At 55.3% G+C, this 65018-nt stretch overlaps 3 protein-coding genes across 3 annotated transcripts; all 3 read left to right on the forward strand.

The window, feature by feature from the left end:
- The first annotated feature begins 19957 nt into the window (after window positions 1–19957).
- On the forward strand, window positions 19958–22174 carry LOC121737460. The gene has a single exon (XM_042129137.1). It carries the CDS (start codon window positions 19958–19960, stop codon window positions 22172–22174), a length of 2217 nt encoding a protein of 738 aa, XP_041985071.1.
- Window positions 22175–28216: 6042 nt separating this feature from the next.
- Window positions 28217–36208, forward strand: LOC121737462. Its single transcript, XM_042129138.1, has 4 exons — window positions 28217–29140; window positions 29297–29590; window positions 30732–33017; window positions 33101–36208. The coding sequence occupies exons 1-4, from the start codon at window positions 28217–28219 to the stop codon at window positions 36206–36208; spliced, it is 6612 nt and encodes a 2203-aa protein (XP_041985072.1).
- Window positions 36209–36814: 606 nt separating this feature from the next.
- LOC121737463 (translation initiation factor IF-2-like) lies at window positions 36815–39076 on the forward strand. Its single transcript, XM_042129139.1, has 3 exons — window positions 36815–38260; window positions 38315–38736; window positions 38914–39076. Exons 1-3 carry the CDS (start codon window positions 36815–36817, stop codon window positions 39074–39076), a joined length of 2031 nt encoding a protein of 676 aa, XP_041985073.1.
- Window positions 39077–65018: the final 25942 nt, after the last annotated feature.

The following is a 65018-nucleotide window of genomic DNA, read 5'->3' on the forward strand; positions in this document are numbered from 1 at the left end:
ACGCCTTGTCGTGGCGGTGGGGCTCTAGTAACCGCGGCTTGGACAACCGCGGTGAAGCGAAGAGGCAACCAGGGCCGGCCGGTGTCGCCGCCTGGCCCGAGGAGGGCGCTCCCAGCGGACTGGAGGAGTCCGCTGCGGATGCGCACCGAGGTGGGGCCGCAGAGGAAGAGGCAAGTAGGTATTACGGTGCGCCGCTTGCCCTATCCTCTGCGGCCGAGGACGGATCGCGGGGGGGAGAGGCATTGTGGTAGGTTGCCGCTTTCCCTACCCCCCCTGCGAGCTGGCGGGGCCGTTCTGTTTGAACGGCATTGGTGGGGCCGCAGAGGAAGAGGCAAGTAGGTATTACGGTGCGCCGCTTGCCCTATCCTCTGCGGCCGAGGTGTGGTCGGTGGCAGAGCCACAGACCTGATCTGCCACATGGCCTCCAAGTAGCAGACTCGGGGGGCGTCTGCTACAGCCTTGGTGGGGGCCGAGGAGGAGGGCGCATGTGTTGTGCGCCCATCGTGGAGTCTTCGGGCCGCTGGCGGGGTCGCAGATGTGTGTATCGTTCCTGTGGCCCCGTCAATATGCGGCGTGGCGGAAGATGGGGGGGGGGTTTTAGTGGGTATACCGTGGTCTCATTAGCCGCGGGAGTCCCACATAACCACTCGGGTCGCCCCCTGCGCCTGGGTGGTATGCGTAATGCATTTCCCCCTCCGGAAAAAAAAAAAAAAAAAAAAAAAAAAAAAAAAAAAAGGTTAGGTTAGGTTAGGTTAGGTTAGGTTAGGTTAGGTTAGGTTAGGTTAGGTTAGGTTAGGTTAGGTTAGGTTAGGTTAGGTTAGGTTAGGTTAGGTTGGGGGCGATACCGGTCCGTCCACGTTCGTGTCCCTGGGCGCCTGGGTACGCCACCCCGCCCTTTACACCGAGTGACGTATCCAGGATGGCTGAACACCGGTCTTTCCTGTCTTTCTCTCTTTGTATAGTTTACTCTTCGTTTGTTGTTTATTTTATTTTGTCTGTCTTTTCACCACCTTTTCTACTCTATCTTTCTCGTTTTGTTCACCTCTTCTTTACATCAGCGTGTGTTTATGAGTATATGTGTGTGTGATTGTGTGATGGATGGGCCCGTGGGCCCCGAAGCCTAAGCTTCGTGCCCGGCGATGGGCTGCATGGCCACTCGGAGAGTACCAGGTCATTAGGGCACAAGGTCGACCCAGCCTTAAATGGGAAACAATGATGGATAAGCGCAATTTGGAAAATACTCCCCGGGCGGGTACCAGCAATGGAGAATCCCGTGCACCCTCGAAAGAGGGTGTCTGCCGCGCGTATACGGGGGCGGCACAAAGTGCGTCGAGTGAGGCGGAGGCTGCCAAGGCGGCGAGACAGAAGGCCATTTTGGCGGCGCTAGGAGGAGGAGGTGACAGCGCGAAGAAACGCGACAGCCCGAAGCCGGCGCCCATTACCGCGCCGGCAGCGGAGCTCTTAACGGATGAGGACGTTGACTTCAGCCAGCCGCAGCCCAACGGCGTTGAGCGGATGCTGAAGTTAATGCAGAAGAGGAAACTGAGAGGCGACAAAGATCTGCCGCGTGTTCTTTTGACACGCGACGTGAAAATGCCGCCTCCAAGTACTGGAAAGGACTCTCTGACTGGTAGAGACTCCCCTCGTGGTCGAGTCTCCCAACATGGATTTGACTCCCTCGGTCGTGACAGCGAGGACTGGCTCTCGGACTCCAGCGAAATGTCCAGCATGTCGCTGGACTCCGAGGGACTGCCCGCACTTACCCCGGATAGGACTCACCGTAAGAGACGGAACACGGAGGAAGACATGGCGCCGACCCTCAGTAAAGGGGTGGTGCCCAAATCTAAGAAAGGACGCGGCCGCCCGCCAACAACCGGACAATATGTCGGTTTGGCGAAGGCGCAGGCCGACTTGAACCGAGAGAAGGAGGAGGCCCTTCGACTTCAGGCTGAAGAAGAGGTGGCCGAGGCGGCCAGGGCCGCTCGAGAGACGCGGTCTTCGCTCCTCGCGAGCCCTGCGCCCATAGACAGTGACAGGCCGGAGCAGACCATCAACGCTCTGGCTAAATGCGTGGAGACTTCGTTGACGACGATCACCATGGTCGCAACGAAGTCCAACAATTTGAAGGGGACGTTTCAGCGCCTTCTTAAGGAGGCGGTCAGCGATATACGCGCGACCGTCGCCGAAATGAAGAACCGTGGAACGACAGACGAAGTAAGAGCCCTCGAAGCTCAGAATGCGCGGCTCCAACAGGAGGTGGAGTCTATGCGCAGAGAAGTAGAGGGCCTACGTCAGCAGATGACAAAGCCGGCCGAGCAGGACATGCGCCAGCTGTTGTCTGAGGTCTCTCGCTCTAACGTAGAGACCTTCAGCAATATGCTGAACGCTCGGCTGGCCGGTCTGGAAAGCCGGCTCTTACCGGAGCCACGGCTCCGACCTCCGCTCGCGGCGGACAGAGTAGGGAGTGTTACTCCAGCCGCTGTCGTGAGTGTAGAGGCAATACCGGAGGAGGTAATACCGGAGCAGACGCCGGGGACCCCGAAGCCAAAAGCCAAGGGAAAACCGGCCCAAAAGAAGACGCGGCAGCCTGTCGCCACCGAGGCCCCACAAGAGGCCCCGGCCGCGCCCGAGGCGCCCAAGGCCAAAAAGGGCCGAAAGAAGAAAAAGCGGCCGTCAATGGCTGCTCAGGAGGCGACACAAGGGGGAGCGAACACCAGCGCCCCTCGTACTGAGGCCCCATGGACCACGGTAGGTCCAAAGGGCAAGAAGAAGAAAGGGGTGGCTACACCATCTACAGCCGCCCCGAAGAAGAAGAGAAAGCCGAGGCTTCGCGTCCCCGCCACTGCGGCCGTCGCTCTCACAATAGAAGAGTCAGCCGTGAAGGCGGGTATGACGTACGCCAAGGCACTTGAGACGGCCCGGCGGGCAGTGAACATCGCGGAACTTGACATTCCGCAAGTCCGCTTCCGCCGGGCCCGAACCGGAGGGCGCCTCCTCGCGATTTCCGGCGAGGGCGCAAGAGAAAAGGCGGACGCCTTTGCCGCGAGGCTGAGGACTGTCCTGCCACCCGAGGTGAAGGTCGGACGGCCGGTGGCAAGCGCGGAGATGCGCATCGCCGGCCTCGATGACTCCACGACGACCGCAGAAGTGGTAGAGGCGGTCGCACTGGAAGGAGGGTGCCAGGCCGGAGATATCCGGGCGGGGCCGATTAGAGAGGGGCCACGGGGGGACGGGTCGTGTTGGATCCGCCTCCCAGTCGCGGCCGCCAAGAAGCTCTCGAGCTCTGGGCGGTTGCGTATTGGTTGGGTGTCAGCGAGGGTGGCGTTGCTGGCCGCGAGGCCGACGCGCTGCTTCCGCTGCCAAGACACCGGCCACGTGGCTGCCAAGTGCCAGTGCCCGGTGGACCGTAGCCGGACTTGTTTTCGGTGCGGGAAACCGGGGCACAAGGCGGCGGAGTGCGGGGCTGCAGCACCAAACTGCGCCCTGTGTGAGACCGCTGGCAGAGCCGAAAGGGGGCACGAGCTGGGTAGATGCCCATCCACGTCAAAGCCGGCCCCCGGAGAAGACAAGGCGCCGACCAAAAAGGCTCGACACAAAAAGTCGAGACCTAGCGGCGTGCGGGCCCCGCCCGCTTCCGCCCGAATGGAGACGGATGCCTAGACCCGTGGGCGGTGATCGGGGGATCCCGCCCACAGTATGGGTCCCGAGAAGACAGCCCCCCTATAGCCCGGGGGGCTCTCGGTGAGGTACGCGGCTCAAGCCGCGTGAAGAAGGTGCCGGTTGCGGCTGCGCGCTGGGAGGGGCGGAGTTGTAGTCGCTCCGCGGTTCCCGTCCCTCCCGCACAAGGCGCATGACGAAGGGCTGGGGGGGTTTTAGTGGGTAAACCTCGAGTAGGGAGTCCCACATACCCCCGCCCCTTCCCCCGAGGGGGCGGGGGATGCGTAATGCATTTCCCCTCCTAAAAAAAAAAAAAAAAAAAAAAAAAAAAAAAAAAAAAAAAAAAAAAAAAAAAAAAAAAAGGTTAGGTTAGGTTAGGTTAGGTTAGGTTAGGTTAGGTTAGGTTAGGTTAGGTTAGGTTAGGTTAGGTTAGGTTGGGGGCGATACCGGTCCGTCCACGTCGTGTCCCTGGGCACCTCCCCCGTGCCATCGTGAGCGTTTTCACGGTGACACGGGAGGGGTGGCTGAACGCCGGTATGGCGTGTGTTTGTGTGTGTGCTTGTTGTTGTATGTTTGGCTGCGCCCACAGTGTGACGAAGGGGCCCGCGACCCGGGGTGTCGGTGTTAGTAATGATGGAAGGTCGTAATAAGCCAAGTATTCTCCGGGTGGGTCCCGGCTCCTCAGGAGCCGGAGAATCCCATGCGCCGTCTTCGGACGGTGGCCGGCCCTCGTATACGGAGGGGCCACTTATTGCGAGGAAGGATGAGGGGGCCGCTAAGGCGGTGAGGAAGGACGAGGAGGCCGCCAAGGCGGCGAAGCAGCGGGCCATCTTGGCTGCGTTAGGAGGAGGAGGGGACAGCGCGAAGAAGCGCGACAGCCCGAAGCCGGCGCCCATTACCGCGCCGGCGGCGGAGCTTCTAACGGACGAAGACATCGACTTCAGTCAGCCGCAGCCTAACGGCGTTGAGCGGATGCTGAAGTTGATGCAGAAGAAGAAGCTGAGAGGCGACAAGGATCTTCCGCGTGTCCTTTTGACACGCGACGTGAAAATGCCGCCTCCAAGCACCGGAAAGGACCCGATTGGTAGAGACTCCCCTCGCGGTAGAGTCTCCCAACATGGACGTGACTTACCCGGACATGACAGCGAGGACTGGCTCTCGGACTCCAGTGAGATGTCTGGCATATCGCTGGACTCCGAGGGCTTGCCCGCATTCTCGGATTTGACGCGCCGGAAGAGGCGCTCTGACGACGACATGGCGCCGCCCCTCAGTAAAGGAGCGGTGCCCAAACCCAAAAGAGGACGCGGCCGCCCGCCAACGACCGGACAATATGTCGGCTTGGCAAAGGCGCAGGCCGATCTCAACAGAGAGAAAGAGGAGGCCCTTCGACTCCAGGCGGAGGAGGAGGTGGCCGAGGCGGCCAGGGCGGCGCGAGAGACGCGCTCTTCGCTCCTCGCGAGCCCCGCCCCTATGGACGAAGACAGGCCAGAGCAGACCAACCACGCTCTGGCCCAATGTGTTGAGACTTCGCTGGGAACGATCTCCATGGTCGCAGCGAAGTCGAATAACCTCAAGGGGACGTTCCAGCGGCTCCTCAAGGAGGCGGTCAGCGACATACGCGCCACCGTCGCCGAAATGAGAAACCGCGGAGCGACCGAAGAGATGAAGGCCCTCGAGGCTCAGAATGCGCGGCTCCAGAATGAAGTGGAGTCTTTGCGCAAAGAGCTAGAGGAGCTACGCCGACAGGTGATGAAGCCGGCCGAGCAGGACATGCGCCAGCTGTTGTCTGAGGTCTCTCGCTCCAATGTAGAGACCTTCAGTAACATGCTGAACACCCGGCTGGCTGGTCTGGAGAGTCGGCTCTTACCGGAGCCACGGCTTCGACCTCCGCTCGCGGCGGACAGAGCCCGGAGTGTTACCCCGGCCGACGCCGAGAGTGTAGAGGCAATACCGGAGGAGACGCCGGGGACCCCGAAGCCAAAAGCCAAGGGGAAACCGGCCCAAAAGAAGACGCGGCAGCCTGTAGCCACAAAGGCCCCACAAGAGGCCCCTGAAGCGTCCGAGGCGCCCAAGGCCAAAAAGGGCCGAAAGAAGAAAAAGCGGCCGTCAATGGCTGCTCAGGAGGCGACACAAGGGGGAGCGAATACCAGCTCCCCCCGTACTGAGGCCCCGTGGACCACGGTGGGTCCCAGGGCCAAGAAGAAGAATGGGGCGGCTACACCAACTACAGCCGCCCCGAAGAAGAAGAGAAAGCCAAGGCTTCGCGTCCCCGCCACTGCGGCCGTCGCTCTCACAATAGAAGAGTCGGCCGTGAAGGCGGGTATGACGTACGCCAAGGCACTTGAGACGGCCCGGCGGGCAGTGAACATCGCGGAACTTGATATTCCGCAAGTCCGCTTCCGCCGGGCCCGAACTGGAGGGCGCCTCCTCGCGATTTCCGGCGAGGGCGCAAGAGAAAAGGCGGACGCCTTTGCCGCGAGGCTGAGGACCGTCCTGCCACCCGAGGTGAAGGTCGGACGGCCGGTGGCAAGCGCGGAGATGCGCATCGCCGGCCTCGATGACTCCGCGACGACCGCAGAAGTGGTAGAGGCGGTCGCACTGGAAGGAGGGTGCCAGGCCGGAGATGTCCGGGCGGGGCCGATTAGAGAGGGGCCACGGGGGGACGGGTCGTGTTGGATCCGGCTCCCAGTCGCGGCCGCCAAGAAGCTCTCGAGCTCTGGGCGGTTGCGTATTGGTTGGGTGTCAGCGAGGGTGGCGTTGCTGGCCGCGAGGCCGACGCGCTGCTTCCGCTGCCAGGACACCGGCCACGTGGCTGCCAAGTGCCAGTGCCCGGTGGACCGTAGCCGGACTTGTTTTCGATGCGGGAAACCGGGGCACAAGGCGACGGAGTGCGGGGCTGCAGCACCAAACTGCGCCCTGTGCGAGGCCGCTGGCAGGGCCGAAAGGGGGCACGAGCTGGGTAGATGCCCATCTACGTCAAAGCCGGCCCCCGGAGAAGACAAGGCGCCGACCAAAAAGGCTCGACACAAAAAGTCGAGACCTAAAGGCGCGCGGGCCCCGCCCGCTCCCGCCCGAATGGAGACGGACGCCTAGACCCGTGGGCGGTGATCGGGGGATCCCGCCCACAGTATGGGTCTCGAGAAGACAGCCCCCCTATAGCCCGGGGGGCTCTCGGTGAGGTACGCGGCTCAAGCCGCTTGAAGAAGGTGCCGGTTGCGGCTGCGCGCGGGGAGGGGCGGAGTTGTAGTCGCTCCGCGGTTCCCGCCCCTCTCGCACTAGGCGCGTGACGGAGGGCTGGGGGGGTTTTAGTGGGTAGACCTCTTGTAGGGAGTCCCACATACCCCCGCCCCTTCCCCCGAGGGGGTGGGGGATACGCAAAGTATTTCCCCTCCTAAAAAAAAAAAAAAAAAAAAAAAAAGGTTAGGTTAGGTTAGGTTAGGTTAGGTTAGGTTAGGTTAGGTTGGGGGTAGACGGGCCCGCTATTAATACGCGGGCACACGCATGCAGGACCGCGGACGAAGGCTCGCGCGTGCTCGCAACCCTGCATGTCATGAAGAGGAGTACCGCAGTGTTTTAGTGGGTAGGGCCGCGGCACCTACCATCTCCGCCGCGGCGAGCCCCACATATCCGCAGTGGGAGTCCCCATCCCCTGCGTCGAATGCGTCACTGCATTTCACTGCGTGAAAAAAAAAAAAAAAAAAAAAAAAAAAAAAAAAAAAAAAAAAAAAAAAAAAAAAAAGGTTAGGTTGGGGGCGATACCGGTCCGTCCACGTCGTGTCCCTGGGCACCTCCCCCGTGCCATCGTGAGCGTTTTCACGGTGACACGGGGGGGGTGGCTGAACGCCGGTATGGGCGAGTGTTTGTGTGCGTGAATGGCTGCGCCCACAGTGTGACGAAAGGGCCCGCGACCCGGGGTGTCGGAGTTTGGGAAAGATGGATAGTCGCACTAAGAAAAGTATTCTCCGGGTGGGTCTCGGCTCCTCAGGGGCCGGGGAATCCCACACACCGTCTTCGGACGGTGGTCGGCCCGTGTATACGGAGGGGCCACTTATTGCGAGGAGGGAGGAGAGGAAGGAAGAGGAGAAAGGCGAAAGGAGGAAGGAGAGGAAAGGAAGCGCTAAGAAGCGCGCGGATCGCAAGCCGGTGGTGCTCCTTACCCCGCTGGAAAGATATCCGCACACCGATGAAGACAGCGAGGACTTCTACACGGAGTCCAGCAGCAATTTGTCGCTGGACTCCGTGGGGCTGCCCGCACAATCTGGACGTACGACTCCCCTAAAAAGGAGACTCCTGGACGAGACTGATGAGGCGCCGTCGACTAGTAAGGCGACGGTGCTCGAACCTAAAAGAGGACGTGGCCGGCCTCCAACGACCGGCCAATACGTCGGCCTGGCTAAGGCGCAGGCCGACTATAACCGCGAAAAGGAGGAGGCCCTCCGGCTCCAAGCCGAGGAGGAGATTGCCGAAGCAGCGAATGAGGCGAGGTGGTCGCATGCGTTTCTCCGCGCCGCCTTCAAGGATTCAGACCTCTCCGCCACTTCTCCGTCGGGAGAAGAGGCTAAGAAGGAATGGACGGGCGCGGACATAACGAAGACAGTGGAGGACACATTGAAGACCGTCGATATGATCGCCAGGAAGTCCACGAACCTTAAGGGAACATACCAAAAGTACCTTAAGGAATCGGTGGCGACCATACGGATGGTCTTCAATAAGTTGACGACCCTCTGCACAACAGAGGAAGTGAAGGTGCTGGAGGCCAGAAACACGCGCCTTGAAGAGCAAGTGGCGGCGCTACGCCAAGAGCTGGACGAGGTGCGGAAGAAGGCCTCGCAACCTACCGGAGATGACATGCGTCAGCTGTTGGCCGAGGTCTCCCGTACGAACGCGGAGACCTTCGGCAATATGCTGAACGCCAGGCTCGCCGGGCTGGAGGACCGCCTCCTGCCGGAACCGAGACGCAGGCCACCGCTGGCGTCGGACGGAATTCGGGATGAGGACCTCCCAACCGCCCCCGCGAGTGTCGTTGCGCCTATGGAAGAAGAGGTGCCGGGACCCCCTCGGCCGAAAAAGGCGAAAGGGAAACCGGCCAAACCGGAGAAGACACAACCGCGTGTCGCTGCAGCGGCCCCTACAGAGGCTTCTGCTGCACCCACGGCGCCTGGGCCTTCAAAGGCCAAGAAGAAAAAGAAGAAGAAGCGGCCTTCTATGGCAGCCCAAGAGGCGGCACAAGGGGGAGCGACCATCAGCTCCCCTGGTACAGAGACCCCTTGGACCACGGTGGGTCCGAAGGGTGGGAAGAAGAAGGGGGCGGCTACACCATCTACAGCCGCCCCGAAGAAGAAGAAGAAGCCGAGGCTCCGCGTCCCCGCCACTGCGGCCGTCGCTCTCACTATTGAAGAGTCGGCCGTGAAGGCGGGTCTGACGTATGCCAAGGCTCTTGAGACGGCCCGGCGGGCGATAAGCATTGCGGAGTTTGATATTCCGCAAGTCCGCTACCGTCGGGCCCGAACTGGAGGGTGTCTTCTCACCATAGCTGGAGAGGGCGCAGGGAAGAAGGCGGACGCCTTTGCCGCAAGGCTCAAAACCGTCCTGCCTCAAGAAGTGAGGGTCGGACGGCCGGCTGCTTGCGCAGAGATGCGTGTCGCCGGCCTGGACGACTCTGTGACGGCCGCCGAAATCAAGGAAGCGGTCGCGGTTGATGGAGAGTGCCTGGCCGGAGATGTCCGGGTGGGGCCTATGAGGGAGGGGCCACGGGGGGACGGGTCTTGTTGGATCCGCCTCCCAGCCGCAGCCGCCAAGAAGCTCTCGAGCTCTGGGCGGTTGCGGGTTGGCTGGGTGTTAGCGAGAGTGACGTTGTTGGCCGCGAGGCCGACGCGTTGCTTCCGCTGTCAGGACACCGGCCACGTGGCTGCCAAGTGCCAGTGCCCGGTGGACCGTAGCCGGACTTGTTTCCGGTGCGGGAAACCGGGGCACAAGGCGGCGGAGTGCGGGGCTGCGGAACCTAACTGCGCCCTGTGCGAGGCCGCTGGCAGGGCGGAAAGAGGGCACGTGCTGGGCGGCAGAGGATGTCCGTCTGCCGCGAAAAAGCCGGCCCCCCGAGAAGAGAAGGCCCCGTCCAGGAAGGCTCGGCAAAAGCCGAAGCCCAAGGGCGCGCGGGCTCCGCCCGTCTCTGCCGCTATGGAGACGGAGGCCTAGACCCGCGGGCGGTGATCGGGGGATTCCCGCCCGCATAAAGGGTCCCGAGAAGACAGCCCCCCTATAGCCCGGGGGGCTCTCGGTGAGGTCAGCGGCTCAAGCCGCTCGAAGAAGGTGCCGGTTGCGGCAGCGCGCTGGGAGGGGCGGAGTTGTAGTCGCTCCGCGGTTCCCGTCCCTCCCGCACTAGGCGCATGACGAAGGGCTGGGGGGGTTTTAGTGGGTAGACCTCTTGTAGGGAGTCCCACATACCCCCGCCCCTTCCCCCGAGGGGGCGGGGGATACGCAAAGTATTTCCCCTCCGTAAAAAAAAAAAAAAAAAAAAAAAAAAAAAAAAAAAAAAAAGGTTAGGTTAGGTTAGGTTAGGTTAGGTTAGGTTAGGTTAGGTTAGGTTAGGTTAGGTTAGGTTAGGTTAGGTTAGGTTAGGTTAGGTTAGGTTGGGGGCGATACCGGTCCGTCCACGTCGTGTCCCTGGGCACCTCCCCCGTGCCATCGTGAGCGTTTTCACGTTGACACGGGAGGGGTGGCTGAACGCCGGTATGGCGTGTGTTTGTGTGCGTGTTTGGTATTGTATGTTTGGCTGCGCCCACAGTGTGACGAAAGGGCCCGCGACCCGGGGTGTCGGAGTTTTGAAGTATGGGTGACCGTAATAAGCCAAGTATTCTCCGGGTGGGTCCCGGCTCCTCAGGAGCCGGAGAATCCCATGCGCCGTCTTCGGACGGTGGCCGGCCCTCGTATACGGAGGGGCCACTTATTACGAGGAAGGATGAGGGGGCCGCTAAGGCGGTGAGGAAGGACGAGGAGGCCGCCAAGGCGGCGAGGCAGCGAGCCATCTTAGCTGCATTAGGAGGAGGAGGGGACAGCGCGAAGAAGCGCGACAGCCCGAAGCCGGCGCCCATTACCACGCCGGCGGCGGAGCTTTTAACGGATGAGGACATTGACTTCAGCCAGCCGCAGCCCAACGGCGTTGAGCGGATGCTGAAGTTAATGCAGAAGAAGAAACTGAGAGGCGACAAGGATCTGCCGCGTGTTCTTTTGACACGCGACGTGAAAATGCCGCCTCCAAGTACCGGAAAAGACGACATTGGTAGAGACTCCCCTCGCGGTCGAGTCTCCCAACATGGACGTGACTTACACGGACATGACAGCGAGGACTGGCTCTCGGACTCCAGTGAGATGTCTGGCATATCGCTGGACTCTGAGGGCTTGCCCGCATTCACGGATATGACGCGCCGGAAGAGGCGCTCTGACGACGACATGGCGCCGCCCCTCAGTAAAGGAGCGGTGCCCAAACCCAAGAGAGGACGCGGCCGCCCGCCAACGACCGGACAATATGTCGGCTTGGCAAAGGCGCAGGCCGATCTCAATAGAGAGAAAGAAGAGGCCCTTCGACTCCAGGCCGAGGAGGAGGTAGCCGAGGCGGCCAGGGCGGCGCGAGAGACGCGTTCTTCGCTCCTTGCAAGCCCCGCCGCCATGGAAGGAGACAGGCCAGAGCAGACCAACTACGCTCTGGCCCAATGTGTTGAGACTTCGCTGGGAACGATCTCCATGGTCGCAGCGAAGTCGAACAACCTCAAGGGGACGTTCCAACGTCTCCTCAAGGAGGCGGTCAGCGACATACGCGCCACCGTCGCCGAAATGAGAAGTCGCGGAGCGACCGAAGAAATGAAGGCCCTCGAGGCTCAGAATGCGCGGCTCCAGAAGAAAGTGGAGTCTTTGCGCAAAGAGCTAGAGGAGCTACGTCGTCAGGTGATGAAGCCGGCCGAGCAGGACATGCGCCAGCTGTTGTCTGAGGTCTCTCGTTCCAACGTAGAGACCTTCAGCAACATGCTGAACGCTCGGCTGGCCGGACTAGAGAGTCGGCTCCTCCCAGAGCCTCGACTGCGACCTCCGCTCGCGGCGGACAGAGCCCGGAGTATTACGCCGGCTCCCGTCGAGAGTGTAGAGGCTCCACCGGATGTGACGCTGGAGCCCCCGAAGCAGAAGGCCAAGGGGAAGCCGGCCCCAAGGAAGACACGGCAGCCAGCCGCCGCAGCGGCCCCGCAAGAGGCCCCTGCTGCGCCTGAGGCGCCCAAGGCCAAGAAGGGCCGGAAGAAGAAGTGGCCGTCGATGGCCGCTCTGGAAGCGACACAAGGGGGAGCGAACACCAGCTCCCCTCGTACTGAGGCCCCATGGACCACGGTAGGTCCAAAGGGCAAGAAGAAGAAAGGGGTGGCTACACCATCTACAGCCGCCCCGAAGAAGAAGAGAAAGCCAAGGCTCCGCGTCCCTGCCACCGCGGCCGTCGCTCTCACCATTGAAGAGTCGGCCGTGAAGGCGGGCTTGACGTACGCCAAGGCACTTGAGACGGCCCGGCGGGCGGTGAACATCGCGGAACTTGACATTCCGCAAGTCCGCTTCCGCCGGGCCCGAACCGGAGGGCGCCTCCTCGCGATTTCCGGCGAGGGCGCAAATGAAAAGGCGGACGCCTTTGCCGCGAGGCTGAGGACCGTCCTGCCACCAGGGGTGAAGGTCGGACGGCCGGTTGCAAGCGCGGAGATGCGCATCGCCGGCCTAGATGACTCCGTGACGACCGCAGAAGTGGTAGAGGCGGTCGCACTGGATGGAGGGTGCCAGACCGGAGATATTCGGGCGGGGCCAATCAGAGAGGGGCCACGGGGGGACGGATCGTGCTGGGTCCGCCTCCCAGTCGCGGCCGCTAAGAAGCTCTCGAGCTCTGGGCGGTTGCGAATTGGTTGGGTGTCGGCGAGGGTGGCGTTGCTGGCCGCGAGGCCAACGCGGTGCTTCCGCTGCCAGGACACCGGCCACGTGGCTGCCAAGTGCCAGTGCCCGGTGGACCGTAGTGGGACTTGTTTCCGGTGCGGGAAACCGGGGCATAAGGCGGCGGAGTGCGGGGCAGCAGAGCCTAACTGCTCCCTGTGCGAGGCCGCTGGCAAAGTAGAAAGGGGGCACGTGCTGGGCAGATGCCCATCTGCTAAAAAGCCGGCCCCTGGAGAAGAGAAGGCCCCGTCTAAAAAGGCTCGGCAAAAGCCGAAGCCTAAGGGCAAGCGGGCTCCGCCCGTCTCTGCCGCGATGGAGATAGAGGCCTAGACCCGTGGGCGGCGATCGGGGGATCCCCGCCCGCATAAAGGGTCCCGAGAAGACAGCCCCCCTATAGCCCGGGGGGCTCTCGGTGAGGTCAGCGGTTCAAGCCGCTCGAAGAAGGTGCCGGTTGCGGCAGCGCGCTGGGAGGGGCGGAGTTGTAGTCGCTCCGCGGTTCCCGTCCCTCCCGCACTAGGCGCTTGACGGAGGGCTGGGGGGGTTTTAGTGGGTAGACCTCTCGTAGGGAGTCCCACATACCCCCGCCCCTTCCCCCGAGGGGGCGGGGGATACGTAACGTATTTCCCCTCCTCAAAAAAAAAAAAAAAAAAAAAAAAAAAAAAAAAAAAAAAAAAAAAAAAAAAAAAAAAAAAAAAAAAAAAAAAAAAAAAAAAAAAAAAAAAAAAAAGGTTAGGTTAGGTTAGGTTAGGTTAGGTTAGGTTAGGTTAGGTTAGGTTAGGTTAGGTTAGGTTAGGTTAGGTTAGGTTGGGGGCGATACCGGTCCGTCCACGTCGTGTCCCTGGGCACCTCCCCCGTGCCATCGTGAGCGTTTTCACGGTGACACGGGAGGGGTGGCTGAACGCCGGTATGGCGTGTGTTTGTGTGCGTGTTTGGTCTTGTATGTTTGGCTGCGCCCACAGTGTGACGAAAGGGCCCGCGACCCGGGGTGTCGGAGCTTTGAAGTATGGGTGATCGTAATAAGCCAAGTATTCTCCGGGTGGGTCCCGGCTCCTCAGGAGCCGGAGAATCCCATGCGCCGTCTTCGGACGGTGGCCGGCCCTCGTATACGGAGGGGCCACTTATTGCGAGGAAGGACGAGGGGGCCGCTAAGGCGGTGAAGAAGGAAGAGGAGGCCGCTAAAGCGGCGAGACAGAGGGCCATTTTGGCGGCGTTAGGAGGAGGAGGAAGTGACAGCGCGAAGAAGCGCGACAGCCCGAAGCCGGCGCCCATTACCGCGCCGGCGGCGGAGCTTCTAACGGACGAGGACATCGACTTCAGTCAGCCGCAGCCCAACGGCGTTGAGCGAATGCTGAAGTTGATGCAGAAGAAGAAGCTGAGAGGCGACAAGGATCTTCCGCGTGTCCTTTTGACACGCGACGTGAAAATGCCGCCTCCAAGCACCGGAAAGGACCCGATTGGTAGAGACTCCCCTCGCGGTAGAGTCTCCCAACATGGACGTGACTTACCCGGACATGACAGCGAGGACTGGCTCTCGGACTCCAGTGAGATGTCTGGCATATCGCTGGACTCCGAGGGCTTGCCCGCATTCTCGGATTTGACGCGCCGGAAGAGGCGCTCTGACGACGACATGGCGCCGCCCCTCAGTAAAGGAGCGGTGCCCAAACCCAAAAGAGGACGCGGCCGCCCGCCAACGACCGGACAATATGTCGGCTTGGCAAAGGCGCAGGCCGATCTCAACAGAGAGAAAGAGGAGGCCCTTCGACTCCAGGCGGAGGAGGAGGTGGCCGAGGCGGCCAGGGCGGCGCGAGAGACGCGCTCTTCGCTCCTCGCGAGCCCCGCCCCTATGGACGAAGACAGGCCAGAGCAGACCAACCACGCTCTGGCCCAATGTGTTGAGACTTCGCTGGGAACGATCTCCATGGTCGCAGCGAAGTCTAATAACCTCAAGGGGACGTTCCAGCGGCTCCTCAAGGAGGCGGTCAGCGACATACGCGCCACCGTCGCCGAAATGAGAAACCGCGGAGCGACCGAAGAGATGAAGGCCCTCGAGGCTCAGAATGCGCGGCTCCAGAATGAAGTGGAGTCTTTGCGCAAAGAGCTAGAGGAGCTACGCCGACAGGTGATGAAGCCGGCCGAGCAGGACATGCGCCAGCTGTTGTCTGAGGTCTCTCGCTCCAATGTAGAGACCTTCAGTAACATGCTGAACACTCGGCTGGCTGGTCTGGAGAGTCGGCTCTTACCGGAGCCACGGCTTCGACCTCCGCTCGCGGCGGACAGAGCCCGGAGTGTTACCCCGGCCGACGCCGAGAGTGTAGAGGCAATACCGGAGGAGACGCCGGGGACCCCGAAGCCAAAAGCCAAGGGGAAACCGGCCCAAAAGAAGACGCGGCAGCCTGTAGCCACAAAGGCCCCACAAGAGGCCCCTGAAGCGTCCGAGGCGCCCAAGGCCAAAAAGGGCCGAAAGAAGAAAAAGCGGCCGTCAATGGCTGCTCAGGAGCCGACACAAGGGGGAGCGAATACCAGCTCCCCCCGTACTGAGCCGTGGACCACGGTGGGTCCCAGGGCCAAGAAGAAGAATGGGGCGGCTATACCATCTACAGCCGCCCCGAAGAAGAAGAAAAAGCCAAGGCTTCGCGTCCCCGCCACTGCGGCCGTTGCTCTGACCATAGAGGAGTCGGCCGTGAAGGCGGGTATGACATACGCCAAGGCGCTTGAGACGGCCCGGCGGGCGGTGAACATCGCGGAACTTGACATTCCGCAAGTCCGCTTCCGCCGGGCCCGAACCGGAGGGCGCCTCCTCGCGATTTCCGGCGAGGGCGCAAGAGAAAAGGCGGACGCCTTTGCCGCGAGGCTGAGGACCGTCCTGCCACCCGAGGTGAAGGTCGGACGGCCGGTGGCAAGCGCGGAGATGCGCATCGCCGGCCTCGATGACTCCGCGACGACCGCAGAAGTGGTAGAGGCGGTCGCACTAGATGGAGGGTGCCAGGCCGGAGATATTCGGGCGGGGCCAATAAGAGAGGGGCCACGGGGGGACGGGTCGTGTTGGATCCGCCTCCCAGTCGCGGCCGCCAAGAAGCTCTCGAGCTCTGGGCGGTTGCGTATTGGTTGGGTGTCGGCGAGGGTGGCGTTGCTGGCCGCGAGGCCGACGCGCTGCTTCCGATGCCAGGACACCGGCCACGTGGCTGCCAAGTGCCAGTGCCCGGTGGACCGTAGCCGGACTTGTTTTCGATGCGGGAAACCGGGGCACAAGGCGGCGGAGTGCGGGGCTGCAGCACCAAACTGCGCCCTGTGCGAGGCCGCTGGCAGGGCCGAAAGGGGGCACGAGCTGGGTAGATGCCCTTCTACGTCAAAGCCGGCCCCCGGAGAAGACAAGGCGCCGACCAAAAAGGCTCGACACAAAAAGTCGAGACCTAAAGGCGCGCGGGCCCCGCCCGCTCCCGCCCGAATGGAGACGGACGCCTAGACCCGTGGGCGGTGATCGGGGGATCCCGCCCACAGTATGGGTCCCGAGAAGACAGCCCCCCTATAGCCCGGGGGGCTCTCGGTGAGGTACGCGGCTCAAGCCGCTTGAAGAAGGTGCCGGTTGCGGCTGCGCGCGGGGAGGGGCGGAGTAGTAGTCGCTCCGCGGTTCCCGCCCCTCTCGCACTAGGCGCGTGACGGAGGGCTGGGGGGGTTTTAGTGGGTAGACCTCTTGTAGGGAGTCCCACATACCCCCGCCCCTTCCCCCGAAGGGGTGGGGGATACGTAACGTATTTCCCCTCCTCAAAAAAAAAAAAAAAAAAAAAAAAAAAAAAAAAAAAAAAAAGGTTAGGTTAGGTTAGGTTAGGTTGGGGGCGATACCGGTCCGTCCACGTTCGTGTCCCTGGGCGCCTGGGTACGCCACCCCGCCCTTTACACGAAGTGACGTATCCAGGATGGCTGAACACCGGTCTTTCCTGTCTTTCTCTCTTTGTATAGTTTACTCTTCGTTTGTTGTTTATTTTATTTCGTCTATTTTTCACCACCTTTCTTCACTATCTTTCATTTTTGTTTGACATCTTCTATACATTAGCGTGTGTTTCAATGTATATATGTGTGTGTGTTTGTGAGATGGATGGGCCTGTGGGCCCCGAAGCCTAAGCTTCGTGCCCGGCGATGGGCTGCATGGCCACTCGGAGAGTTTCAGGTCATTAGGGCACAAGGTCGACCCAGCCTTAAATGGGGAAAAAATGATGGAAAAGCGCAATTTGAAAAGTACTCCCCGGGCGGGTACCAGCAATGCTGGAGAATCCCGTGCACCCTCGAAAGAGGATGTCTGCCGCACGTATACGGGGGCGGCGCAAACTGCGTTGGGAGAGTCGGAGGCCGCGAAAGCGGCGAGGAGAAAGGCCATTCTGGCAGCATTAGGAGGAAGTGACAGCGCTAAAGAGCGCGACAGCCCGAAGCCGGCGCTCATTACCGTGCCGGCGGCGGAGCTTTTAACGGATGAGGACGTTGACTTCAGCCAGCCGCAGCCCAACGGCGTTGAGCGGATGCTGAGGTTAATGCAGAGGAAGAAGCTGAGAGGCGACAGGGATCTGCCGCGTGTTCTTTTGACACGCGACGTGAAAATGCCGCCTCCAAGTACTGGAAATGACTCTCTGACTGGTAGAGACTCCCCTCGTGGTCGAGTCTCCCAACATGGATCTGACTCCCTCGGTCGTGACAGCGAGGACTGGCTCTCGGACTCCAGCGAAATGTCCGGCATGTCGCTGGACTCCGAGGGACTGCCCGCACTTACCCCGGATAGGACTCACCGTAAGAGACGGAACACGGACGAAGACATGGCGCCCCCCCTCAGTAAAGGGGTGGTGCCCAAATCTAAGAAGGGGCGCGGCCGCCCGCCAACGACTGGCCAGTATGTCGGTCTGGCGAAGGCGCAGGCGGATTATAACAAGGAGAAGGCCGAGAGTATCAAACTCCAGGCCGAGGCAGAGGTAGCCGAGTCGGTGCGTGCAGTGAAGGAGGCACGCGAGTCACTGCTTCGTGCGAGCCCTGCCCCAAAGGTAGGAGAGTCAGAGCAGACCAACGCCGCTCTGATTCAAAGTGTAGAGGTTTCGTTGGAGGCTGTAACAACTGTCGCCACGAAGTCTCAAAACCTGAAGGGCACTTTTGTGCGGGCCCTCAAGGAGGCGGTCGTCAGCATCAGGGCGGCCGTCACCGAGCTAAAGGACCGATCGATGTCGGAGGAAATGAAGAGGTTGGAGGAACAGAATGCGCGACTTCAGCAGCAAGTGACGGATTTGCGTCAGGAGCTGCAAGAGTTGCGCCGGCAACCACCTGCTCCCGCCGGCAAGGACCTGCAAGAGTTGTTAGCCGAGGTCTCCCGTTCTAACGTGGAGACCTTCGGCAATATGCTCAACGCGAGGCTTGCCGGCCTGGAGGATAGACTCCTCCCCGAACCACGAAGGAGACCGCCACTGGCGGCGGACAACGTTGACGTCCCGCCGCCAGAAGAAAGAGAGAAGACGCCGAAGCGCACAGTAACGGCTTCCCAAGTAGCCCCAGCCGCACAGGAATTGCCTGCGGCTGAGGCCAAGAAAAAGAAAAAGAAGAAGCGGCCATCAATGGCAGCACAGGAAGCGGCACAGAGGGGAGCACATACCAGCTCGCTGCCCAATGAAGCCCAATGGACCACAATAGTCTCAAAGGGCCAGAAGAAGAAAAAGGAGGCGGCCACACCATCTAAGGCCGCCTCTGAGAAGACAAAGAAGAAGAAGCGGAAGGCTCGTATACGGAACCCTGCTACCGCGGCTGTCACTCTTACACTGGGGGCGTCGGCCGCGGAGCAGGGTCTCACGTACAGCAAGGTCCTGCTCGAGGCCCGATCGAAGATCAACCTGGCGGAACTCAACATCTCCAGGGGGGTCAGAATACGCAAGGCCCAAACTGGAGCGCGCATAATCGCTGTCGGTGGCGAGGGTGCGATGGAGAAAGCGGATGCCTTGGCTGCCATGCTTAAGGACGTTCTAAACTGTGACCAGGTGAAAGTCGCCCGGCCGATTCCGTGCGCGGAGATCCGCGTCGCCGGCCTGGACGACTCTGTGACGGCCGCCGAGGTCATCGAGGCGGTCGCACGAGAGGGAGGATGCTCGGTTGACCAAATAAGGTCAGGGCCAGTGAAAGAGGGGCCACGGGGGGACGGATCGTGCTGGGTCCGCCTCCCAGTCGCGGCCGCCAAGAAGCTCTCCAGCTCTGGGCGGTTGCAGGTTGGTTGGGTGTCGGCGAGAGTGGCGTTGCTGGCCGCGAGGCCAACGCGCTGCTTCCGCTGCCAGGACACCGGCCACGTGGCTGCCAAGTGCCAGTGCCCGGTGGACCGTAGTGGGACTTGTTTCCGGTGCGGGAAACCGGGGCATAAGGCGGCGGAGTGCGGGGCAGCAGAGCCTAACTGCTCCCTGTGCGAGGCCGCTGGCAAAGTAGAAAGGGGGCACGTGCTGGGCAGATGCCCGTCTGCTAAAAAGCCGGCCCCCGGAGAAGAGAAGGCCCCGTCTAAAAAGGCTCGGCAAAAGCCGAAGCCTAAGGGCAAGCGGGTTCCACCCGTCTCTGCTGCGATGGAGATGGAGGCCTAGACCCGTGGGCGGCGATCGGGGGTTCCCCGCCCGCATAAAGGGTCCCGAGAAGACAGCCCCCCCCCCTATAGCCCGGGGGGCTCTCGGTGAGGTTGGCGGTTCAAGCCGCTCGAAGAAGGTGCCGGTTGCGGCAGCGCGCTGGGAGGGGCGGAGTTGTAGTCGCTCCGCGGTTCCCGTCCCTCCCGCACGAGGCGCTTGACGGAGGGCTGGGGGGGCTTTAGTGGGTAGACCTCTCGTAGGGAGTCCCACATACCCCCGCCCCTTCCCCCGAGGGGGCGGGGGATGCGTAACGCATTTCCCCTCCTTAAAAAAAAAAAAAAAAAAAAAAAAAAAAAAAAAGGTTAGGTTAGGTTAGGTTAGGTTAGGTTAGGTTAGGTTAGGTTAGGTTAGGTTGAGCTTGATTTTCCTTGGGCGGAGCCTATGTCTCTCAAGCGATTTTCAAGTTCTTGGTGTCATTGGAAAGAGGCTTCCTTTGCCGATTTTTCCACGGTCGAATTTCTCATCCACGCCATCTGGTGGTGGAGAAATTTGACTTTGAAATTTTTTCAACTTTTGTATATACTTTTTAGATTTTTATTAGTTGTTATTTTGTGTTAGGATACATTTTTTGTTATTATTTGGTGATTGGGATTTTTCTTTATATTTTTATTGTAGTTTTAAGTTCGTGCCCTGTGGTACACCAGGGTACATTACTGTGCTCTGTGTTGCTACGGGTTCGATTTGTAGTTTTAGTGCTTTTGTTTTGTTAACTTTGCGTTAACATGACAGGAGGTGATGGTAGGAGTCAAGGGGGGGGGTCTAAGAAGAAGAAAGGGGGGGGTGTTAGGAGTAGGAGTAGGAGTAGGAGCGGGGTTGGAACGGACTCTGATAGGAGTGCTGTTCGGAAGGATGTGGCTGGGCCCTCGGTGAGTCGAGTGACAGTCAGTGGGGGGATTACCCTTGGCGAGATCCTTGGTGAGGATTGGGCGATGCCCTCAGCGTCGGTCTCGGTGTCGGAGTCGGAACATCTGACTCGTAAACGCCTTTACTCGGAGCGTTCCGGCTCCGATACTGAAGGTACGGATGTCCTGTCTGGCAGGGCAAAGAAGGTGCCAACTGCTAGGCGTGGCAGAGGGACGGGCAAGCTGTTGACAGCTGCTCGGCAGGCCCTTACCCCGAAGGAGGCACAAAAGGCTGAGAACTTCGTTTCTTCCTTAGAGAAGCAGTCCTTCCGGAAGTCTCCGGTGAAGGATGTTGCGAGCGAAAGGCCGGGTCCTTTGGACCTTGATGTCGACCAGATGGCGGCTGACGACTTGATGTCTGCAGCTGTTGGTGGTCTCGACGACATTCTTTACATTGCTAGCAGATCCACCAATCTTAAAGGTGGATATGCTAGCCAGATTCGTCGAGCCACTGGCGTCATCAGGTCTGTTTTAGAGACGCTGGCGACGAGGACAGAGGTGGAGGAGACACGTCGTCTCCGGGCAGACAACAATCGGCTGCAAAGGGAGGTGGCTAATTTGAAAGAGGAGGTGCGCGCTTACCGCCGCGACTTTGAGGAGACAAGGAAGGCGGCAGCTCAGCGTAACCCTACGCTGAGTGATGAACAGTTGAGCTCTCTTGAGGGCAGCATAGCCCGAATGGTCGGCAATATGATTGACGGCCGGCTTGCTGCCATCAAGGACAGGCTGCCGCCTCCTCCGGTTCTTCGCCCGCCGCTGGCGGCGGATCGCAAGAGAGCGGAGCGTGAGGCTGCTTGTGCCTCTGCGGTATCGGTGCCAGTGGTGAGGGAGAAGTCACCAATATTTAAAACGCCGAGGGCCCCCGTGCAATCGGCCCCAGTGGTGATGGCTCCAGGGGAACGGGAGGAATTTCCTTCGCTTCCAGTCCGCCCCGAGACGCGCCCTGCCCCAGCCAAGGCCCCCACCGAGAAGGGAAAAGGCAAGGGCAAAGGCAAAAGGACTAAGGAGACAGAATGGACCAGTTTTGGTCCTTCTGTCTCCAAAGGACCTTCACAAAGTGGAGGGAGTGCTGCGGAGATAGCCCGGCGACCTCCGTCACAGCAAGGGCTGGTAGTGGCTGCACTGCAGCCGCAGTCGGAGTCGGCTGAAGGGTGGTCAGAGGTCGTCCGCCGCAAGGGGGCGAACAAGAAGTCCAAGCCAAAGACCAAAAAGGCACCGAAAAGTGCTCCTAAGGGCAAGAAGTTGACGCTCCCGAAATCCGAGGCAATAATTGTAAAATTACGCCCGGAGGCTCAAAATTCGGGAGTGTCATATTGTGAGGCTCTCACAAAGGCCAGGTTGGAGGTTGATCCGCAAGAGTTTGGTCTGGGACCATTGAGGGTCAGGAACTCAGCGACTGGGGCTCGCTTGATCGAGGTTCCTGGTAGGGCGAGTCGTGACAAGGCGGATCAGCTGGCCAACAAGCTAGCCTCTGTTCTGTCGGAGGTGGCGGAAGTTACCAGACCCGTCCTGACTACCACCTTTAAATTGACAGGTCTGGATGACACAGCCAACGCTGCCAATATTAAGGCGGCAGTGGCGAAAGAGGGTGGCTGCGACCCTGAGCGGGTTTGGGTGGGGGACATTTTCCGCAGTCCTCGCGGAATTGGATTCGCGAGGATGTCGTGCCCGATCGTCGCGGGTAAGGAACTGCTGCGCAAGGGTGGTTTCTGCGTTGGTTGGAGCCGTGTCAGGGTCGAGCATGAGGGCATGCGACCCAGGCACTGCTTCAGATGCTTTGAGATGGGGCACTCCTCCATCATGTGCCCCTCAAAGACGGACCGCAGCGAGCTTTGTCGCCGCTGCAGTAAGCCGGGACATAAAGTAAACACCTGCACATCGGAGCCTCATTGTGCTGCATGTGCAGATGCCGGCCGTAAGTCAGACCACGTGATGGCGGGGAAGGCGTGTAACCCCCCATCCACCCGTGGTAAAGCTCTCCCCCCAAGACCGTCGGGAAGAGAGAAGGAGACGCCTGAGGCCGAGATGTCAGAGTAATGCCAGGACATCTCGGCATCTTACAGGCGAATATAAACCACTCCGCTGCGGCTCAGGATCTCCTCCTGCAGTCGATGGCGGAGTGGCTAGTTGATGTAGTGGTGGTAGCGGAGCCGTATTTTGTGCCTCCCCTGCCACATTGGGCAGGAGACGCGGACGGCTCCGTTGCCGTTGTGTCCAGGCAAGGCGTCGGCCCCCCTCTCATACCTAAAATGAGGGGGCCGGGGTACGTTGTGGTTGTCCGGGGGGAGATTGCCATAATAGGCGTTTATTTCTCCCCGAACCAAAATTTGGCGGCTTTGGAGCGGTTCCTGGATGTGCTGGGGCCGCTCATAAGAAGGCTGGCTCCTCTTCCGGTGGTCGTGGCTGGGGACTTCAACGCTAAGTCCTCGGCGTGGGGGTCTCCAGTCACGAATCCGAAAGGGAGAGAGGTTGAGGAATGGGCGGTGGCTACGGGGCTGTCTCTTATCAATCAAGGGACGGTCCCAACCTGCGTGCGATGGAACGGAGAGTCAGTGGTAGATCTGACCTTCGCCACGCCAGATATCGCACGCAGGATTGGAGGATGGAGGGTGGTTACAGAGTTGGAGACACTTTCGGACCACCGTTATATTCGGTTCGAGGTGTCTCCGCCCTCCAGGTCAAGTCCGGCGTTGTCCAGGGGTCGTAGCAGGTTCCCGCGTTGGGCCTTGTCCAGGCTCGACCGGGAACTGGCGGAGGAGGCCGCGATCGTCGGCCGCTGGTGTCTTCCGTCGACGTGGCAAGGTCAAGGGGTTGATGGAATGGCTGGCTGTTTCGGAGACGTACTCAAAAACGTCTGCCGGGCAGCCATGCCGAGGTTGAATGGTCCACCCCCTCCACGTCGAGCGGTTTACTGGTGGTCGAGTGAGCTGACGGACCTTCGCGCTGCCTGTAATGCGGCGCGTCGCGCTTATGGACGCAGCAGGCGGCGCCGACCCCAGGACATAGAGCGAGATGGCAGGCTGCACAGGGTCTACGTAGAAAAAAGAGAGGCCCTGAAGCTGGCCATGAGCCGAGCCAAGGAGGCAGCATGGTTGGAGCTGGTAGAGGGTCTTAATAATGACCCTTGGGGTCGACCGTATAAAAGGGCGCGGGATAAACTCCGTGTCCAGTCGACCCCGTTGACAGAATCGCTCCAACCGGAGCTGCTGGGGAGTATCGTCAGGGAACTGTTCCCTGCCCCCCCAGCTGAATTTGCTCCGCCTCAAATGGCTCGGCCAACGCCGGACTTGGCCTTGGAGGAGGGTGTTCCGCCACCCGTCACCGACCAGGAGATGGAGATGGTCTTGTCCCGTCTCCGTGATAAGAAGAGGGCGCCGGGTCCGGACGGGGTGCACGGGAAAGTGCTGTCATTGGCACTCGTGCACCTCGAGGAACCCCTTCGGGAGCTGTTTGACCAGTGTCTTCGAGCTGGTCAGTTCCCGAAAGGATGGAAGAGGGGCCGACTCGTCCTTTTGCCTAAAGGAGGTCGGCCACCGGACCAGGCGTCGGCGGTAAGGCCGATAGTGTTGCTGAACGAAGTCGGGAAGGCACTGGAACGTATTGTGGCTTCACGACTCGTTCAGCACTTGGAGGAGGGCCCGGGACCAAGACTGTCCAATCATCAGTACGGTTTCCGGGTTGGTCGGTCTACCGTCGATGCCATGCGGTACCTACGGTCGGTGACGCAGGAGGCGGAACGCGAAGGGGATGTGGTGTTGGGGGTGTCGCTCGACATAGCCAATGCTTTCAACAGCCTTCCTCACAGCGTGATACTCGGGGCACTGGAGTACTTCGGTGTCCCCTTGTATATCAGAAGGCTGGTGGGAGATTGGCTCTCCGACAGAGAGGTCGTGTGGGAAAACCGGGACGGGGTCCTGGTGTTGGTGGAGGTCGATTGCGGTGTCCCACAGGGTTCGGCACTTGGGCCGGGTCTGTGGGTCATCGGCTATGACTGGGTCCTGCGATGCTGCCTCCTCCCCGGGATAGGTGTCTCCGCTTATGCGGATGACACCTTTATCACAGCCCGGGGGAGGACTTTTCAAGAGGCGGCGCGGCTGGCCGAATCGGCAGTATCGCTGGTGGTCAGCCGCATAAGACGGTTAGGGCTTCGAGTCCGTTTCGAGAAGACCGAAGCCCTTATGTTTCGCGGACCCGGTAAAAGGGGGCCTCCACCAGGTGCACGACTTCGTGTCGGAGACGAGGAGATCAGGGTGAGCCCCACCATCAAGTATCTTGGGCTCACCCTGGATGGAAGGTGGACCTTCGGTCCCCATTTCCAGCAGCTGGGACCGAAGGTCATAAGAGCGGCATCCTCACTGGGTCGACTCCTGCCAAATGTGGGAGGGCCCAGCCAAGCCTGTCGGCAGCTGTACTCCGGGGTGTGCCGGAGTATGGCTTTGTACGGTGCCCCAATATGGGTGGATGCTCTCACCGTGCGTAATAGGGCCCTGCTGCACAAAATGCAGCGGGTCATAGCGGTGAGAGTCATCAGGGGCTACCGTACAGTCTCTTGGGCGGCAGCAACTGCTCTGGCGGGGGAACCGCCATGGGAGCTCACGGCGAGGGTGCTCGCCGAATTGAACCTCCTCATCACTGAGGGGAGGTCGAATGGCGAAGCCCCTTCGTGGGAGGAGCTTAGGCGGTTCCGGAGACTCGGAGAGCAGTGGTTGCTGAGGAGGTGGGGTGAGGATCTGGCGCAGACCCGGTACGGTCAACGTACCGCTGAGGCACTGCGTCCAGTTCTTGCGGCGTGGATGCGCCGCAAGAAAAAACCCCTCACTTTCCGCCTTACACAGGTACTCACCGGGCACGGATGCTTCGGTGAGTACCTGTGTAAGGTCGCCAGGAGAGAGCCAACGCCAGCCTGCCATGAATGCGGCGCTGCGGAGGACACGGCCCAGCATACCCTCGAGGTGTGCGATCGTTGGGCCGTGCAGCGCCACGATCTCGTGGCAGTACTAGGCGGGGACCTCTCGCTCCCGAGCATGGTGCGCTGCATGCTCGAGAGCGATGAGGCCTGGCAGGCGGCGGTCTCTTTCTGCGAAATTGTGATGTCGCAGAAAGAGGCCTCGGAGCGGGACAGAGAGGACGATCCCACCTCTCTGCCGCTCCGCCGGCGTAGGACGGGAGTGCGGAGGCGTCGCTATGCGAACCTCCAATAACTCTCGTCCCACGGGGCTCCGGGTCAGGATGGGTACCTGCCCGGCTAAGCTAGTCCCGGCGCCGAGGGGAACGCTTTAGTTTGCCTAAGCGTTCCCTTATTTTTGGTGGAAGTCCGGTCCCTTTTGAGGTAGACCGGCCGGTCGTGGAGGGAGTCCTGTGTTTGGTAGATCCGGGACATCCCTTCTTTATACGGCTGAAGGCGAACCGCAGGTGGTTTTAGTGAGTAGGAGTCTCACATACCCCCGGGGTGCTTCAGCTTAACTGAGGCACGTACCCGACCTGGGGGACCCATGATGGGTTTCCCCTGCGCATCAAAAAAAAAAAAAAAAAAAAAAAAAAAAAAAAAAAAGGTTAGGTTAGGTTAGGTTAGGTTAGGTTAGGTTAGGTTAGGTTAGGTTAGGTTAGGTTAGGTTAGGTTAGGTTAGGTTAGGTTAGGTTAGGTTAGGTTAGGTTAGGTTCCCCCCGATGGTTGCACGCCTTGTCGTGGCGGTGGGGCTTAGTAACCGCGGCTTGGACAACCGCGGTGAAGCAAAGAGGCAACCAGGGCCGGCCGGTGTCGCCGCCTGGCCCGAGGAGGGCGCTCCCAGCGGACTGGAGGAGTCCGCTGCGGATGCGCACCGAGGTGGGGCCGCAGAGGAAGAGGCAAGTAGGTATTACGGTGCGCCGCTTGCCCTATCCTCTGCGGCCGAGGACGGATCGCGGGGGGGGGGGGGCATTGTGGTGGGTTGCCGCTTTCCCTACCCCCCCTGCGAGCTGGCGGGGCCGTTCCTTGAACGGCATTGGTGGGGCCGCAGTGGAAGAGGCAAGTAGGTATTACGGTGCGCCGCTTGCCCTATCCTCTGCGGCCGAGGTGTGGTCGGTGGCAGAGCCACAGACCTGATCTGCCACATGGCCTCCAAGTAGCAGACTCGGGGGGCGTCTGCTACAGTCTTGGTGGGGGCCGAGGAGGAGGGCGCACGTGTTGTGCGCCCATCGTGGAGTCTTCGGGCCGCTGGCGGGGTCGCAGATGTGTGTATCGTTCCTGTGGCCCCGTCAATATGCGGCGTGGCGGAAGATGGGGGGGGGGGTTTTAGTGGGTATACCGTGGTCTCATTAGCTACGGGAGTCCCACATAACCGCTCGGGTCGCCCCCTGCGCCTGGGTGGTATGCGTAATGCATTTCCCCCTCCGGAAAAAAAAAAAAAAAAAAAAAAAAAAAAGGTTAGGTTAGGTTAGGTTAGGTTAGGTTAGGTTAGGTTAGGTTAGGTTAGGTTAGGTTAGGTTAGGTTAGGTTAGGTTAGGTTAGGTTCCCCCCGATGGTTGCACGCCTTGTCGTGGCGGTGGGGCTCTAGTAACCGCGGCTTGGACAACCGCGGTGAAGCGAAGAGGCAACCAGGGCCGGCCGGTGTCGCCGCCTGGCCCGAGGAGGGCGCTCCCAGCGGACTGGAGGAGTCCGCTGCGGATGCGCACCGAGGTGGGGCCGCAGAGGAAGAGGCAAGTAGGTATTACGGTGCGCCGCTTGCCCTATCCTCTGCGGCCGAGGACGGATCGCGGGGGGGAGAGGCATTGTGGTAGGTTGCCGCTTTCCCTACCCCCCCTGCGAGCTGGCGGGGCCGTTCCGTTTGAACGGCATTGGTGGGGCCGCAGAGGAAGAGGCAAGTAGGTATTACGGTGCGCCGCTTGCCCTATCCTCTGCGGCCGAGGTGTGGTCGGTGGCAGAGCCACAGACCTGATCTGCCACATGGCCTCCAAGTAGCAGACTCGGGGGGCGTCTGCTACAGCCTTGATGGGGGCCGAGGAGGAGGGCGCATGTGTTGTGCGCCCATCGTGGAGTCTTCGGGCCGCTGGCGGGGTCGCAGATGTGTGTATCGTTCCTGTGGCCCCGTCAATATGCGGCGTGGCGGAAGATGGGGGGGGGGTTTTAGTGGGTATACCGTTATGGTCTCATTAGCTACGGGAGTCCCACATAACCACTCGGGTCGCCCCCTGCGCCTGGGTGGTATGCGTAATGCATTTCCCCCTCCGAAAAAAAAAAAAAAAAAAAAAAAAAAAAGGTTAGGTTAGGTTAGGTTAGGTTGGGGGCGATACCGGTCCGTCCACGTCGTGTCCCTGGGCACCTCCCCCGTGCCATCGTGAGCATTTTCACGGTGACACGGGAGGGGTGGCTGAACGCCGGTATGGCGTGTGTTTGTGTGTGTGTTCGGTCTTGTATGTTTGGCTGCGCCCGCAGTGTGACGAACGGGCCCGCGACCCGGGGTGTCGGAGTGAGTAAAGATGGCAGATCGTATTAGCAAAAGTATTCTCCGGGTGGGTCTCGGTTCCTCAGGAGCCGGGGAATCCCATGCGCCGTCTTCGGACGGTGGCCGGCCCGTGTATACGGAGGGGCCAACTAATGCGAGGAAGGACGAGGGGGCCGCTAAGGCGGTGAACAAGGACGAGGAGGCCGCTAAAGCGGCGAGACAGAGGGCCATTTTGGCGGCGTTAGGAGGAGGAGGAAGTGACAGCGCGAAGAAGCGCGACAGCCCGAAGCCGGCGCCCATTACCACGCCGGTGGCGGAGCTTCTAACGGACGAGGACATCGACTTCAGTCAGCCGCAGCCCAACGGCGTTGAGCGGATGCTGAAGTTGATGCAGAAGAAGAAACTGAGAGGCGACAAGGATCTGCCGCGTGTTCTTTTGACACGCGACGTGAAAATGCCGCCTCCAAGTACCGGAAAAGACGACATTGGTAGAGACTCCCCTCGCGGTCGAGTCTCCCAACATGGACGTGACTTACACGGACATGACAGCGAGGACTGGCTCTCGGACTCCAGTGAGATGTCTGGCATATCGCTGGACTCCGAGGGCTTGCCCGCATTCTCGGATTTGACGCGCCGGAAGCGGCGCTCTGATGACGACATGGCGCCGCCCCTCAGTAAAGGAGCGGTGCCCAAACCCAAAAGAGGACGCGGCCGCCCGCCAACGACCGGACAATATGTCGGCTTGGCGAAGGCACAGGCCGATCTGAATAGGGAAAAGGAGGAGGCCCTTCGAATCCAGGCAGAGGAGGAGGTAGCCGAGGCGGCCAGAGCGGCGCGAGAGACGCGTTCTTCGCTCCTTGCGAGCCCCGCCGCCATGGAAGAAGACAGGCCAGAGCAGACCAACTACGCTCTGGCCCAATGTGTTGAGACTTCGCTGGGAACGATCTCCATGGTCGCAGCGAAGTCGAACAACTTGAAGGGGACATTCCAACGTCTTCTGAAGGAGGCGGTCAGTGATATACGCACTACCGTCGCCGCTATGAAGAACCGCGGAGCGACGGAGGAGATACGAGCCCTCGAAGCTCAGAATGCGCGGCTCCAACAGGAAGTGGAGTCCATGCGCAAGGAGTTAGAGGCGCTACGTCAAAAAGTATTGAAGCCGGCCGAGCAGGACATGCGCCAGCTGTTGTCTGAGGTCTCTCGCTCTAACGTAGAGACCTTCAGCAACATGCTGAACGCTCGGCTGGCCGGACTAGAGAGTCGGCTCCTTCCAGAGCCTCGACTGAGACCTCCGCTCGCGGCGGACAGAGATCGGAGCATCACTCCAACTGCCGTCGAAAGCGTTGAGAAACCACCGGAAGAGACGCCGGGGACCCCGAAGCAGAAGGCCAAGGGGAAACCGGCCCCAAAGAAGACACGGCAGCCAGCCGCCGCAGAGGCCCCGCAAGAGGCCCCTGCCGCGCCTGAGGCGCCCAAGGCCAAGAAGGGCCGGAAGAAGAAGCGGCCGTCGATGGCCGCTCTGGAAGCGACACAAGGGGGAGCGAACACCAGCTCCCCTCGTACTGGGGCCCCATGGACCACGGTAGGTCCAAAGGGCAAGAAGAAGAAAGGGGTGGCTACACCATCTACAGCCGCCCCGAAGAAGAAGAGAAAGCCAAGGCTTCGCGTCCCCGCCACCGCGGCCGTCGCTCTCACCATTGAAGAGTCGGCCGTGAAGGCGGGCTTGACGTACGCCAAGGCACTTGAGACGGCCCGGCGGGCGGTGAACATCGCGGAGTTCGATATTCCGCAACTCCGCTTCCGCCGGGCCCGAACTGGAGGGCGCCTCCTCACTATCGCCGGCGAGGGCGCAGAGAAGAAGGCGGACGCCTTTGCCGCGAGGCTGAAGACAGTCCTGCCTCAGGAAGTGAAAGTCGGGCGGCCAGCTGCTTGCGCGGAGATGCGCATCGCCGGCCTTGACGACTCTGTGACGGCCGCTGAAATCATGGAAGCGGTCGCACTTGAAGGGGAGTGCCTGGCCGGCGATGTCCGGGTAGGGCCGATTAGAGAGGGGCCACGGGGGGACGGATCGTGTTGGGTCCGCCTTCCAGTCGCGGCCGCTAAGAAGCTCTCGAGCTCTGGGCGGTTGCGTATTGGTTGGGTGTCGGCGAGGGTGGCGTTGCTGGCCGCGAGGCCGACGCGCTGCTTCCGCTGCCAGGACACCGGCCACGTGGCTGCCAAGTGCCAGTGCCCGGTGGACCGTAGCCGGACTTGTTTTCGGTGCGGGGAACCGGGGCACAAGGCGGCGGAGTGCGGGGCTGCAACACCAAACTGCGCCCTGTGCGAGGCCGCTGGCAGGGCCGAAAGGGGGCACGAGCTGGGTAGATGCCCATCTACATCAAAGCCGGCCCCCGGAGAAGACAAGGCGCCGACCAAAAAGGCTCGACACAAAAAGTCGAGACCTAAAGGCGCGCGGGCCCCGCCCGCTCCCGCCCGAATGGAGACGGACGCCTAGACCCGTGGGCGGTGATCGGGGGATCCCGCCCACAGTATGGGTCCCGAGAAGACAGCCCCCCTATAGCCCGGGGGGCTCTCGGTGAGGTACGCGGCTCAAGCCGCTTGAAGAAGGTGCCGGTTGCGGCTGCGCGCGGGGAGGGGCGGAGTTGTAGTCGCTCCGCGGTTTCCCGTCCCTCCCGCACTAGGCGCGTGACGGAGGGCTGGGGGGGTTTTAGTGGGTAAACCTCGAGTAGGGAGTCCCACATACCCCCGCCTCTTCCCCCGAGGGGGCGGGGGATGCGTAACGCATTTCCCCTCCTAAAAAAAAAAAAAAAAAAAAAAAAAAAAAAAGGTTAGGTTAGGTTGGGGGCGGGGGCGATACCGGTCCGTCCACGTTCGTGTCCCTGGGCGCCTGGGTGCGCCGCCCCGCCCTTTACACGGGGTGAGGCACTCAGGATGGCTGAACGCCGGTCTTTCCTATCTTTCTTCTCGTTTTATAGTATACTCTTCGCTTGCGTTATTTTGTTTTTGTATTACTATCCTTCACCATCTTTTCTACCCTGTCCTTCATTTTTGTTTACTCTTCTATACATTATTGTTTGTTTGTGTGTGAAAATCTGTGTGTGATTCTGTGATGGATGGGCCTGTGGGCCCCGAACCCTAAACTGGTAACGTCCGGTGACGGGGTGCATGGCGAGTCGGTGACTACGCATCGAGGACGTGGGGCAGACTCACCCCTCAATGATCAAAACATGGAAGGTTGCATCGACAAAAATATTCCCCGGGCGGGTACCAACAATGTTGGAGAATCCCGCACCCCCTCAGAGGAGGGGGTCTGGCCCATGTATACGGGGGGCGCCACCGCTGCAATGAAGGAGAGTAGGAGGAGTGAGGAGAAAAACGACTTTGGCAATGTATCACTGGACGATGAGAGGCAATCTGACTTGGCTGCTATGACGACGGCGAGTGAGGGTGATGGTGGATCGCGAGCGGTAACGCCCGTATCCATTGGCGCGGGTCCTTCGCGATTTTATGGAAGACCCGAGAGCGGAAGCGACGAGAGCGGCAACGAGACCGCCGCCTCTCGGAGCCAGGACCGAGGCAGTGAAAGGGAGAGGGAGAAGATAAGGGCCACTTACCGGCGCAAGAGGCGCGGAAGTGACCTGGAGAACAGCCCTGAAAAGGACAAAGGAGTGGCTTTAAAGCCCTCATCAAAAAGAGGAAGAGGCAGACCGCCCACCACAGGGCAATATGTTGGTCTAGCCAAGTCTAAGAGGGAGTACCTCGAACTCAAGGAGAAGGAGATAGCGATGGAAGCGGAGAAGGAGGTCCTGGAAATGACGAAGAAGTTACCAGAGCTACGGTCCCACCGGCTCTCGGAGGCTTCACTCTCCGATTGTGCGATGACAGAGGACGAAGTGGTCACGGCGGCGAAACTGGGCTCAGCCATAACCCAGAGTCTGGACGCCATCCTCGCGGTGACCCAAAAGTCCAAAAACTTGAAAGGGACATCGATTGCGGCCTTGAAAAAGGCGACCTGCACTATACGGGAGGCGAGCTCCGCCCTCCTCAGCAGGTCAGCATCGGAGGAGACAAGAGCCCTGGTAGAAGCAAACACCCGCCTCTCCAGAGAGCTCGACGAGATGAAGAAGGAGTTGGAGGCCGTCAAGCGCAAGCTCGCTGACGCACAACCACATACGGCTCCCAAGACCATCCAAGAGCCGAATATGGAGGAGATACTGCAGCGAGCAATGCGCGAGGCGGTGTCTCTTATGAACGCCCGCATGGACGCGAGACTGGAAGGGCTTGAGGCTCGGCTCCTGCCGGAACCTCGCCTGCGCCCCCCGTTAGCTGCTGACAAGAAGAGGGATAGTGCCGTTTCGACCTCATCTGGCACTAGGCCCCAACAGGCTGAAAAAGAAAGTGAGACTCCGCCTCCGCCAGAGCCATCAGTTTCTACACTGATGCCTCCGACGAACCCGGGTCCGAAACCGAAAAGGACGAAGAAGGGGCGAAAGTCTGCCGCCGCCGCTGAAGCTGCAGCCGCGAGGCGCGACACAGTGACAACGGCAGCAGGGTCACAGCCAGCCGCCACTCCCTCATGGACAGAGGTAGTGAAAAGAGGGAAAGGCAAGGCACCGAGGACGGTGGAAGTAAAGAAAAAGGTGCAAAAGAAAAAGGAGAAGAAAAAGAAGGACAAACAGCTCCGCGCTCCGAAAACTGCAGCCGTAGTGCTAACGCTGCGCCCGGACGCGGAGAAGAACGGTGTCACCTACCAGAGTGTCATCGACAAAGCCAAGCAGCACCTGGATCTGACTGCGCTAGACATAGCAGCGGTCAAATTCAAGCGGGCCGTGACCGGGGCCCGTATGTACGAGGTCTCGGGTACTGCCTGCAAGGAGAAGGCAGACGCTCTGGCGGGTAAACTGAAAGAAATAGTGGGAGAGGACATGGTACACGTATCGCGGCCACAGAAATGTGCTGAGTTACGAATTGCGGGTCTCGATGACTCGGCGTCGGCGGCAGAAATCGCGACTGCTGTAGCGAGAACGGGCGGCTGTCGCGCCGAAGATGTTAGAGTCGGAGAGATTCGCGTAGACAGGAGAGGTCGCGGCTCGGCCTGGGTCAAATGCCCGGTCGAGGCCGCAAAACAAGTGACGGCGCCGAACGCTAAAGTTTATGTCGGTTGGACCGTAGTGCAGGTGACTCTGCTCTCCGCGCGAAAAATGCGGTGCTTTAAGTGCCACGAAGAGGGCCACACCCGGGCGACGTGCTCGTCAGAGATCGATCGCAGTGAGCTCTGCTTCCGCTGCGGACAACCGGGCCACTCGACCAAGCAGTGTGGGAATCCTCCTCACTGTGCACTGTGCGAGGCAAGAGAGAAGCCGGCGGACCACATCGTAGGCAGTCGTCGCTGCGACAAGTCTGCCCCTCCCAGCAAGAAGAAACGGAAAGGCCCTGAAAAGAGCCAAGCACCGAAAAAGGCCGCCATAACACCTACGGCGGCCTCTAGTGCCAGAGCGGACCCTATGGAAGCCCAATAACGGCCACCATACGATTTCTTCAGGGCAACCTGAACCACTGCGCCCAGGCGCAGGATCTCTGGGTTCAGGCTCTTCTGCAGTGGGAAATCGACGTGGCCGTTATTGCAGAGCCGTACCGCGTCCTGGAAAGGGGTGATTGGTTGGGAGATGTCAACTCGTCGGTCGCCTTGGTCTTTGGTCCCAAAATCGTGCCTCCTTCGTCGAGGAATTCGATAAGGGGCCGTGGATTCGTTGTCGCCATCTTGGGGACCCTCACCGTAGTGGGGGTTTACTTTTCCCCGAACAGGCCGATCGTCGAGTTAGAGGCGCTCTTGCTCCGCCTGACCGCCGTCGTAGAGGGGTCGACTCAACCCGTAGTCGTCGCCGGAGACTTCAACGCGAAGTCACCGTTGTGGGGCTCCCCGGCGACGAATGCGAGAGGTCGCTTGATGGAGGAATGGTTGGCTGCCACCGGTTTGGTCCTGGCGAATCGTGGGGCGACCAGCACATGCGTCCGGCGGCAGGGAGAGTCCATAGTAGACCTGACCCTAGTCAGCCCTGCCATCGCTCAACACGTAACAGAATGGAGGGTCCTGAGTCGTACTGAGACTCTATCGGACCACCTCTACATTCGCTTCGTCATTTCTCACTTGACGGAGCAAGGCCGCACAATTTCACCTGGTGCTGGCCCGAGGTGGTCCCTGAAGAAGCTGGACCGCGACATCCTCAAGGAGGCAGCGGCTGTCGCATCGTGGGCACCTCTCCCATCGGAGGACGTAGAGGAGTGCGTGGAGTGGCTAACTGAGGCGGCGCACAACATCTGCGACGCCTCGATGCCCCGCGCTGGCCCGGTTCCGCCCAGACGCCAGACATACTGGTGGAGCCCGGACCTGAAACGCCTTCGAGAGGAATGTGTAGCGGCCCGACGCCGTTACCTACGGTACCGCAGACGGCGGATCCGAAATGCGGAAGAGGAAGACGCCATCTATGATGGATACCGCTCAGCGCGACACCACCTGCGCGACGCCATCAGAACGGCGAAGAGAGAGGCTTGGGAGGATTTCCTGAGAACTCTGGAGCAGGACCCGTGGGGCAGACCCTACAAGTGGGTGAGGCAAAAGCTTCGCCCTGCTGCCCCACCGCTCACTCAGTCCTTGCAGCCGGATCTCTGCAGATCCATTGTTTCGGCCCTATTTCCACCTAGGGCCGAGTGGTCCCCCCCATCCATGGCACCACCAACTGCAGAGCCCGAAGAGGAGGAGGAAATCCCCCCAGTCTCAGCCGGAGAACTGGCAGCGGCGGTACATAAGATGAGTCTTCAGAATAAGGCCCCTGGCTTGGATGGAGTCCCCGCTCGTGTCTGGGTGCTAGCGATGGAGCACATGGAAGCACGTGTGCTCGCCGTACTGAACTTGTGTTTGGTTCAGGGGCGAGTTCCACGTCGCTGGAAGACGGGCAAACTCGTGCTACTCAGAAAGGCCGGGCGACCAGAAGACCAGCCGTCTGCCTATCGTCCCATAGTGTTGATCGACGAGATCTGCAAGACGTTTGAGAGGATCATCGTCGCACGCCTCAACCGTCATCTTGAGAGCGTTGGTCCCAACCTGAGCGATGCTCAGTTCGGGTTTCGGTCTCGTCGATCAACAATAGACGCGGTGGCACGGATTCGGTCAATCACGGAGCAGGAAATCTCTCAGGGTGGGGTGGTGTTGGTTGTCTCGTTGGACATCACCAACGCATTCAACACCCTGCCTTGGGAAACAATAAAGGAGGCCCTGAGGTACCACCGAGTGCCCAGATACCTACGCCGAACCATCGGTGATTATCTGTCGGAGCGCTCGGTGCAGTACCCTACCGAAGATGGATGGGAAGAGCAGGAGGTAGACTGCGGCGTCCCACAGGGTTCGGCTCTCGGTCCGGAACTGTGGGACCTTGGATTTGACCATGTGCTTCGCGGTGCCAACTTACCCGGCGTCGAACTGGTCGCGTACGCGGACGACACTGCGGTGGTCTGTCGCGCCAAAACGCACCGCGAAGCCACAATCCTGGCGACGGCAGCGGTAGCGCAGGTGGTGCGCAGGATCCAGGCGCTGGGCCTGACGGTGGCGCTGAACAAAACGGAGGCTATCATTTTCCACGGGCCCCGTAACGCGCCGCCGCCTGGCCTGGCAATAATAGTTGGAGGGACTTCGATCCAGATTGCGTCTACCATGACATATCTCGGACTGATCCTCGATAGCCGGTGGACTTTCAAAGAGCACTTCCGCCGGCTATCCGAGAAAGTGACAAAGGCAGCAGGAGCCCTGGCCTCGCTGCTCCCGAACCTCGGGGGCCCGAGCCTTACCTGTCGGCGCCTGTACATGGGCGTGATACGCTCTATGGTGATGTACGGTGCGCCGATATGGGCCGAAGATCTGGCAGCTGTGAACAGGCAGGCCCTGGGACGGCTACAACGGATAATGGCGACGCGAGCGGTGCGCGGGTATCGCACCATCTCCCGGGATGCTGCGTGCCTGCTCGCCGGTAGCGTCCCATGGGACCTGGACGCCAAAACCCTCGCCGACGTCTACTGGCGTAGCGCAGAGGTCCGCGCGGGGGGCAGCAACCCCCTCCCGGAAGCCGTGCGTCGGTGGAGGGAAGAGGCCAACGACAGGGCATTGGAAGAATGGGAAGAGCGGCTCGCGGAGCCAAGAGTGAGCGTGGACCTGATACTGGCCATCCGCCCAGTGTTCAGGGAGTGGTTGGGTCGGAAGAACGGCGCACTCTCGTTCCGCCTCACGCAGGTGCTGACCGGGCACGGCTGCTTCGGTCGGTACCTGTGCGAGATCGCCGGGAGGGAGGAGACGACGCGATGCCACCACTGTGGAGAGGACAGGGACACGGCCGCGCACACCTTAACGGCCTGTCCCTCATGGATACTACAACGCGCGGCCTTAACGGCCGCGATTGGACAGGACATATCACTGCCAGCTATGGTTCGCGCCATGCTACGCAGTGAACTGGAGTGGAAGGCGGTCGAGAACTTCGCGGAGGAAGTAATCGCCGCAAAGGAAGAGGCCGAGCGGGAGAGAGAGAGAGAGGCGCTCGACCCCCGACGACGAAGACGGACAAGGCGACAACATGTCATTCAGATTGACGACTTGCCGCCCTAGATGGGGAGCTCGGGCGACGGTATGGGGATGCCGCCGCCCAACGAACGAGCCCCTGAGAGGGTCGCGATGCGCTATGTACTCTTCGCGCATCGCGACACCAGAGAACGGACTGCCTATGCAAGCCCTGGTAGGGCCTCTGTTCGGCGGTAGGAGCTGATTCGCTCTAACGAAGAGGAGCCTGCTATTAGCACGCGGGCAGACACGCTTGCAGAGCCGCGGAGTTGAGCTCGCGCGTTCTCGTGACCCTGCAAAGTGGTGCGATGAAGAGTACCGTCGGGTTTTAGTGGGTAGGGCTGCGGTCAATTCACCATCTTCACGACCGCAGCGAGCCCCACATACTCGCTGGGGAGTCCCCAATCCCCGCGAGATGCGTCAAGGCATTTCCCGACGAAAAAAAAAAAAAAAAAAAAAAGGTTAGGTTGGGGGCGATACCGGTCCGTCCACGTCGTGTCCCTGGGCACCTCCCCCGTGCCATCGTGAGCGTTTTCGCGGTGACACGGGAGGGGTGGCTGAACGCCGGTATGGGCGAGTGTTTGTGTGCGTGAATGGCTGCGCCCACAGTGTGACGAAAGGGCCCGCGACCCGGGGTGTCGGAGTTTGGGAAAGATGGATAGTCGCACTAAGAAAAGTATTCTCCGGGTGGGTCTCGGCTCCTCAGGGGCCGGGGAATCCCACACACCGTCTTCGGACGGTGGTCGGCCCGTGTATACGGAGGGGCCACTTATTGCGAGGAGGGAGGAGAGGAAGGAAGAGGAGAAAGGCGAAAGGAGGAAGGAGAGGAAAGGAAGCGCTAAGAAGCGCGCGGATCGCAAGCCGGTGGTGCTCCTTACCCCGCTGGAAAGATATCCGCACACCGATGAAGACAGCGAGGACTTCTACACGGAGTCCAGCAGCAATTTGTCGCTGGACTCCGTGGGGCTGCCCGCACAATCTGGACGTACGACTCCCCTAAAAAGGAGACTCCTGGACGAGACTGATGAGGCGCCGTCGACTAGTAAGGCGACGGTGCTCGAACCTAAAAGAGGACGTGGCCGGCCTCCAACGACCGGCCAATACGTCGGCCTGTCTAAGGCGCAGGCCGACTATAACCGCGAAAAGGAGGAGGCCCTCCGGCTCCAAGCCGAGGAGGAGATTGCCGAAGCAGCGAATGAGGCGAGGTGGTCGCATGCGTTTCTCCGCGCCGCCTTCAAGGATTCAGACCTCTCCGCCACTTCCCCGTCGGGAGAAGAGGCTAAGAAGGAATGGACGGGCGCGGACATAACGAAGACAGTGGAGGACACATTGAAGACCGTCGATATGATCGCCAGGAAGTCCACGAACCTTAAGGGAACATACCAAAAGTACCTTAAGGAATCGGTGGCGACCATACGGATGGTCTTCAATAAGTTGACGACCCTCTGCACAACAGAGGAAGTGAAGGTGCTGGAGGCCAGAAACACGCGCCTCGAAGAGCAAGTGGCGGCGCTACGCCAAGAGCTGGACGAGGTGCGGAAGAAGGCCTCGCAACCTACCGGAGATGACATGCGTCAGCTGTTGGCCGAGGTCTCCCGTACGAACGCGGAGACCTTCGGCAATATGCTGAACGCCAGGCTCGCCGGGCTGGAGGACCGCCTCCTGCCGGAGCCGAGACGCAGGCCACCGCTGGCGTCGGACGGAATTCGGGATGAGGACCTCCCAACCGCCCCCGCGAGTGTCGTTGCGCCTATGGAAGAAGAGGTGCCGGGACCCCCTCGGCCGAAAAAGGCGAAAGGGAAACCGGCCAAACCGGAGAAGACACAACCGCCCGTCGCTGCAGCGGCCCCTACAGAGGCTTCTGCTGCACCCACGGCGCCTGGGCCTTCAAAGGCCAAGAAGAAAAAGAAGAAGAAACGGCCTTCTATGGCAGCCCAAGAGGCGGCACAAGGGGGAGCGACCATCAGCTCCCCTGGTACAGAGACCCCTTGGACCACGGTGGGTCCGAAGGGTGGGAAGAAGAAGGGGGCGGCTACACCATCTACAGCCGCCCCGAAGAAGAAGAAGAAGCCGAGGCTCCGCGTCCCCGCCACTGCGGCCGTCGCTCTCACTATTGAAGAGTCGGCCGTGAAGGCGGGTCTGACGTATGCCAAGGCTCTTGAGACGGCCCGGCGGGCGATAAGCATTGCGGAGTTTGATATTCCGCAAGTCCGCTACCGTCGGGCCCGAACTGGAGGGTGTCTTCTCACCATAGCTGGAGAGGGCGCAGGGAAGAAGGCGGACGCCTTTGCCGCAAGGCTCAAAACCGTCCTGCCTCAAGAAGTGAGGGTCGGACGGCCGGCTGCTTGCGCAGAGATGCGTGTCGCCGGCCTGGACGACTCTGTGACGGCCGCCGAAATCAAGGAAGCGGTCGCGGTTGATGGAGAGTGCCTGGCCGGAGATGTCCGGGTGGGGCCTATGAGGGAGGGGCCACGGGGGGACGGGTCTTGTTGGATCCGCCTCCCAGCCGCAGCCGCCAAGAAGCTCTCGAGCTCTGGGCGGTTGCGGGTTGGCTGGGTGTTGGCGAGAGTGACGTTGTTGGCCGCGAGGCCGACGCGTTGCTTCCGCTGCCAGGACACCGGCCACGTGGCTGCCAAGTGCCAGTGCCCGGTGGACCGTAGCCGGATTTGTTTCCGGTGCGGGAAACTGGGTCACAAGGCGGCGGAGTGCGGGGCTGCAGCACCAAACTGCGCCCTGTGCGAGGCCGCTGGCAGGGCCGAAAGAGGGCACGTGTTGGGCGGCAGCGGATGTCCGTCTGCCGCGAAAAAGCCGGCCCCCAGAGAAGAGAAGGCCCCGTCCAAAAAGGCTCGGCAAAAGCCGAAGCCTAAGGGCGTGCGGGCTCCGCCCGTCTCTGCCGCGATGGAGACGGAGGCCTAGACCCGTGGGCGGCGATCGGGGGATCCCCGCCTGCAAAAAGGGTCCCGAGAAGACAGCCCCTCTATAGCCCGGGGGGCTCTCGGTGAGGTACGCGGCTGAAGCCGCTGGAAGAAGGTGCCGGTTGCGGCAGCGCGCTGGGAGGGGCGGAGTTGTAGTCGCTCCGCGGTTCCCGTCCCTCCCGCACAAGGCGCACGACGAAGGGCTGGGGGGGTTTTAGTGGGTAAACCTCGTGTAGGGAGTCCCACATACCCCCGCCCCTTCCCCCGAGGGGGCGGGGGATGCGTAATGCATTTCCCCTCCTTAAAAAAAAAAAAAAAAAAAAAAAAAAAAAAAAAAAAAAAAAAAAAAAAAAAAGGTTAGGTTGGGGGCGATACCGGTCCGTCCACGTCGTGTCCCTGGGCACCTCCCCCGTGCCATCGTGAGCGTTTTCACGGTGACACGGGGGGGGTGGCTGAACGCCGGTATGGGCGAGTGTTTGTGTGCGTGAATGGCTGCGCCCACAGTGTGACGAAAGGGCCCGCGACCCGGGGTGTCGGAGTTTGGGAAAGATGGATAGTCGCACTAAGAAAAGTATTCTCCGGGTGGGTCTCGGCTCCTCAGGGGCCGGGGAATCCCACACACCGTCTTCGGACGGTGGTCGGCCCGTGTATACGGAGGGGCCACTTATTGCGAGGAGGGAGGAGAGGAAGGAAGAGGAGAAAGGCGAAAGGAGGAAGGAGAGGAAAGGAAGCGCTAAGAAGCGCGCGGATCGCAAGCCGGTGGTGCTCCTTACCCCGCTGGAAAGATATCCGCACACCGATGAAGACAGCGAGGACTTCTACACGGAGTCCAGCAGCAATTTGTCGCTGGACTCCGTGGGGCTGCCCGCACAATCTGGACGTACGACTCCCCTAAAAAGGAGACTCCTGGACGAGACTGATGAGGCGCCGTCGACTAGTAAGGCGACGGTGCTCGAACCTAAAAGAGGACGTGGCCGGCCTCCAACGACCGGCCAATACGTCGGCCTGGCTAAGGCGCAGGCCGACTATAACCGCGAAAAGGAGGAGGCCCTCCGGCTCCAAGCCGAGGAGGAGATTGCCGAAGCAGCGAATGAGGCGAGGTGGTCGCATGCGTTTCTCCGCGCCGCCTTCAAGGATTCAGACCTCTCCGCCACTTCTCCGTCGGGAGAAGAGGCTAAGAAGGAATGGACGGGCGCGGACATAACGAAGACAGTGGAGGACACATTGAAGACCGTCGATATGATCGCCAGGAAGTCCACGAACCTTAAGGGAACATACCAAAAGTACCTTAAGGAATCGGTGGCGACCATACGGATGGTCTTCAATAAGTTGACGACCCTCTGCACAACAGAGGAAGTGAAGGTGCTGGAGGCCAGAAACACGCGCCTTGAAGAGCAAGTGGCGGCGCTACGCCAAGAGCTGGACGAGGTGCGGAAGAAGGCCTCGCAACCTACCGGAGATGACATGCGTCAGCTGTTGGCCGAGGTCTCCCGTACGAACGCGGAGACCTTCGGCAATATGCTGAACGCCAGGCTCGCCGGGCTGGAGGACCGCCTCCTGCCGGAACCGAGACGCAGGCCACCGCTGGCGTCGGACGGAATTCGGGATGAGGACCTCCCAACCGCCCCCGCGAGTGTCGTTGCGCCTATGGAAGAAGAGGTGCCGGGACCCCCTCGGCCGAAAAAGGCGAAAGGGAAACCGGCCAAACCGGAGAAGACACAACCGCGTGTCGCTGCAGCGGCCCCTACAGAGGCTTCTGCTGCACCCACGGCGCCTGGGCCTTCAAAGGCCAAGAAGAAAAAGAAGAAGAAGCGGCCTTCTATGGCAGCCCAAGAGGCGGCACAAGGGGGAGCGACCATCAGCTCCCCTGGTACAGAGACCCCTTGGACCACGGTGGGTCCGAAGGGTGGGAAGAAGAAGGGGGCGGCTACACCATCTACAGCCGCCCCGAAGAAGAAGAAGAAGCCGAGGCTCCGCGTCCCCGCCACTGCGGCCGTCGCTCTCACTATTGAAGAGTCGGCCGTGAAGGCGGGTCTGACGTATGCCAAGGCTCTTGAGACGGCCCGGCGGGCGATAAGCATTGCGGAGTTTGATATTCCGCAAGTCCGCTACCGTCGGGCCCGAACTGGAGGGTGTCTTCTCACCATAGCTGGAGAGGGCGCAGGGAAGAAGGCGGACGCCTTTGCCGCAAGGCTCAAAACCGTCCTGCCTCAAGAAGTGAGGGTCGGACGGCCGGCTGCTTGCGCAGAGATGCGTGTCGCCGGCCTGGACGACTCTGTGACGGCCGCCGAAATCAAGGAAGCGGTCGCGGTTGATGGAGAGTGCCTGGCCGGAGATGTCCGGGTGGGGCCTATGAGGGAGGGGCCACGGGGGGACGGGTCTTGTTGGATCCGCCTCCCAGCCGCAGCCGCCAAGAAGCTCTCGAGCTCTGGGCGGTTGCGGGTTGGCTGGGTGTTAGCGAGAGTGACGTTGTTGGCCGCGAGGCCGACGCGTTGCTTCCGCTGTCAGGACACCGGCCACGTGGCTGCCAAGTGCCAGTGCCCGGTGGACCGTAGCCGGACTTGTTTCCGGTGCGGGAAACCGGGGCACAAGGCGGCGGAGTGCGGGGCTGCGGAACCTAACTGCGCCCTGTGCGAGGCCGCTGGCAGGGCGGAAAGAGGGCACGTGCTGGGCGGCAGAGGATGTCCGTCTGCCGCGAAAAAGCCGGCCCCCCGAGAAGAGAAGGCCCCGTCCAGGAAGGCTCGGCAAAAGCCGAAGCCCAAGGGCGCGCGGGCTCCGCCCGTCTCTGCCGCTATGGAGACGGAGGCCTAGACCCGCGGGCGGTGATCGGGGGATTCCCGCCCGCATAAAGGGTCCCGAGAAGACAGCCCCCCTATAGCCCGGGGGGCTCTCGGTGAGGTCAGCGGCTCAAGCCGCTCGAAGAAGGTGCCGGTTGCGGCAGCGCGCTGGGAGGGGCGGAGTTGTAGTCGCTCCGCGGTTCCCGTCCCTCCCGCACTAGGCGCATGACGAAGGGCTGGGGGGGTTTTAGTGGGTAGACCTCTTGTAGGGAGTCCCACATACCCCCGCCCCTTCCCCCGAGGGGGCGGGGGATACGCAAAGTATTTCCCCTCCGTAAAAAAAAAAAAAAAAAAAAAAAAAAAGGTTAGGTTAGGTTAGGTTAGGTTAGGTTAGGTTAGGTTAGGTTAGGTTAGGTTTGTCGTGGCGGTGGGGCTTAGTAACCGCGGCTTGGACAACCGCGGTGAAGCAAAGAGGCAACCAGGGCCGGCCGGTGTCGCCGCCTGGCCCGAGGAGGGCGCTCCCAGCGGACTGGAGGAGTCCGCTGCGGATGCGCACCGAGGTGGGGCCGCAGAGGAAGAGGCAAGTAGGTATTACGGTGCGCCGCTTGCCCTATCCTCTGCGGCCGAGGACGGATCGCGGGGGGGAGAGGCATTGTGGTAGGTTGCCGCTTTCCCTACCCCCCCTGCGAGCTGGCGGGGCCGTTCCGCTTGAACGGCATTGGTGGGGCCGCAGAGGAGGAGGCAAGTAGGTATTACGATGCGCCGCTTGCCCTATCCTCTGCGGCCGAGGTGTGGTCGGTGGCAGAGCCACAGACCTGATCTGCCACATGGCTTCCAAGTAGCAGACTCGGGGGGCGTCTGTTACAGCCTTGGTGGGGGCCGAGGAGGAGGGCGCATATGTTGTGCGCCCATCATGGAGTCTTCGGGCCGCTGGCGGGGTCGCAGATGTGTGTATCGTTCCTGTGGCCCCGTCAATATGCGGCGTGGCGGAAGATGGGGGGGGGGTTTTAGTGGGTATACCGTGGTCTCATTAGCTACGGGAGTCCCACATAACCGCTCGGGTCGCCCCCTGCGCCTGGGTGGTATGCGTAATGCATTTCCCCCTCCGAAAAAAAAAAAAAAAAAAAAAAAAAAAAAAAAAAAAAAAAAAAAAAAAAAAAAAAAAAAAAAAAGGTTAGGTTAGGTTAGGTTAGGTTAGGTTAGGTTAGGTTAGGTTAGGTTAGGTTAGGTTAGGTTAGGTTAGGTTAGGTTAGGTTCCGGAGTGGCCGCGGAACGGCGTGGGTGAAGTGCCCCGTCGAAGCCGCAAAACTGGTGACGGCTCCCGGCACCAAAGTTTACGTCGGGTGGTTAGTGGTGCGCGTAACTCTCCTGGCTGCGCGCACCATGAGGTGTTACCGCTGCCTCGAAACGGGGCACACAAGAGCGACATGCCCCTCGGAAACTGATCTCAGCGAGCTCTGTTTCCGCTGCGGACAGTCCGGACACCAGACTGGAACGTGTGGAAATCCGCCTCACTGCGCTCTGTGTGCATCGAAGGGGAAGCCGGCGGACCACATTGTGGGGAGCAAACCGTGCTCAAAGTCTGCCCCCACTAAAAAGAGAAGCGGCTCTAAAAAGAGCCAAGAGACTAAGGAGCTCGCCACAACAGCTACGGCGGCTTCTGGTGCTAGAGAGGTTCCAATGGAGGCCCAATAACGGCCACTCTACGCTTCCTTCAGAGTAACCTGAATCACTGCGCTCAGGCGCAGGACTTGTGGGTTCAGGCGATACTGGAGCGGAGGGTGGATGTCGCCGTTGTTGCTGAGCCATATCGGGTCTTGGCTAGGGACGACTGGATTGGGGACGTCGACTCGTCTGTCGCCGTGGTCCTCGGCTCCAATATCGTGCCTCCTTCTTCGGGGAACACGACTCGGGGCCAAGGATTTGTCGTGGTCGGTCTGAGGGCGCTTACCGTTGTGGGGGTATATTTCTCCCCCAACAGACCGTTGGCGGAATTCGAAGCTTTGCTTCTTCGACTCACCGCATACATCGAGGGGTCATCGCCTCCTGTAGTCGTCGCCGGGGACTTCAATGCGAAGTCCACGCTATGGGGTTCTCCGGCGACGAATGCAAGAGGCCGCGTGGTAGAAGACTGGCTGATCACGACCGGTCTAGTGGTGGCGAATCGCGGCGCGGTCAGTACGTGTGTCCGCCGCCAAGGCGAGTCGATCGTCGACCTGACCCTGGTCAGTTCATCGATAGCCCGACGAGTCAGTGACTGGCAGGTCTTAGGTAATACCGAGACGCTCTCGGACCACCTGTATATCAGCTTCGCCGTCTGTACTCACTCAGTGGAGCAAGGCCGCCCAACTCCATCTGGCGGCGGCCCGAGGTGGTCCCTGAAAGGATTGGACCGAGACCTGCTCGAGGAAGCGGCGATAGTGGCGTCATGGGCCCCTCTGCCTTCGGAGGATGTGGAAGAGTGTGCTGAATGGCTCAATGAGGCGGCGCACAACATCTGCGACGCCTCGATGCCCCGCGTAGGACCAGCTAAGCCTCGGTGCCAGAGCTATTGGTGGTGCCCTGAGCTTACCAGACTTCGACAGGAGTGTGTTGCGGCCCGACGCTGCTACCAGAGGTATCGCCGACGACGGACTCGAGAGGAACAGATAGAAGAGTCCGTCTATGACCAGTACCGTACAGCACGTCGCGAACTGAGGGACGCCATCAAGGAGGCGAAGAAACGTGCCTGGGAAGAGTTCCTGGATACGTTGGACCAGGACCCGTGGGGCAAGCCATATAAATGGGTGAGGCAGAAGCTTCGCCCGGCGGCCCCACCACTCACCCAGACTCTGCAACCGGAGCTCCGCAGAACCATCATTTCGGCCCTGTTTCCATCTAGGGCCGAGTGGTCGCCACCTCCCATGGCACCACCCACTGCGGAGTCCGATGAAGATGAAGAAGTGCCGCCCGTATCGGCGGGAGAGCTGGCAGCAGCCGTTCAGAAGATGGGCCAGAAGAACAGGGCCCCCGGTCTTGACGGCGTTCCGGGACGAGTGTGGGTGCTCTCGGTGAAGCACATGGAGGAGCGGGTACTCACCGTTTTGACCAGATGTCTGGTCCAGGGTCGAGTACCCCGCCGTTGGAAGACCGGCAAACTCGTCCTGCTGAGAAAACACGGGCGGCCTGAGGACCAACCATCGGCCTACCGTCCAATAGTGTTGATCGACGAGATCTGCAAGACGTTCGAGAGGGTGATCGTGGCGCGTCTCAATCGCCACCTTGAGAACGTCGGCCCGAACCTCAGCAGCGCCCAGTTCGGATTCAGACCTCGTCGATCGACTATAGATGCGGTAGCCCGAATCCGGGCGATCACAGAGGAGGTAGTTTCCCGGGGTGGGGTGGTGATGGTTGTGTCACTAGACATTAGCAACGCTTTTAACACCCTGCCCTGGGCTACAATCAACGAGGCGCTCAGGTACCACGGCGTGCCAAGGTACATGCGCAGGGTGATCCGGAATTACCTATCAGAGCGGTCGGTACAATACCCGACGGAAGACGGCAACTGGGAAGAACATGAGGTCGACTGCGGTGTCCCACAGGGCTCTTCTCTTGGGCCGACCCTGTGGGACATCGGCTTCGACTATGTCCTCCGCGGCGCCGATCTCCCCGGCGCAGAGAAGGTCGCCTATGCGGACGATACAGCTGTCGTCTGCCGTGGCAAGACAGTGCGCGAAGCGGTCATACTCGCGACGGCGGCGGTGGCGCAAACAGTCCGGCGTATTGAGTCGCTGGGTCTGAAGGTGGCGCTTCACAAATCCGAGGCCCTGATCTTCCATGGGCCGAGGAACGCCCCTCCGCCCGGTCTGGCTATCGTGGTTGGCGGAACCAGGATCGAAGTGGCGTCTTCCATGACCTACCTCGGTCTGGTACTTGACAGCCGGTGGTCCTTTAAGGAGCATTTCCGCCGGCTGTCCGAGAAGGTCACCAAGTCTGCTGGGGCTTTAGCCACTCTGCTCCCGAATCTCGGGGGCCCCAGCTTAGAGTGTCGGCGCCTCTACATGGGGGTGATACGCTCCATGTGTATGTATGGGGCGCCGATCTGGGCCGAAGATCTGTTGCCCGCAAACGGACTCGTCCTGGGGCGACTGCAGAGGGTAATGGCGACGCGGGCGGTGCGCGGATACCGCACCATATCGAAGGATGCGGCCTGCCTGCTCGCCGGCAGCGTCCCGTGGGACATAGACGCGAGAGCTCTCGCCGACATCTACTGGCGTTGCGCAGAGGTCCGCGCGGGGGGCAGTAACCCCCTTCCGGACGCCGTACGTCGGTGGAGGGCTCAAGCCAAGGAGAGGACACTGGAGTTATGGGAGGAGCGCCTGCTGGAGCCACGGGTCAGCGTAGACCTAGTGGAGGCCATTCGCCCGGTTCTGAAGGACTGGGTGAAACGCAAGCACGGTGCTCTCTCGTTCCACCTTACACAGGTGCTGACCGGGCATGGCTGCTTCGGTCGGTACCTGTGTGAGATAGCCCGGAGAGAGGAGTCAGCGCGGTGCCACCACTGCACCGCGGACAGGGACACGGCCGATCACACCATCTTGGCCTGTCCCTCATGGACCAGACAAAGAGCGGCCTTGACGGCCGCCATCGGACCCGACCTCTCGCTGCCGGCACTGGTGCAAGCCATGCTGAGCAGCGAGCACCACTGGAGAGACGTAGAGAGATTTGCCGAGGAGGTGATCTCCATTAAAGAGGAAGCCGAGCGAGTCAGAGAGAGGGAGGCGCTCGACCCTCATAGGAGACGACGGCCGAGGCGTAGACGGATCGTCCAAAATGGCCGAAACGTCCCGCCTTAGCAGGGGTACTCGGGGTGGCAGTGTGGGGACGCCGCCGCCCATTGCACCGAGTCCCGAGACGGTCGTGATGCGCCTCATGTTCCTGCGCATCGCGACACCGCCGGTAAAGGATGGCCTGAACAAGCCCCCCGTTTGGGGCCTCTGTTCGGCTTAGGGGGCCATTACCCCCACCAAGAAGAGGGGCCTGCGCAAGACAGGCGCTGCGCTGACGGACCTACGGAGTAATGCTCGTCGGGTCCCGTGCATCCGTCAGCTGCAGGAGACAGGAACATCGCAGTGTTTTAGTGGGTAGGGCCGCGGCACTCACCATCTTCGCCGCGGCGAGCCCCACATATCCGCAGGGGAGTCCCCATTCCCTGCGTCGAATGCGTTACTGCATTTCACTGCGTTAAAAAAAAAAAAAAAAAAAAAAAAAAAAGGTTAGGTTAGGTTAGGTTAGGTTAGGTTAGGTTAGGTTAGGTTAGGTTAGGTTAGGTTAGGTTAGGTTAGGTTAGGTTAGGTTAGGTTAGGTTAGGTTAGGTTAGGTTAGGTTAGGTTAGGTTAGGTTAGGTTAGGTTAGGTTAGGTTAGGTTAGGTTAGGTTAGGTTAGGTTAGGTTAGGTTAGGTTAGGTTAGGTTAGGTTAGGTTAGGTTAGGTTAGGTTAGGTTAGGTTAGGTTAGGTTAGGTTAGGTTAGGTTAGGTTAGGTTAGGTTAGGTTAGGTTAGGTTAGGTTAGGTTAGGTTAGGTTAGGTTAGGTTAGGTTAGGTTAGGTTAGGTTAGGTTAGGTTAGGTTAGGTTAGGTTAGGTTAGGTTAGGTTAGGTTAGGTTAGGTTAGGTTAGGTTAGGTTAGGTTAGGTTAGGTTAGGTTAGGTTAGGTTAGGTTAGGTTAGGTTAGGTTAGGTTAGGTTTTTTTTTTTTTTTTTTTTTTTTTTTTTTTTTTTTTTTTTTTTTTTTTTTTAATTGTTCCCCCTTCCATAAGAAGGGACAATTATTTACTATTTTTAACATTGTTACTATGAAGTTTGGTTGAGTATTATTGACTGATAGTTATTTTCTTTACATTTAAATCATTATTCCTATTTACATCAACTTACATCTCAGTTATACAGTTTCTAATTCACTTACAAATAACATATAATGACATGACATTTAATAACATTTATTCTTTTACATTTATTTATACTTGCATTTATTTCTTCTTTTTAGTGACATTTATTATTTTTATACTGTTACGTTTATTAATTTTATTACATTTATTATTCTTATTATTATTTATTACATATATTTATTACATTTATTATTATTATATTATTACATATTCTTACATATTGCTTAAAATATATAATTCTTGTCTTGACATTACTTTTTACTATAAATAGCATTTTACATATTATATTTAATTTATATTGAAAACAATTTTGTCTGTACCTTATAATATCATAAAAGATGGCCTTTGTTCGTATTCCTCACTATTAGTGTTACATAAACTTGGAATGCAGTGTGCATTCAGCACGGAAGTCCCGGCGGGAGTGGTTGCTACCATAATTATTACATAATAATATAGCTGCAATATTTAGTAGGATTTTATAGCGCGTGCAAGAAGATGGTACATTTATGTAAGCGTAACTTAAGTAGGCGAATGTGCTGTGCGTATTTCTTTTATTGTAAAGCTTATGCCTTACATGCTTTCTTATTGACAACAATAATTTCATGTAGGTGCAAAGCGGGGTGATTTTTTTTTTTTTTTTTTTTTTTTTTTTTTTTTTTTTTTTTTTTTTTTTTTCACACAACACATTTACATTCATTGTTGCATTTAATAGTACTATTACCTACATACAATGTTTCTTTTCCCTACTCTTACAGAATCACCGAGGACTTATTTGTCCTCGGGGTCATATGCGACCGTTGCACGCGCTATAATGTCCCACCGTTGTCGCACCGGGCATTCCATACTGAACGCGTGATGGTTTGTCTGCTTTTGTTCTTCATTTTTGCAGTTTATGCAACAAGGCTTTCTCCCTTCCTTCCGATCATCGCACTCAGACTGGTGATGTGCTCCGGAGCAGTGGGCGCATTTCTCTTCGGCAGCGCTACAGAATCGCCGCCCATGTCCGTACCCTAAACAGCGCGAGCACTGGATCAGGGGGGACTGGTCGGCGACTCTGACGCGCTGGATATCTATATAAAGATACCCTGCTTCTGTGAAACGCACCCACAGCCCCGGCGACACATTAAGTACCACGTGCTGAGTGCGATCATCCTTTCCTTTCTTTCTATATTTTACACTCATCCTGTCCTCTACCCCACCCAGGATGTCCTTCACGAGGTGCCGATTCTGCCTCCTGATGGCTTCTATAATGTCGTCATCGGTGTTGCATTTTCGCACCCCGTACAGGACAACCTGGGGATCCTTATTTTCTATTGTTTGTGCCTCTAAATCTACTCTAGCTTCCTCTATTTTGTGTTTTGCCCTATCCCTGTCTTTCCTATCTCTGAACCCTATAATCACTTTTCTGTCTTTTCCCTTTCTAATTCGGTCTACCTGTATACCTTCCCTCTTTGCTTCTATAATCCTTCCTACATTCTCTACTATCTCATCCGCGGGCATGAACTCTTCCTTGTCTGATACGACTAGGGAGTGGAGGGTCCTGTACTTGGGTTCCCTAGATGATACTTGGGATTTCCCCTTTCCCCGGGTGATACTCGCGTAGGTTGGAGACGTCACTGCCTCCGGGTCGTTCTGCACTGGGACCCCCCCCTCCCCAATCGCATCAGCCAGGGTACCTATCTTTTCCTCTATCTGATCCGATATCTTGTCTACCACCTTCGCGTTTTCATCCTCTATCTTAAGGTGGATACTATCCACATTAAGACAGGCGGCATCTATCAAGTAATTCCTGATCTCTACTAACTCGCTCTTATATTCTTCCCTAAACTCACCGATCTCCTCCTTTACCTCTTCCATACAGTTACATTTGCCCGCTCTATCCCTAACCTGTTCACATTGTGTCCCCGAGTCCCTAGTCCGTACCTTTTCTTTTTGTGTTCCTGTCTCATCCCCATCCCTGGCTATAATTTCCTTTAATAGGTCCACTACAGCAAGTAGTTCCTCTCCCATACCAGACTTCAGCTCTCCCTTCATATTCCTAGTCTGGTTTAGGAGATAGATACTACGCTTTACCTTTGTCAGCGTGCTCGCCAACAGCTGGCTCGTGGTTAGCTCGCTCGGGCTGCTGTCGCGCGCGCCGTAGGTCTTATTAGGGTTAAAATGATTAGGGGTTCGGGCCATTGCCATCTTTTAAGTAATAAATTAATATGTAAAATTAAAATTAAATTAAAGGGGGAACGCGTCAATTTAAATAAAAGTTGTAAATATTTAAATAATATAAATTATGTCAATTTAAAACTTAATACTAACGAGTACACCAAAAATGATGCACTCGGTCTGTAGATTTAAAATTGTATGAATTGTATATAGTTAAAATACGGCTGTAATAACGAATAGTGAATATAGTAAAATAGTTAAGTATATAAAATATTAATATAATAATTATCCTATCCTAAATATATTTGTATCTAAGTTTGTAAATTTGTATATTATATAGTTAGGTTTTATTGTATATTAAAATTTTAATTAGTTTTATGTTTGTTTTAACAGATTTTATATTTAATTTTATGCTAAGCCTAAACTCAATCTCCCTATGAATTTAATCAGCAAAATACTAGTAGGTCAAACCTTGTTGCTTTTTTATTTTCGCAGGGGAAATTAGCCTGTCGATTTTTTAAAAGCAACAAATTTAAATTTGCTGCTTTTGTCAATGTCAACTATGTATACTATTTAGCGATCGATTATCTTCGCTTTTAGAAGCGGGTTAACTCAATATGTTATATAATATGTACAATTCCAGTAATTGTATTAATAATTATCTAGTTATGTCAAGTAAATTTCTAAAAACTATACTCAGTTAAAACTTCGTTATCACAGGCTTTTACTTAAAATTACTTAACCTAACAGTCGCACCAAAAGGAAAGCGAACTGGTCCTTATAGTTATTCGGCTTGTTTTGCCTCGTTTATTACAGTTCTGCTTTATTTGACGTCTTCCGCCGGTCGAAATTAGAATTCTATGGTGTCAGTCGTAAGTTTATTCCTATGTCTATTGTTTTTGTATAAAAACTGAGTCCAACTCTGTTTGGTTATTAAGAAAAAGCTACTTTAAAATTATATTGAAAGTGCCTATGTTTTTTAAATAGCAATACTTTTAAGCTTTTTCTATAGTTTATCCTGAAAGAAGTCAAACGCCTACTATTTTTTATTAGCAAAGACGCAGTCGCCTTCTCATCAGCTTAGATCTATGTTAGTTCGAGAGCCGGTAGTCCTCCAGATTACTTTTATTTTATGTTAATGTTTTTATTATGTTTTTTAAAAGTACCAATAATTTAATTTCTGTCTTTTATTAATTTTGGATTTTATTAACTATTATCCCGCAATTTTATTATTATTTATGTTATTTCTACTTATGTTTTACTACTTTTGACCGATTTCTTTAGTTATTTATTTTAATGTTGTTTATGTCTATTTATTTTTAATTATATTTTTATTTATTTAACCAATATATTACCCGTTTTATTTTTAACAAAATTACCGCGCGACGGCTCTTGAACTACTAGACCACACACAGCGCTTGACGCCAAGTGGGCGTGTCAGGGCTGCCACTCGCAAGAATGTATTATTTTTATGTATCAATGAGCGGGAGTAACCTGATGGGAAGATTGATTTTTCTTAACTTCCTATTATGCTATATTTAAAATAATATTATTATTTATGTTCTATTACTGTATGTTTTAATTTGTTTTTACAATACTTATGTTTTGTCTTCCGCACAGATTTTTATAACCGGTTATTTCGTATTTATTTATTTATGTTACTTTAGTTTAATATGTATATAAAATTTTATTATTATTTTTACTTATAGATTTAAGATTTTTGTGCAATTTCATATATATTTTAATCTAATTTATTTAGTTTATTATATGTATATTTAATGTTATTTTTAAAGTTTTTATATTTTACTGAAGAATTGTTTGTAGTTGTTTTAATGTTTTCTCCTATTGTTTTTATTATTATGACGACCTACAGCTTTAATTTTATATTTTATATTATTATTAGTTATCTTTTATTATTTTACTAATTTTAAGTATATAAATTTTTATTCAATAGGGTTTGCAAAATTTTTGATCCGCAGCCCTGAGCGCGTCGGTGGGCGGGGCAGTGAGCAAGACAGGTATCGCGCGCGGCAGCCCTACCTGTCTCGCTCGCACTTATGGTGTTTTTAACTATGTCCTGTGTAATATAGTCCGAGCGTTAAAGTTTACTTTTAAGTTGGTTTTGAAAATGGTTTTAAATTGTTAAGTTGACTGTTTATTGCTACTACTAATTTAGAAATTGACTAGTTGAATTGTTACGCGGATTTTTTGATTTTATTTAATGTTTTGTCCGGTATTTTTAAGTAATTTAACTATAATTATAATGTATTTGTATTTGTTTTTACTAGTTTAATTATTAGGTGGTATATTAATCCGATTTTATTATGATATTTGTATTTTAACGTGATGTATTTAATTATGAATTTATTAGTTACTAAAAACAACGTTCATGCCTCGGACTATAGGGGCGGAGCCTATTTTCTTGGGCGCAAGATCGCCCTAGCTGATACTTAGGGTTGGCGCCTTTATGGAATGCGATGACAAACGAGCTGCGAAGCACCTGATGGATTCGCGTTTTTTTGTATATCTATTTTTATGTTTTAATGTGTCAATTGTTTAGTTTTATGTGTTATGTTGTTTAACTATTAGTTATGAGTTTATATTTAATTATTTTAGTTTTTCGTGAATAGTAATTAGTATTTTTATTTTTATAAATATATTATACTAATGTTTTATGTTTAATACTAGTACGTTTGACTTGTTTTAAAGATTTGAATATTAATTTTAATCGTGTTATCTACAGATTAATGACTAATCCTTGTGTGATTTTTCTAGTTTATACCTAATTAATATAAATAGTTTTAGATTAATTTTTTACTATTTATATTTTATATTTATTTTAGAGCTTAATGAATGTGTATGACTAAAGCAATTTATTTATAAAAATATTTTTCGACCTGCGGAAAACGTCATTTGCAGCCCTGAAAAGCGTTGGATGGTGACGTCACGATTTGCTTTAAAACTTTGTGATTTTAGCTATTTCTACCGATCCGATTTTTATTAGATTTCGAGGCCTTATTTATTGTGGTATATATTATTCCGGAAAATTGTTGTCGTGTTCCTAAACTTAATATTTTAGCTACTGTTAATGAAATTCCTGAGCAAGGGGCGTGGCGCCCGCCCAGGTGTTTTTTCTGTATGGAGTTTTACTCGTTTAACTAAAAACCAAATATCTACTTAAATACTACTTAAATTAAAATGGGGCTTTCTTATTTTTAATTAATACTAATTAGGCTACATATATTCAAAATTTCAGCTTTCTACTATGTCTCCAAGTTTGTTAAAAATGTCTTTTAAAATAGGTCTATGATTTCAACACTTTCTTTTCTAAAAATATACAACTTAACTTCGTATGCGGCGCTCCCGGCTGCTGGTGACGACTCCCGGCGTCGGTCCGCTGCTCTCCTGCAAGTCTAGACTTCGTAAGACAAAGTCTAGACTTTTAGGTTTTTCTTGTTTTTTGGCGAAACCGCTCGCCAAAAAGACACCAGATTTTGCACACAGTAGCTGGTAAGCAAGATACACGTCACGAAAATTGTACTGCACTATGTTGTCGATCTAGATTGCGAGTTCCGGGTGTCCTAAATTTTGGCACTTTTTAAAAGTCGATTATCTCCGATTCTAAGAGTCCGATTTGAATTTGGAAACCGGATCTATATAGCCCCAGTTGTTCCGCTTCGGGTGGTGTATGCCACGTTCCTCCCCCGCACTTCCCCGCGCACGCGCCTCCGTGTCCTCTCCTGGTTTTTGGGCTGCTGCTCTTCAACCAGCTACCAGAAAAATCTAGTTTTTTGGGAGAAGCAGCTCAGGAACCTTGCACGTCGCTTGGGATGAAAAATGGGGGGGGTCGCCGCGACAAATCGCGCGCCGCACGCGTCGAAATGTCAGAAACCGGTGAAAAATCCGGTTTTTCGTCGATTTCTTAGGCTGGAGACGTCGGATTTCCACGCGGTTTTCACTGTCACTTTACTCTCGTCAAGCCGCGTCGAATGACGTATCACACACTGCACTTTGACACTTTCGGCCGCGTAAACTAATTTTAAAAGGCGGAGCGCGCGATTATACGTGTTGCTCTGACCACGATCGGAGCGGAACTGGGTTAGGTTAGGTTAGGTTAGGTTAGGTTTTTTTTTTTTTTTTTTTTTTTTTTATTTTATTTCCTCCCCCTAACATAATTAGGTATGTTTGTTTCAATTCTTTTATGTCTTTTATTCTTTTATGTTTTTTATTTCTTTCTTTTTTCTTTTGTTTTTCATATCTTATTGCTTTGTACATTTCCAGTTTTATTTCGGTTTTACAATTTTCAATAATATTATCATTTTATCAATTATTTTTACATCTTCAGTTACATTTTCTTATAATAATATCAGCAATAAAATATATTATTTCCAATTTAAATTTACCATTTTTATATAGGTACTCACAATTAAAATTCCAATACAATTACAACATTCAATAATATTCAGTAAAATAATTTCAATACAAATAAAACTCCAATTAAAATTACAATAGGTAATTAAAATTTCACAAAATTAAAAATGTCAAGTTTAAAATAGTACAGCACAACGTTCAATTAACCTAATATCACAGTGAAAACCTACCGCTAAGGAACCTAACACTAATTATCACAGTTTAAAATATCACAATTTCTCTTATTAACTACACCCACTATCCTCTTACAGAACGAGAGGAAGATATCCCTCTTCTTGCCCCCCAGGATGGTAGGCAGATTCTCACCCGTCACCGATGTGCCCAATTTCTGCTCGATATCGTATCTATCGCACGCAAAAATGGGGCACCCGAATAACAGGTGAGGAACTGTCTCCTCAACTCCTGGCTGACACAGGCACGACGGATCCTCCTTCAACTTGAATCTGTGCAAGTAGAAGGCGAATCCACCGTGTCCAGTCAGGATCTGTGTGATGTGGTGTGTTATGTCTATCTTTTTAACTATCTTATATGCAGCAGCAGCGCTTGGGAAGAAGAGTTTCGTAACTCCGGCCGTCCCTCCCACTTCGTATCTCCTGTCCCATTCCTCAATCGTATCCTCTCTTAAGATACGCCTGACGAATGAAACAGGACACAGATCGTAGTCGGGTTTCCTCTTCGATCCCAGCGCGGCCTCCTTGGCTAATTCGTCAACTCTCTCGTTCCCTCTCAACCCCGCGTGCGCCTTGATCCAATACAAGGAGACCTCCCGCCCCTGCGATGCAGCTTTTCGGAGGGCCGCCCTTGTTTGCACTGCCAGGGGGTGAGGGGAACTAAGAGTGACTGCCTGGAGAGCCGATCTGGAATCGCTGAGGATTCCGACCTTCGCTAGTCCACTCTTGCAGGCTATATTTACTGCTCTTTGGAGCGCTAGAAGTTCGGCTTGGTAGACGGTGCAATACGGCGGCAATGCAAGCTTGACGGCCTTTGTCTCGGCCTCGCCCTTCCATACGGAGAGCGCGGCTCCGACTCGACCCTCAATCTTGCTGCCATCCGTATAGATCCTATGGACGTGGCTGTTAACCACGTCTGCATATGAGTCCTCATCTACCAACCCGAACCTCAGCTCTACCTGCTCTGCCGGATGTGGGTCCTCAATCGCAGAAGCCATTCGCTCCACCTCCCTATCTCTTAGTACCGGGTGTGGTACTCCCTTCTTGGCCTCATAAAGCCTCGATGCTTCGAGTATTCTGAGGTCAAGGGGGAGTATCCCAGCCAACAGCATTGCAGAGTTCAGGGAGACGGTTCGATATGCTCTGCAGATCTTCTGGGCAAAACCCCGTTGGACGGAGTTGAGCCTTTTTTGGACCCCCATCTTTTCCACGGTGGGTGCCCACGCTGCTGATGCATACAAGACAGTCGGTTCCACTACCGCGGTATATATAGTTTTAACTATCTGGGGGTTAAGCCCCCATCCTACTCTTGCAGCCTTAGCCAGCTGCTTATAACGCGTAATTGCCTTTTGGCAAACGTTACTCACGTGAGAGTTGAACGTTAAGCCGCTGTCTATGGTTAAGCCCAGTACTTTTATTTCGTCGTAGAACTTGAGGTCGACACCCCCCATAACTAGTCGTGGCACGTCATACTTCAGTCTTCGAGTGGATAGTAGTGCACATGTCTTGTGGGGGGCAAATTTTAACTTGTTTGCTATTCCCCACTTCCTAATCTCGTCTAGCACCTTATTTGCCTTCCTCTCGATCTCTAATGCTGTATCTCCCTCGAAGACTAACACTATATCGTCGGCGAAGGCTTGATTAAATGCATCCATCTCCTCCAACATTCGCAGCAGGGGGTCCAACAAGAGGTCCCACAGGATCGGTCCACCGATGGATCCCTGTACGCATCCCTTGTCAGTCCCCCTGCTCACTTCCACACCAGCATATCTGACATTCACACTCCTTCCGCTCAAGTAGCTACTGAACACCCGCCTCAGGTTCCCCGGACACCCAACTTCAGCCAACCGAACCTTTATGGCCGGCCACCAAGCACTGTCGAAGGCGCCCTCTATGTCCAGCGATACCACAACAGAAATTTTCTTCTCCTTCCTCAACTTTCTGATGTGGTTCACCAACCTATAGAGGGCGTCTTCGGTGCTCCTTTGGGGCATGAAACCATACTGGTTGGGGCTTATTTTGGGTAATAGGTAGAACCTAAGTCGGGCGACCAGCATCTTCTCGAAGATTTTGCCGAGAACAGGAAGGAGGCCGATCGGTCGATAGGCTTTCGGTACCCGGTATGATTCCTTGCCCGGCTTTCTCAGCACCACCACTGTCGCCTGCTTCCACTTTTCGGGAAAGTAGCCGACAGTGAGGCACCTATTCAGCAAGGCAAGGAACCATTCCGGGTTACAATCCACAGCGTGCTGGCAGATGTCGGACGTGAGACCGTCCGCCCCAGGGGCCTTTTTGGGGTTGAAGGACCTTACGGCTCTCCTCAACTCCTCCATGATGAAAGGAGGGTCGTCCGGACCCATCGGCGGTTCGGAGTCCAAGGACTCCGCACGCCGGCGCGTCCGTCGATGTTCCTCGCTTTCATCACTTTCCAGGTCCGTGGGGTAGAAGGTCTCCGCCAACAGTTCTGCGGAGCTTCGGGCGTCGAGGGTCTCACTGCCCCTTGTTAGGGGCAGATCCTCCTCCCTCCCTCCAACTCTGTTCAGCACTCTGTAAATGCCCTCCCAGACCCCCTCCCTATCCTGTTTTCGGCAGAACTCCTTCCAGCTCGCTACTTGAGCCTCTTTCACTGCCTTTTCATACTTCTCTTTCGCTTCCAGGTACAACCCAACCACGCGGTTTCTGCGATCAGGCGCTGCGGTTCGGATCCTGCGTTTCCTTGTGGCGACCTCCTTCTTCATCTGCGCGAGCTCATCATTCCACCACGACAAGTTGAATTTCTGTGTGTGTTTTTTGGTCGGCATAGTGTCTCTGCATGTCTGTGTTATGACTTCCGTGTATCTGTCTATTGCTTCATCTATTTGTTGTGTGCTGCGTATTGAGTCCATCGCTTGTATAGTCAATTGTCTGTCTGACATCAACTGGGTCAGCTTCTCACGAAACTGACTCCAGTTTGCCTTCTGTGTGTTAAATATGCGTGTGGTACGTATAATGTTCGTGCCTGTGGATTTCTGTTGTCTGATGCCGAATGATATGCCGTTGTGGTCCGAGGTTAGGTTAGGTTAGGTTAGGTTAGGTTAGGTTAGGTTAGGTTAGGTTAGGTTAGGTTAGGTTAGGTTAGGTTAGGTTAGGTTAGGTTAGGTTAGGTTAGGTTAGGTTAGGTTAGGTTAGGTTAGGTTAGGTTAGGTTAGGTTAGGTTAGGTTAGGTTAGGTTAGGTTAGGTTAGGTTAGGTTAGGTTAGGTTAGGTTAGGTTAGGTTAGGTTAGGTTAGGTTAGGTTAGGTTAGGTTAGGTTAGGTTAGGTTAGGTTAGGTTAGGTTAGGTTAGGTTAGGTTAGGTTAGGTTAGGTTAGGTTAGGTTAGGTTAGGTTAGGTTAGGTTAGGTTAGGTTAGGTTAGGTTAGGTTAGGTTAGGTTAGGTTAGGTTAGGTTAGGTTAGGTTAGGTTAGGTTAGGTTAGGTTAGGTTAGGTTAGGTTAGGTTAGGTTAGGTTAGGTTAGGTTAGGTTAGGTTAGGTTAGGTTAGGTTAGGTTAGGTTAGGTTAGGTTAGGTTAGGTTAGGTTAGGTTAGGTTAGGTTAGGTTAGGTTAGGTTAGGTTAGGTTAGGTTAGGTTAGGTTAGGTTAGGTTAGGTTAGGTTAGGTTAGGTTAGGTTAGGTTAGGTTAGGTTAGGTTAGGTTAGGTTAGGTTAGGTTAGGTTAGGTTAGGTTAGGTTAGGTTAGGTTAGGTTAGGTTAGGTTAGGTTAGGTTAGGTTAGGTTAGGTTAGGTTAGGTTAGGTTAGGTTAGGTTAGGTTAGGTTAGGTTAGGTTAGGTTAGGTTAGGTTAGGTTAGGTTAGGTTAGGTTAGGTTAGGTTAGGTTAGGTTAGGTTAGGTTAGGTTAGGTTAGGTTAGGTTAGGTTAGGTTAGGTTAGGTTAGGTTAGGTTAGGTTAGGTTAGGTTAGGTTAGGTTAGGTTAGGTTAGGTTAGGTTAGGTTAGGTTAGGTTAGGTTAGGTTAGGTTAGGTTAGGTTAGGTTAGGTTAGGTTAGGTTAGGTTAGGTTAGGTTAGGTTAGGTTAGGTTAGGTTAGGTTAGGTTAGGTTAGGTTAGGTTAGGTTAGGTTAGGTTAGGTTAGGTTAGGTTAGGTTAGGTTAGGTTAGGTTAGGTTAGGTTAGGTTAGGTTAGGTTAGGTTAGGTTAGGTTAGGTTAGGTTAGGTTAGGTTAGGTTAGGTTAGGTTAGGTTAGGTTAGGTTAGGTTAGGTTAGGTTAGGTTAGGTTAGGTTAGGTTAGGTTAGGTTAGGTTAGGTTAGGTTAGGTTAGGTTAGGTTAGGTTAGGTTAGGTTAGGTTAGGTTAGGTTAGGTTAGGTTAGGTTAGGTTAGGTTAGGTTAGGTTAGGTTAGGTTAGGTTAGGTTAGGTTAGGTTAGGTTAGGTTAGGTTAGGTTAGGTTAGGTTAGGTTAGGTTAGGTTAGGTTAGGTTAGGTTAGGTTAGGTTAGGTTAGGTTAGGTTAGGTTAGGTTAGGTTAGGTTAGGTTAGGTTAGGTTAGGTTAGGTTAGGTTAGGTTAGGTTAGGTTAGGTTAGGTTAGGTTAGGTTAGGTTAGGTTAGGTTAGGTTAGGTTAGGTTAGGTTAGGTTAGGTTAGGTTAGGTTAGGTTAGGTTAGGTTAGGTTAGGTTAGGTTAGGTTAGGTTAGGTTAGGTTAGGTTAGGTTAGGTTAGGTTAGGTTAGGTTAGGTTAGGTTAGGTTAGGTTAGGTTAGGTTAGGTTAGGTTAGGTTAGGTTAGGTTAGGTTAGGTTAGGTTAGGTTAGGTTAGGTTAGGTTAGGTTAGGTTAGGTTAGGTTAGGTTAGGTTAGGTTAGGTTAGGTTAGGTTAGGTTAGGTTAGGTTAGGTTAGGTTAGGTTAGGTTAGGTTAGGTTAGGTTAGGTTAGGTTAGGTTAGGTTAGGTTAGGTTAGGTTAGGTTAGGTTAGGTTAGGTTAGGTTAGGTTAGGTTAGGTTAGGTTAGGTTAGGTTAGGTTAGGTTAGGTTAGGTTAGGTTAGGTTAGGTTAGGTTAGGTTAGGTTAGGTTAGGTTAGGTTAGGTTAGGTTAGGTTAGGTTAGGTTAGGTTAGGTTAGGTTAGGTTAGGTTAGGTTAGGTTAGGTTAGGTTAGGTTAGGTTAGGTTAGGTTAGGTTAGGTTAGGTTAGGTTAGGTTAGGTTAGGTTAGGTTAGGTTAGGTTAGGTTAGGTTAGGTTAGGTTAGGTTAGGTTAGGTTAGGTTAGGTTAGGTTAGGTTAGGTTAGGTTAGGTTAGGTTAGGTTAGGTTAGGTTAGGTTAGGTTAGGTTAGGTTAGGTTAGGTTAGGTTAGGTTAGGTTAGGTTAGGTTAGGTTAGGTTAGGTTAGGTTAGGTTAGGTTAGGTTAGGTTAGGTTAGGTTAGGTTAGGTTAGGTTAGGTTAGTTAGGTTAGGTTAGGTTAGGTTAGGTTAGGTTAGGTTAGGTTAGGTTAGGTTAGGTTAGGTTAGGTTAGGTTAGGTTAGGTTAGGTTAGGTTAGGTTAGGTTAGGTTAGGTTAGGTTAGGTTAGGTTAGGTTAGGTTAGGTTAGGTTAGGTTAGGTTAGGTTAGGTTAGGTTAGGTTAGGTTAGGTTAGGTTAGGTTAGGTTAGGTTAGGTTAGGTTAGGTTAGGTTAGGTTAGGTTAGGTTAGGTTAGGTTAGGTTAGGTTAGGTTAGGTTAGGTTAGGTTAGGTTAGGTTAGGTTAGGTTAGGTTAGGTTAGGTTAGGTTAGGTTAGGTTAGGTTAGGTTAGGTTAGGTTAGGTTAGGTTAGGTTAGGTTAGTTGTTAGGTTAGGTTAGGTTAGGTTAGGTTAGGTTAGGTTAGGTTAGGTTAGGTTAGGTTAGTTAGGTTAGGTTAGGTTAGGTTAGGTTAGGTTAGGTTAGGTTAGGTTAGGTTAGGTTAGGTTAGGTTAGGTTAGGTTAGGTTAGGTTAGGTTAGGTTAGGTTAGGTTAGGTTAGGTTAGGTTAGGTTAGGTTAGGTTAGGTTAGGTTAGGTTAGGTTAGGTTAGGTTAGGTTAGGTTAGGTTAGGTTAGGTTAGGTTAGGTTAGGTTAGGTTAGGTTAGGTTAGGTTAGGTTAGGTTAGGTTAGGTTAGGTTAGGTTAGGTTAGGTTAGGTTAGGTTAGGTTAGGTTAGGTTAGGTTAGGTTAGGTTAGGTTAGGTTAGGTTAGGTTAGGTTAGGTTAGGTTAGGTTAGGTTAGGTTAGGTTAGGTTAGGTTAGGTTAGGTTAGGTTAGGTTAGGTTAGGTTAGGTTAGTTAGGTTAGGTTAGGTTAGGTTAGGTTAGGTTAGGTTAGGTTAGGTTAGGTTAGGTTAGGTTAGGTTAGGTTAGGTTAGGTTAGGTTAGGTTAGGTTAGGTTAGGTTAGGTTAGGTTAGGTTAGGTTAGGTTAGGTTAGGTTAGGTTAGGTTAGGTTAGGTTAGGTTAGGTTAGGTTAGGTTAGGTTAGGTTAGGTTAGGTTAGGTTAGGTTAGGTTAGGTTAGGTTAGGTTAGGTTAGGTTAGGTTAGGTTAGGTTAGGTTAGGTTAGGTTAGGTTAGGTTAGGTTAGGTTGGTTAGGTTAGGTTAGGTTAGGTTAGGTTAGGTTAGGTTAGGTTAGGTTAGGTTAGGTTAGGTTAGGTTAGGTTAGGTTAGGTTAGGTTAGGTTAGGTTAGGTTAGGTTAGGTTAGGTTAGGTTAGGTTAGGTTAGGTTAGGTTAGGTTAGGTTAGGTTAGGTTAGGTTAGGTTAGGTTAGGTTAGGTTAGGTTAGGTTAGGTTAGGTTAGGTTAGGTTAGGTTAGGTTAGGTTAGGTTAGGTTAGGTTAGGTTAGGTTAGGTTAGGTTAGGTTAGGTTAGGTTAGGTTAGGTTAGGTTTTTTTTTTTTTTTTTTTTTTTTTTTTTTTTTAAAATTCCACCCCCCTAACATTATCAGGGCTTGTTGTCTGCTGTATTTTTTGTATGCTCTTTTTATTTTCTTTTCTTTTTTCCTTTATATTTCACTTATGACTATTACAATTTTTATTTATACATTTGATTTTTACAACTTTTACAGTTTCTGTCTATATCTAATGCATTAAAACATTTGTCAATTCTAGGTTTCAATACAAAATAATTTCTATATATATTTTAAAAACAATAGTTTTGAGAGCTACTTCGAACATCTTCGATGTTCCTATAATAAAATACAGTAAACTTTAGTACATTTATAACATATAATCCAATAAGATAATTCAATAATTCTATTAATAATTCAATAATTGCAATTCCTAAATGTCAAATTTAAAACAATAAAACTACGGCACAAACATTCAATCTAACCCTAATATCACAGATATAAACCTAATTCTAGAGCCTACAACTATATCACACCAAAATATCACAGTTCCTCTTATTACAGTACTCTACTATCTTTTTACAAAAACCGAGGAACAACTCCCTCTTCTTTCCCCCTAGGATGGAAGGCAGGCTCTCACCCGTCATCGATGTGCCCAATTTCTGCTCAATATCATATCTATTGCTAGCAAAAATCGGGCACTCGAGTAACAGGTGAGGAACCGTCTCCTCAACTCCGGGCTGACACGAACACGACGGATCCTCCTTCAACTTGAATCTGTTCAAGTAGAAGGCGAATCCGCCGTGGCCAGTCAGTATCTGTGTTGTGTGATGTGTAATGTCTATTTTCTTGACTATTTTGTGTGCAGCAGCAGCGCTTGGGAAAAAGAGTTTTGTGACTCCGGCCGTCCCTCCCACTTCGTATCTCCCGTCCCATTCCCCAACCGTATCCTCTCTTAGGATACGCTTGACGAATGAAACAGGACACAGATCGTAGTCGGGCTTCCTCTTCGAGCCCAGAGCGGCCCCTTTGGCTAACTCGTCTACTCTCTCATTCCCTCTCAACCCTGCGTGCGCCTTAATCCAAAACAAGGAGACCTCCCGCCTCTGCAGAGCAGCTTTTCGGAGGGCCGCCCTTGTTTGCACTGCCAGGGGGTGAGGGGAACTGAGAGTGACTGCCTGGAGCGCCGATCTGGAATCGCTGAGGATACCGACCTTAGCCATTCCACTCTTGCAGGCTTCATTTACAGCTCTTTGGAGCGCTAGAAGTTCGGCTTGGTAGACGGTGCAATACGGCGGCAGTGCAAGCTTGACGGCCTTCGTCTCGGCCTCACCCTTCCATACGGAGAGTGCGGCTCCGACTCGACCCTCAATCTTGCTGCCGTCCGTATAGATCCTATGGACGTGGCTGTTAACCACGTCAGCATATGAGTCCTCATCTACCAATCCGAACCTCAGCTCTACCTGCTCTGCCGGATGTGGGTCCTCAATCGCAGGAGCCATACGTTCCACCTCCCTGTCCCTCAACACCGGGTGTGGTACTCCCTTCTTGATCTCATAAAGTCTCGATGCTTCGAGTATTCTGAGATCGAGGGGGAGTATCCCAGCCAACAGCATTGCAGAGTTCAGGGAGACGGTTCGATATGCTCTGCAGATCTTTTGGGCAAAACCCCGTTGAACGAAGTTGAGCCTTTTTTGGACCCCCATCTTTTCCACGGTGGGTGCCCACGCTGCTGATGCATACATAATAGTCGGCTCTATTACGGCCATATATATTATCCTAACTATTTGGGGGTTAAGCCCCCAACCTACTCTAGCCGCCTTGGCTAACTGCTTATAACGTGCTATGGCTTTTTTGCAGACGTTTGTGACGTGGGCGTTAAATGTCAGGCCGCTATCGATTGTAAGGCCCAGTATTTTTACACTATCATAATATTTTAAATCAACACCCCCCATAGCGAGTCTAGGCACATCAAATTTTAATTTTCGGGTTGATATTAGGGCACAAGTTTTATGGGGGGCAAATTTCAACTTGTTTTCTTCCCCCCACTTCCTAATTTTTTCTAGGATTACGTTGGCCTTCATCTCTATTTCTAGGGCCGTGTCCCCTTCGAAAACCAGTACGACATCATCAGCAAAAGCCTGATTAAATACATTCATCTCCTCTAATATCCTTAGCAGGGGGTCCAACAAGAGGTCCCACAGGATAGGTCCACCGATGGACCCCTGCACGCACCCCTTGTCGGTCCCCCTGCTCACTTCCACACCAGCATATCTAACATTCACACTCCTTCCGTTCAAGTAGCTACTGAACACCCGTCTCAGGTTCCCCGGACACCCAGCTTCAGCCAACCGAACCTTTATGGCCGGCCACCAAGCACTATCGAAGGCCCCCTCTATGTCCAGTGATACCACAACAGAAATTTTCTTCTCCTCCCTCAGCTTTCTGATGTGGTTCACCAACCTATAGAGGGCGTCTTCGGTGCTCCTTTGGGGCATGAAGCCATACTGGTTGGGGCTTATTTTGGGCAACAGGTAGAACCTAAGTCGGGCGACCAGCATCTTCTCGAAGATTTTGCCGAGAACAGGAAGGAGGCCGATCGGTCGATAGGCTTTTGGTACCCGGTATGACTCCTTGCCCGGCTTTCTCAGCACCACCACTGTCGCCTGCTTCCACTTCTCGGGAAAGCAGCCGACAGTGAGGCACTTATTCAGCAGGGCAAGGAACCATTCCGGGTTACAATCCACAGCGTGCTGGCAGATGTCGGACGTGAGACCATCCGCCCCGGGGGCCTTTTTGGGGTTGAAGGACCTTACGGCTCTCTTCAACTCCTCCATGATGAAAGGAGGGTCGTCCGGCCCCGTCGGCGGTTCGGAGTCTAATGACTCCGCACGCCGGCGCGTCCGTTGGTGTTCCTCGCTTTCATCACTTTCCAGGTCCGCGGGGTAGAAGGTCTCCGCCAACAGTTCTGCAGAGCTTCGGGCGTCGAGGGTCTCACTGCCCCTTGTTAGGGGCAGATCCTCCTCCCTCCCTCCAACTCTGTTCAGCACTCTGTAGATGCCCTCCCAGACCCCCTCCCTATCCTGTTTCCGGCAAAACTCCTTCCAGCTCGCTACTTGGGCCTCTTTCACTGCACTCTCATATTTCTCTTTTGCTTCCAGGTACAACCCAACTACGCGGTTTCTGCGATCAGGCGCTGCGTTCCGGATCCTACGTTTCCTCGTGGCGACCTCCTTCTTCATCTGCGCGAGCTCATCATTCCACCACGACAAGGTGAATTTCTGTGTGTGTTTTTTGGTCGGCATAGTGTCTCTGCATGTCTGTGTTATGGCTTGTGTGTAACTGTCTATTGCTTCATCTATTTGTTGTGTGCTGTGTATGGAGTCTATCGCTTGTACAGTCAATTGTCTGTCTGACATCAGCTGGGTCAGTTTCTCACGAAACTGAGTCCAGTTCGCCTTATGTGTGTTAAAGATGCGTGTGGTACGTATTATGTTCGTGCCTGTGGATTTATGTTGTGTGATGCCGAAGGAGATGCCGTTGTGGTCCGAGCTCGTCAGACCCTCCTCCACCCTCCAGTCGCCCACTCGGTCCAGCAGATCATCGGAGCACGCTGTCACATCCACGAAGCTGGTGTACCTTTTCCCCCCTCTGACGGTGTCGTACGTAGGTATGTCTCCGGTGTTGAGTGTG

This window comes from Aricia agestis, chromosome 20, assembly GCF_905147365.1.
Source record: "Aricia agestis chromosome 20, ilAriAges1.1, whole genome shotgun sequence".
Taxonomy (NCBI): Eukaryota; Metazoa; Arthropoda; class Insecta; order Lepidoptera; family Lycaenidae; genus Aricia; species Aricia agestis.

Excerpts from the sequence above, each read along its gene's own strand:
- LOC121737462 (XM_042129138.1), top strand. The coding sequence starts at position 28,217 with ATGGCGCCGCCCCTCAGTAAAGGAGCGGTGCCCAAACCCAAAAGAGGA. Across the intron at positions 29,141-29,296 it reads CTGGGGCCCCATGGACCACG|GCACTTGAGACGGCCCGGCG; the intron begins GTAGGTCCAAAG and ends ACGTACGCCAAG. Across the intron at positions 33,018-33,100 it reads AGAGCCAAGCACCGAAAAAG|GGCAACCTGAACCACTGCGC; the intron begins GCCGCCATAACA and ends CGATTTCTTCAG.
- LOC121737463 (XM_042129139.1), top strand. The coding sequence starts at position 36,815 with ATGGATAGTCGCACTAAGAAAAGTATTCTCCGGGTGGGTCTCGGCTCC. Across the intron at positions 38,261-38,314 it reads GCGTCCCCGCCACTGCGGCC|GCTCTTGAGACGGCCCGGCG; the intron begins GTCGCTCTCACT and ends ACGTATGCCAAG. Across the intron at positions 38,737-38,913 it reads GTGTTGGCGAGAGTGACGTT|GGCCGAAAGAGGGCACGTGT; the intron begins GTTGGCCGCGAG and ends GGCCGCTGGCAG.
- LOC121737460 (XM_042129137.1), top strand. The coding sequence starts at position 19,958 with ATGACAGGAGGTGATGGTAGGAGTCAAGGGGGGGGGTCTAAGAAGAAG.